Raw genomic sequence first — 72,089 nt, 5'->3', positions numbered from 1 at the left:
AGAGCAAGACTCCGTCTTGGAAAACATGTATATATAAAAAGAAAGTAGTTCAAGTGGTGTCCAACAGACGTCCAGCATTACTGAGTTTTCCTTGAAAGCTTAAAATATTCCCTGGCACCCCTGAATTTGTTGTGGCAATCTGGGATGCCTCAGCCCTTAGTTTGGGATAGTGTGGACTCGAAACCATTAATCATCAGTTTAGGTAAGAGATTGTGATGTAGTTCCGGCTGATGAAATGTGGAGAGAAGTCTTTTGAGAGATTTCTAGAAAAGGGTCTCCTCCCCCTATCAAAGCTATCGGGGAGGATGCCTTCTGCTGCGGGCTGTTGCAGAGTCTGTGTAGGACCTGGACCCGCAGCCGCCATCTTGGACCCAGAGGGCCACTGCCCCCAGGAGAAGACACTTGATGGCGAAGGGGATGGAAGGGATGTGGCTTTGGTGACATTGTTTGGCTGCTGAAGCCTGGAAGTGCCAATATCTGGGCTGCTATTTTGTAAGCTAATGCTGTCCTGGAAAATGTAACCTATTTCGAGCTGGATTTCCTGCTCACCAGCAGCAAAAAGGACCCTTCCTGATACACTGCAAAGAATGTTTGGGAACACCACACTTTCTATTCTCCATTAGGGTCACCTAGTAAAGTCTCTGAGAAATCCCATGATCCTCTATTTACTTTGGTTCAGTACAGTTTGCCAAATTTACTTAACTGAGAAAACCTTTTTTTCTGTGGAACTGAACTACACCTCGCAGAACATTTGTGTGCCAAAAACCACATTTTTTTTTTTTTTTTGAGATGAAGTCTCACTCTGTCACCCAGGCTGGAGTGCATTGGTGCCATCTCAGCTCACTGCAACCTCCGCTTCCTGGGTTCAAGTGATTCTCCTGCCTCAGTCTCCTGAGTGACTGGGACTACAGGCACGCGCCACCACGCCTAGCTAAGTTTTGTGTTTTTAGTAGGGACAGGGTTTCACCATCTTGGCTAGGCTGGTCTCGAACTCCTGACCTCGTGATCCGCCTGCCTTGGCCTCCCAAAGTGCTGGGATTACAAGCGTGAGCAACTGCGCCTAGTCAAAAAACACAGTTTTGAAAGGATGCCTTAGATCCCTCCTCACGGCCCCTCAGTCCCCACCCACCCCAGAAGCCTGTACGCACAGACGCCCACCTCAGCAGAGTGCCAGGGCCCACATATGTTTCTATTCAATGGGGAAGACTAACCAAAGCCAGATGTACCTGGGCAGCCCACAGGCAGAGGAAGCAATGATGTCATGTTCCAGTCATGCAGGGATTAGCTGCCAGAAAGCCCCCATGGAGGAGTGGGGCCTGGCTCACCAGCCTGCTAATGAATTCAGCAGGAGCGCCCCTGTAGGCTTTACATGACCAAAGTGCATGACTGCTGTGTGCATGATGGCTGTGCCCATGACCACCGTGTCCCTTACTGCTGTGTTTGTGATCACTGTGTCTGTGACCATTGTGTTTGTGACCACTGTGTCCATGACCACTGTGCCCTTACTGCTGTGTTGGTGACCACTGTGTCTGTGACCATTGTGTTTGTGACCACTGTGTCCATGACCACCGTGTCCCTTACTGCTGTGTCGGTGACCACTGTGTCTGTGATCATTGTGTTTGTGACCACTGTGTCTGTGACCACCATGTCCCTGACCACTATGCCCCTGACTGCTGTGTCCATGACCACTGTGTGTCTGACTGCTGTGTCCATGACACTGGACTCTGTGACCACTGTGTCCGTGACCACTGTGCCCATGACCGCTGTGTCTGTGGCTGCCATGTTTGTGGTCTCTGTGTCCCTGACCACCGCACCTATGACCACTGTGCCTGTGAATGTGTGTCCATTGCTACTCTGTGTGGGGGATTACTGTGTTCAAGAGTACTGTGTACTTTTGGGCTCAGTCCCTCTGTAGCTACTAGGACAGGGCCCTACTGTAGCTGTTGTCAGTCCTGCCACCCAATAAGGCAGTACTCTGCGTATCTTTCCTTGGCTCCTGGTCATGCCTCCTCCTATCCCCCAGTCTTGGCCTCCCTGACCCAAGAGAAGGACAGAACTCTGTTGACCACTTTCTGTACGACTTAGGCCATCCCTCTCTACTTTGGAGCCCAGAGAGTATCCACCCTGTGATTTTCCAAAATTGTCCCCTGGAGACCTTTGGTTTCCAAAGAGGAACTGTAGGGTATGTGCCGGGGTGAGGAGGGTCCTAGCTGCTGCCCCTGATTTAACCAGGGCAGCTTTCTGCTCATCCTTTTAATCCACTGGGTCCCCACAGAGTATTTTATTGGAAGAACAGTTTTTGTGGCAGGAAAAATATTTCCAAAGTCATGATATTGACCAGTACTGCATTTTTGCAGGAAGGACTGGGGCCTCCTCTCTATGCTGTGGAATCCCTGGAGATTTGTGGGAAAGCCAAATGGGGTCAGGGTAGAGGAATGGAGGAGACCGCCTGCGAAGGCAGGAGTTTGTTCTTCCCATTGGCTTTGCCTGCCATTACCTAGGAGAAAAAGTGCTTTGAAACCATCAGAGAGCAGTCAGGCAGACCCACAAGGCATGCTTCTCAAACTCTGGGTCACTGGTGAGGAAGCAGGAGGCAGGCAGAGAAGTGCAGCCTCGGAGCTGGAATGCATTTTATTTTCTCAGCCAAGGTTTAGAAGCTGACGCTGACACCCCTGCCAGGCCAGGCACCTTTGCACAAGAGCTCAGTTCAGCTCTGGACCCTCAGAACTGCCTGAGCCGGACTCCCTGGGCTCAGAGGTGTGCATTTGGCAGTAGGAGCCCGGCGAGGCATGTGCAGGGCTGACTGCACCATCAGGCACAGTGGGCACGGTGCCCACTGCCCAGAATACTTGCAGATACTCTCAAAAATGTTTTTATTTCTTTTAAAATCAGAAGAAAAAAATAAATTTTCAGATTGAAGAAAATCTTTTAATATATCATATTTATGTATTTGTCTTTACACCAATGCAGTTTTAAAACAAGAATTACATATTTATGGGGGTACATATTTAACATAAGACTTACATATTTTTTTCCATGAAGGGAAAAGTGCCTGCCAAAGTTCTGATGAAGTTATAATGTGTCCCTAAGTAAATGACAGCGAACTTCAGACCTTGTATTAGCTTGGGCTGCTGTAATAATACCACAGACTGGGTGGCTTAAACGACAGAAATTTATTTTTTCACAGTTCTGGAGGCTGGAAGTCCAACATCAAGGAGTTTGCAAGGCTGGCTTTTTCCAAGGCCTCTCTTTTTGGCTCCCAGATGGCCGTGTTCCCCCTGTGTCTTCCCGTCATCTTCTCTCTGGACATATCTATGTCCTAGTCTCTTCTTTCTTTTTCTTTCTTCTTTTCTCCTTCTCCTTCTTCTTTTTATTTTTTCCTGATGGAGTTTCACTCTTTTTGCCCAGGCTGGAGTGTAATGGTGCGATCTTGGCTCACTGCAACCTCCATCTCCTGGGTTCAAGTTATTCTCCTGCCTCAGCCTCCCGAGTAGCTGGGATTACAGGTGTGCACCACCATGCCTGCTAATTTTGTATTTTTGTAGAGACGGGGTTTCACCATGTTGGCCAGGCTGGTCTCAAACTCCTGACCTCAGGTGAGCCACCTACCTCGGCCTCCCAAAGTGCTGGGATTACAGGCATGAGCTACCATGCCCAGCCCCTAGTCTCTACTTCTTATATGGATGCTAATCATATTGGATTAGGGTTCACCCTAATGGTATCATCTTGACTTCATGAATTCTTTAAAGCCTCTATGTCCAAATATAGTACTGAGCATTAGGGCTTTAACATATGAATCTGGGGGGAACACAGTTCAGCCCTTAACAGATCTTCTTGCGTAAGTTCATGCTCTTTCTTTGCAACTGCCTTTCCCTTCTCATCTCTTTTTCTTCCAGAGAAAGAGAAGGATCCTACCTAAAATGCTTTCTGCTTGAGAGAGCTTCAGATGGGAAGCTTGCCCAGGCTCCCTGGTTCTTTCTGTTGGGCTGTGGGTCAGATGCTGTCCAGTGCTGACCTGGACAAGTTGAGGATGCCAGAAGGAATCCAAGACGCCACTAGTGCTGTGGGTGGACTCTGGTCATCCCCCTGCCTCTGGATATGAGAACTCAGTTTAGCTACATTCGAGATGTAATTCAGGCGGTCACTGGGGGATGGTTATTTATATGTGATGTCCAAGCATGTGGGCTTCATAGCTCCCCAAAGACCAGGTGCCAGGGCAACCCTTCCCCACCTGCTCCAGCACTATCCCCCTCATCCCAGCACTGTCAATTATATGGGGTCAATGGTGTGGTCGGGGGATGGTTATTGGTATTGAAACAGATCCATTTCCTTAGGGTTGAAAACGTAGAGGATCCAAGCAGGTCTTAGCCTCCTGAATGCCAGGAATTCTTGATGTTTTATTAGGATTTTGTCAAGAAAGGGGGAGTGAGAGCTCCTCACTGCCCCTGATTCAATGAAACTGGAGAGACTGTTCTGCTGCCCTTGAAAATTCGATGTTACTTTCAAGTGTGAAATGTCCTGTAATTTTTGTGAAATTGGCATTTATTTTAAATGAGTCCTCCTGAGGGTAATCCAAACGTGAAGAAGAGAAGGAGGAGAAAGAGGAGAAGGGAGGAGGAGGAGGGTGAAGAGGAAGAGTTATAGTGGCATGAGAAAGCAGGGCTGAGTCTAGGAGTTGGATTCCCTCTCGTCCTGCCCTGCGGTGTGGTGGCATTACTTATCTGGAGTCTCCAATCCTAAGACAATAGCCTGAGCATGTCTCGGCAATTTTTCCCCCATGGATGTGCCCCTATACCTTGATGGATCTTATGATATTTGCCATAAAATTCAGGGGCAATGGTCATCACCATTCTAGAGCTAGTACCAATCCAACCTGGAGCAGGATGGGCAGAGCCAGGGCGTGGGGCTGAGGCCTGGTACTCAACCTGGGGAGCAGAGGATGCAGAAGGAAAGGAGCTGATGGGCTCCAGGCAATCTTCTCTCTCCACCTGGTCTCCCACCAGTGGGACAGAGCCTGGCCTGGGAGGCTGGAGGTCTGGGTTTGGCCCCTCCAAAGAGACCCATTTCATATGTGGCTTTGGGCTAGCCTCTCTGTTCTTAGGCTCCCCATCTCCTAAATGAGGGAGCTGGACCAGATTACTTCATCAAAGCCACTGGGTACCAGCCACCATGTGCCAGCCTCAGGTGCTGAAGATGCACAAAGACACGAAGACAAGCCCACAGCCCTCCTGGAGCCAGGTAGCCTGCTACAAGCCGGGCTTGTTCACTTGCTCATTTTTCTCGCCTGAAATACATTTATTTTTTTCTCATTATGAAAGCTGCTCATGCTTATTATTTAAAAAATATATATAGAAAACACAGCCAAGGAAAACAAAGACAGAAAAATGATCCCCATAAATCTCACCCACTCAGAGACAACCACGGTTAGCGCTTGGATTTTCTTCCGGACCATTTCCTATGACTAGGGACACTCATACTTAAGTATAGGAACAAAACAGGATCATAGTGCTTTTTTTTTTTTTTCAGTCCTCACAATCATTCTATGAGTCAGTTAGTAGTAGTATTTTTACTTTATATATGCAGACACAGAGACTCAAAGAGGCTGAGTAACTTTCTCAAGGTGGCAGGACCGTGACTCAATGCTGAATTCAGCTGACGTCAAGTCAAAAGCTCTTTCTCCACACCCATGTCCATGAGGGAGCCAGGTAGGTAAATAACGGATTGTTCCAGCACTAACCAAACCTCACAGGAGCCAGAGACCTATGCATGTGTTTTAGGATAGCTGAGTAAAGGTCACAAGCAAGTCAGCCTTTGAACGGTGTTCTTGGGAACGAGGGGGCTTTGTCAGGTGGAGAAGCAACAAGGAAGGTGCTTCAGGCAGATGGAAGAAACAAACAAGTCAAAAGAGTGAAGGCCAATCAAGTTCATGGCTCCCTCAGTGCAAGAAAGCAGCCAGGGCAATTGGATATGCATAGACAGGAGTGTGTGTGTGTGTGTGTGTGTGTGTGTGTGTGTGTGTGTGTGTGTCAGGGGAGGCAAGGGGAGGTGGGAGGAGGTGAGCTTGCTGGAGTTAGGCTGAGGAAGGCCATGAAATATGCTGAGCAGTTCAGGCTTTCTTCTTAAGGTGATGAGAGCTATTAAGGGTTCTTGATGGGATATGAATGGATCTTTTTGGGGGACACTCTGGAGGCCCTGTGGAGGGTGGATTGGGGCAAGGGGATTCAATCATCTGATTCTTTGATCTTCTTTCCAACCTCAATTAGCATCCCCAGGAAAGGGAGGCAGAAAGAGTGGGGAGTAAGGTCCCATGAGTCTTGGGAAGATGGCTGGATGCCCAAATACTCCATCCTATAAAAGGCTCACCTCATGAGCTAATGAGGAGGGAAATGAAGCCAGAGGTGTGTGGTGGAACTGTGAACGAGCCCACCCGTTAGAGGGAGGAAGAGGGGAATGAGGGACTGATTTAATGGTATTGATTCCTGCTGTGTCTTATTTCTGAAACTCTGCTCGGCCGTCTGCACCAACATCTGTTTGTTCCATCTCCAGCATGTGGCAGGGCCCCTTCCTTTCCAGGACTGGGTTGGCATTGATTAAGTTTGCACTTGGGTGTTTTTTTTTTGTTTTTTGTTTGTTTGTTTGTTTTCTTCTGGGAGGATTGATGTCCTGCACTCCAATCAGCTGGGTCAGGCATGCACTCCACTTTCTACATAGTCCCATAGACACCAGAAAATTTCGGGGTGGAGCAGACATAGGGGCTCACATGGGTCAGGAACCTAGGCTGCCAAGGGAGCCTCTGCACCAAGGGCCAGAGCTGTGCATGTGACAGGTGTGTGCAGGTGTGGGACTGCAGTCATGAGTAGGTGACAAGTGGGGACAAACAGCTGCTGGCAAGTATAGGTTGAGTAGCTGGGTGAGAAAATGAATGAGAGAGTGAGGCTAGGTTATACTGTGGCAAAACCAAATGACAAAGGGTTACTTTGTGCTTGTGCTGCCTGACCTTTGTGAGTTGGGTGCCAGGTTAAGTCGTCTGAGAAACAGGCTCCCACATGGGAGTAGCTGTGGCTTTATTAGGGGAGATGCCTACGAAGGATAAAGGGTGGGGGAGCAGGAGAGGGCAGAGAGAAGCTTTAACCACAGTGCAGGTCTGACACCTGGGAAAGGAGAGAGAAGGAAAGATGGGGAAGGAAAAGCCTGGGATTGCAGCATGGTTCTGTGGAGTCTTGGACCAGGCTGATGGCAAGTCCCTAAACCAAAGTTGCTCATTAGCAGAATCCCACATCAAGCAGGATTGCGAGTTCTAGTATTCAAGTCATGGATACCAGCCATTTGCAGGGAACAGCCAAGGGAAGCCAGTGTGGCCTGGGAGGAGGACAGAGGGAGATCCACAGGGAACAGCTGGCGGCTGTGGGTCAGCTCTGCCTAGAGGGAGGCTCTCTGGAAGCCGCCTCTGAGAGGGATGCCTCCATGGCTGCTGTGGTTGGCTGGGAGCTCGACTGCAGGCACTCCTCATTCGGGAATCCAGGCTTTTTAGAGAACCCACTGTCTAGAATGCTGCTGGTTACCATGACAGAGGAAAAAGACAACCTGGAGGATCTTACACTGGTAATTAAAGGCTCTAGTCCAGAAGAGATGTGTGTCAACTCCACTGGTGACCATTGGCCAGATCTGATCATGTGACCCCAGGGTCCAGGAAGTGAGAGTCCAGGAAGTAAAAGTCAGCCACTGCATAGTAGGTGGACAGCTGAAAATACTTGAATAGTGCTAATACCTACCACAGTATATGAAAAGGAAAATGAATGAATGGCAGGAAAAAGAAATGGATCAATGGAATGACTGAAAGAAGGGAGAAGAGAATGAAGGAAGAGAGAATCAAGGGGTGAAGGAGTAAATGAAAGGGTAAGTAAACAAGTGAATAAAGGAATGAATAAAGAAGTAATGAAGGATGAGTGTGGCCTGAAGGATGAAGCAGAGTGTGTAGGATGTGAATGAATGAATAGTAAGAGGTGAGAAAGGATGAGCTAAGGAGAGAGGCCATTGAGCTTCCTTTGCTTCGGAAGGGTAACAAGCAAAGCACTCCCCTTATTCTCCCCACTGCCACCTCCAGCCAGATGCAGCTGCAATCCAAGAATTGCACCAACCAGCAGTCCCTAAATGGTTACTGCAGAGGTGTCTCTCTAGAGGCCACTGGGGCTGCAACACTGGGCCAGGAAGGGACAGTCCTTTCCCTCTGACAGCACTGCCCTGTATTAAAGAGCTCTGTGAACATATTCTGGGTCTACGTCTGTGCCTGCCTCATGCAGAGAGGGCTTGAAGGCTGTTAGCACATTGTGATCCTCTCGGAAGCAGCAGAGACCCGCCCCCCGCCTGCTTAAAGCACATCTCACTTCTCCAGTGTGCCCAAATCCACCTGATGAGGACCCTCTTTTGGTTTAAGCTTTGGCTGTTAAGAAGTCTTATTTTAAAAGAAGGAAGCCTCTAAATAAACCTACTCACAATTATTGAGGGGCTATTGTGCTGGTCACAGTGGAGGCCACTGGGATGACAGTTACAAAAGGACTGCGGGCAGGCTCCTTCCGTCTTTAGCCTCAGTTTCCTCATTTATTAAAATGGAAGGGGTTCTGAGAGATCCTGTTTTATACAAGAGTGAGCATGAGATACTGAGTGATGAATGCAGTTTGTTGGTTTGATGGTTACAGAGAAGCTGAGTTGCACCCGCTTTGTCCTCATAGGAAGTGGTCCTGCCCTTGAGGTCTCAAGGCTGCCCTGTTGGTGAGTGGAACCAGACAATCAGGTCTAGTCTAGATTAAAGGACTAGTGACAATAACTTGGACTTGGTTTGTGGTTGCTCCCAATTCAATTTGCTGTTGAACAGCAAACAAGCAGGGCTGCAAGCCAGTAAATATGGGTCTTTGTACATCTTGACTTTCAAAGTGTGTCTGAAGTTCAGGACTTAACTACTCCTGCACAAAGTGGGGGATCTGCCAGGCCAGAAGAGACGGGTGCTGCAGGCTCAACGGTGTTCTCTGTAAACTTCCAATTGAAGTATAATATACATACGGAACAGGTCGTGAATAGTAAGTGTCCAGTTTGATGGAATTTCCCAAAGGGAATACATCTGTGTGACCAGTACTGTAATCAAGAAACAGAACATGTCCAGCATTCCACAGACCTTGGGATGCTTTTGCATCTAGCTTGTTTCTCTCAGTATTAAGTTGTGAGACGTCGCCACACTGTTGAGTGTAGCTGTGCTGTTTCTCCTCATTGTTGTGTAGCATTCCATTGTGCATCACTGCCTCTTATGCCTTAGACTGCATCAGCATTCAAGGTTCTCCCTATCACCAGTGCAGTAGTTTCTTGCTGCCCTGTTGTGACGAGCTTCTAATTTCTGTTGTATAACCAAGCTCACAGTTGGCCTGAGCAGGATCTGTCACAAGTGCAAAAACTGTCAGAGGAAGGAGGCAGCAGCCAGATCTCTCGCCTTGATCTGAAACTAAATCAGCAAAACCCAGTGGGGATGGGGAGTGAAGCAGAGTGTTAGCGGGAGGATGTGCTGCCCTCAGGTCTGGAACAAGCCCATGTGGGCTCTATCACCACCACAAAGGCAGGTGACTAGGGCTCATTAGAGTAACTGTGATGGTGCAGGAGAGATTATCACCTGGATGTCAGATTTCTGACCACCTGGCAAGGCAGGTGTGTGCAGGAGCCACTAAGCAGGGGCAGGGGCAGATAGGCTCTTACCTGCAGGCAATAGATACTGTGGCCTTGAGTGTGCAGATGGCAGCAGGGACACTGAGGCCGTCAGATGGTTCAGACTTGTGCATGAACAGGATGGGAAGGCAAAGAGAAGGAGCAGGAAGGGGAATGGCTGAGGTTCAGCCATCCACAGAAGCAGGGGCTCCTGGATGGGGGTTGGAGCAGGCTGTGGGCTTCTGGGGAAAGGGCCCTCTCTCCTTCTTCCCTGTAGCCCTCCCATGCCTGGCACAGGGCAGGCCCACAAGTGGCACTAATTAAGGGCCCTCTTGGTCAGGATATTCCACGGCAGGATCTGCAGGTGAGACAGGGACCATATCCCTCCTGCCTCCCCACTTGATCAGGCTTCATCAGGTCTCCAGGGCTCTACCAGCTGTCAGGCAGCTGCAGGGATTTGGCTGCTGCTCTGCAGGGCCCGGGGAAGGAGGCAGAGTTGAGTCCATTAGCTCGGTGCTGTTCTCTAGGGAGCACGCAGAGGGATTATCCGGCTGCTTTGCCGCCTCCTGACTTCCCAGGACCACCCCTTTGGGACTCAATCCAAGGAAGTGAGTGATCCCATCATTAGGCGTAAGGAGTCAGTAATCCTGCCACTCCTCCTCCATGAGCCTCCTGTGCACCGAGTCCAGCCTCAGGAGGAGGCAATGGGCTAGGCGGGCCAGGCCTGGCTTCCAGCCTGGGCTCTGCTTTTCACCCAGAGTGAAGCCTGGGGCACTCCCCATCCCTTCTGGGCTGTCGTTCCCCATCTGCAAAACAAGTACCCTTTTGTCTGAAAACCCTTCTAGCTCTGGCATCCTCCGACGTGTGACCAGAGGCAGACCCAGCTCCATCTCTGAGTGGGCCTGTGGGACTCACTCCCCCCATCTGTTTACTGTTCCCTCCTCTGCCCTGATGCCCAGCATGGTGGACAGGGAGTATAACAACCCTGACTTGTCCTCAGTGGAAAATGACGGCCAGGAGAAATGTGAAGTGTCAGTTACCACCTGCCCAGCACAAACTGAAATGACTAGTGGTGGCCCATGTGGGAGGGTAGGGGGAAGGGTAGGAGCCAGAGGCATTCCAAGGAGAAGGGAAAGACAGAAAGGGGTATAATAAAAACAAGAGCCCCACATATTGAGGGCTTGCTTAGTCTACAACAGCACGTTACTAGGAGCTTTATGTTATATGGCATCTCACTTAATCCTTAATGTCAAGGACATGTAACCCAATGGGGACAAAGCCCCAGGCCTCAGGGACTCAGAGGGTGAAGTTAGTTTCCAGTGCAAAATGAAGTAGAAGATGATGGAGACAATACTCCATGGTCCCAGAGGGTCTCTAGCAGATTTGTTCTGGATGAGGGTATTTTAGACAGTCATGTTAACATGGTCCTGAAACTTCACTAGGTTCAGTGGCTGAGAATGTTGATGAAAAGCTCAGGTGTGCAAGAAAAATGGAATTTTCTCACTTTTCCTATACAATTCAATTTCTGTTTCTGGTCCCCATTCCACCAAGGTGCTAGACCCAGGACCCCGTACATGGATGACCTCTCCTTGCTCAGATGCGTGAGTTCTGGGAGCTTATACAAGTGTAGGAGTGGGTGGGGTGCTGGGTCCTTGTGTGCTCTGGCTTCCACAGGCATGTCCTTCAGGCATCTGGACCTCTGGTGTGATCCTGTAGGTGAGGTAGGGCACTCCTCACATGTCTGTAAGTCCCCTGAAGCCTGGGAGCATTCTCTGCCCCTCCACACCAGGCTGGGCCACCCACACAATCCTGCTGCTGCCTCAGCTACCCAATGGGGCATGAAATGCTGCGAAGCTGCCTGAGTTGCCCCTTGTGCCTAGAAATATCCTGCAGTTCCCTTTCCAGAATTTTGCTTCCTCCCTAGCTCCTTCCGGGCCGTGGGGCGTATGGGCCTTCCTCTTGTTGATTTCACCAATCTATTTGGGAGTTATGGGGCTTTCCCAGAGAGGGTGTTCAGGGCTCATCTCACTAGGACACACTGACAACTCCATTCATACCTCTTCTTCCAATTCCTTTGCACTGGTAATCCTCAGGGAAACCCAGACACGGGAGCGGGGACACTTGCTGTTACTCACTGTGTATCCTCCACATCTTTTATCAGAGACCAGCAGTCCCAGTAGGAATGGCTTTTTGGAAACAGATATCTAGTTTCTCTGCTTCCTGCAGCTCCATCCCCTCCCCCGGGTAGTTAGAGAGACCTCCAGGTTCTTTAGGAATATGGGCCTTGGTGAGAAAGGGAGGACCTAGCTAAAACTCTGTGTGTACAAAGACAGAGGCAGAGGTTTCAGGGGTAGAGTCACACCAGGCCCACAGATTAGGAAACAGAGCCAAGGTATCCTCCAGGTCTCCATCCCAGGGCTGTGGGACGCCCCCAGCAGGGTAACCTGCCAGTCCAGCCCTCCTAGTGAAGGCTCAGACATCCTCCCACCACAGCTCTGATCTATCTGTTCCAGCAGGCTCCACAAACAGAAGGAGCCCCCTAGAAAGCCACCAGGACCCCTGCCACGGAGCCCTCCAATCAGCCCTGCTCCTGCCAAATCTGTTAGTAATTTAATCAAGACTATAGGGGGAATATGGAAGACCCAAATGTACGCGCTGTGGGTCACCAAAAGGAATTCTGCCACGAGACACAATTCAGAACCACAATGTTTTGGTTTCCTCTTGTGCCAGGCTTAGGGGAGAAGTTTGTCCATATCACCCACTGAAATAAGAAAGTAGGATCTCATCTGTCTGCCCCCAAAGCCCACAAGATTCCCAATATACCTCATTGTCTGGGAGGTTTTGTGTGGCTACTAAAGTCTGTCCTCCCCCTGGAGAAGTTCACTGCATCCCTCCCATTTTGGAGAAGGGAGGAGACACGCAGTGGGTTAGTGGGGAGTGTGTTTAAATCACAGAGGGTGAGCTCCTGTCTTCTTTGTACGTCAGCACACAATCTGCCATCTCCCCGAGTCTGTTCTGCATGAGTGAGTGAAAGTGACCCCAGTTACTGCTGTCATCAACAACACACAGGTCAAGGTGTCAAGGAAAAGGCCAATCAGACCAGATGTGAGACCTGGATCCACCCCTACCTGAACCCCAAGGACCAGCCAGGGGAGGGTGGATGTGCAGCACACCAGAGCCTCATAGAGTTCTTCAAAAGCGGGTCCCTGACACACCACCCACCACGCCTGGGGACCATTAATAGATGTTACGGGAACAAAGGGTTCTGTGGTCAGAGAGCCTGGGAAATGCTGAGTCAAAGGAGATCGAGCATGTTTCATTATTGTAGGAATCTTTAGCTGTAAATATGCCGTATCTTGTTTACTCTCCTAGAAGGCTGCAGAATCCAGGGTCCTCTAACTTAATTTGGTCTTAACTGGCCCTTTATCTGAAGTATGGCAAGCATCCCTTGGCTTCCTCAACACCCTTCTGGAAAGCAAGGCTCTGATGCTCATTAGAAAATAATCCCTGGGAAGGATGAACAGACAAAGGATGCTGGATCTGTGGGGACCCAGGGAGGCAGCTTATGGCAAGGGCGTGTGTGTCCTGGGCTCTAAGGGAGGGCGAGGCTTTGGAGGTAGGGACTTGGGGGAGAAGGATCTTGCAGAAAAGCCAGCGCCAGCATTGGAGGCATTTGAGGGTAGTGGGTGTGAACAGCACGCGGTGTCCAATTTGGCGGTGTACTTAAGAGGGAGAAGAGGCACATCAGGTTGGAAAAAGAGGCTAGATCTGTTCTCATAGGTTAGGGTGTGATCACAGCAGAATACATGGTCTCTGCAAAGGGTCCCCTATTTACAGACACCTCTTGACTGATTTCCTGTGGCCCACTGAGTTCAGAAATGAGGATGGAAGCCTGGCAGAGAAAGAACCTCTTTGCAAAATATCAGGCTCTTGGCCTCTTGTTTTTTTGTGGGCAGTTTCCCTCTGACCACTCCTTTCTGACAGGAGAGTGGCACCTTTCTATTCTCTTCACCATCCTAAGATCCCGGAGAGCCTCTGCTTTGTTCAAAAGCCAGAAGAGAAGAAAAAGAATAGTATATCTTCCAGATCCTGGAAAACCTACATGCGTGTAGCCGAGAAAGCAAAACTGTTCATTAAAACCAACCTGGGATCTTGCCAAGTGGGAGAAAGAGACTTGGGGCCAGGAGCCTCGCAATGGGAAGGAGCGGAGTGGTAGTGGGTTATTTATACTCCACTTCTGGCACTGTCTGCCCATGTTCTTTCAGCTAGAGGAAACACTCCCATCCCTCAGACAGACATCTGATCATTATAATTTCGTGTTTGAAGACAGTTTTAGCCTCCTGCAGACACCATAAAATCTGCATCCGCCGCCCAGGATGGGGGACATAAAAGTTCTTTAAGAGGGTCGTAGACCTTCGCAGGATAGAATCCAGGCTGTCTCCAGCTGGGCACTGGGGCAGGCTTCTGCACCTCTGCTCACACACGTCCTGTCCACTCTCACCTTCTCCCTCTGCCCACTCAGCAGAATCCACCCATCCTTGGAGGACCACCCAGACCCCTCTCTTGCAGGGGCCCTCACTGAGTCTTCCCTCCCTGACTCTCCTGGTACTTTCTCTCCCCCCACAGTTGATTTAGTTCACTTGATGTTATACTATGCTGCCTCAGTCCCTAGCTGCCTCTTGTATACATAACCATATATTGAATGGGCTGAACTCGACGGGGCACGAACAGGAAATGGCTTTATTTCTCTCCCTTGGCTGCTTTCAAACATGCCTGGCTGGATCTTCCCCACCCCCTTGATGGCATTGCAGGCATGTACCAGAGCCTCCCAGTCACATTCAGGAATAGAAAGAATTTCCCTCTCAGATATTAAACGGGTCCTATCCGGCCCATGCACAGCCTCCACGGACATCCAGTTCAAAGTTTCTCCCTCCCGGCAGCTTGGTGGGCGGAGGCCTGCGGTGGCCCGGGGATGGGTTGTGGTCAGTTCTTTCTTACTCTTCCTTTATGTCCTCCCCAAAAATATATGCTAAAGTCCTAACCCCCAGGGACTCAGAGTGTGACCTTATTTGGAAACAGTCTTTACAGAAGCGATCCAATTAGAATGAGGTGCTAATCCAATATGATGTTTCCTTATAAAAAGGGAAAATTTGAGCCCGGCGAGATGGCTCACACCTGTAATCCCAGCACTTTGGGAGGCTGAGACGGGTGGATCACGAGGTCAGGAGTTCAAGACCAGCCTGGACAACATGGTGAAACCCCGTCTCTACTAAAAATACAAAAATTAGCCAGGTGTGGTGGTACACACCTATAATCCCAGCTACTCAGGAGGCTGAGGCAGGAGAATCGCTTGAACTCACGAGGATGAGGTTGCAGTAAGCCAAGATCGTGCCACTGTACTCCAGCCTGGGCTACAGAGTAAGACTTCGTCTCAAAAAACAAACAACAAACAAACAAACAAAAAAAAACGGGGGTGTTGGGGCCAATTTGGACAGGGAGAATGACAAGCAGAGAGGGAGACAACGTGGAGATGAGTGGGGAGCAACCAACCGTGGGTCTGGAGCACACATCTCTGAGCTGGTAGGTGGAATGGGAGAGGAAGACCATCCCCTGGGCCCGTTAGGGGAAGCGTGGCCCTGCCCACACCCTGACTTAGGACTTCCGGCCTCTAGAACTGTGAGCCAACAAATTCAGTTGTCTTAAGCCTCTGAGTCTGCGGGGTTTGTTTGACAGCTCTAAGAAATGAATGTATCCACCTTCCTCCTGCTTTCCCCGGGGCCAGGCAAATGAGGGGCTGGAGAAAAGCAGACTCTTTTTGTATGGCCACTGCTGCTGCCTCAGTTCAAGGAGAGGCTTTCAAGGTCTCTGTCGAGGCAGGTGCCCCAGTGCTGGGTGTTCTGTGAACCTTCCTCTGTGACCCCCGGGGGTGGGTTCCCATCACAGTGCCAGAAACTGCTCGCCTTCTATGGCCTCCTTTTGGCCCTGGAGAAGCTCACATTCTCTTTCCAGGGCAAAGGCGGGACTGCAGGCTGCTGCAGCTGCCCTTGGCCTCACCCCACTCCAGCTAACCTCCTGTCCTGAGTTCTAAGGTGGGACAGGTTCAGTTCCTACTCTCACTGAGTACCCATCCCCTCCCCCCGCAACCCAGGGGACGTGTGATAAACTCTTCTGGAAATTTCTGTGCCTCAGGGTGGGCTTGGAGTTTCTGCAGTGCAGTGGGCCTCCAACTGGGGAAGGAAACATGAGTCTTCTCTCTCTGCAGGCACCCCAGTCTCTGCAAGAGGTTCTCTGGAGCCCCTGCTAGTAACTTACAGGAGTGCACGGAGCAGCCAAGTCACAGTATTTTACGTAAAGTTTCCTCCACATTCACATCAATTCCCTTTCTTCTGCTTAAACAGGGTGGATGTGGGCTGAGGAGGTGAGGAGCAGGCAGTGTAGAAGCCTCTTAACAAATCCAGGAGGAAGGAACCTGGTAGCTATACCCCTTGAACTATAGGAGTATTTGACACCTATTGTCCTGGGCTTTGGGGTTTCAGTGGAAGGAGTGCCACTCCCATCCAGTCCCTTAGGAGAACAAGTCCTAGATGTAAGAGATTGGAAACTCCCTGAGCACAAGAGGCATGGGCTCTGTTTTCCTCTCCCTTCACCTACAGCCACTGGGCCAGAGAGAGCCCAGGCTCTGGAGTCCTGTGGACCCAAGTTCGAGTTCCTGCTCAGCTACTTACCCAGCTGTGTGTCTCAGGGAAGTGACCCAGCCTTTTCCAGCCTGTTTCCTCTACTGACTTTTATGTGGGAGTGGAAGGCAAGGAAAAAAGTGCCTGCTGCAGAGTCAGGTCCAGGGACACACCAGCCATTGCTTACAGCATTTTGGGGCTGGCCCACCCTCTGAGGATACTGGAAGCATGGGGGTGATACTCCGGTGAACACTGTGGGTTTCTCCTCCAGCAAAGTTTGTTACAGGATTCAGGTTAAGAATCTCTGTTTGGACTCTCAGTGGTTTAGCACCGAATTACACAGAATTGTTTAGTAAAGGAACAGCGGAAAGAGACCCAAAAGATTTTGGTATCCGATTGGGGTCCCCGAGTCATCTGAGATGGTGACGAAGTAACCCAGCACTTTGAAAAGCCTGGACCTAAATTCCCAGGGGAATTTTGTCCCCACATGCCCTTCCCACAACACTCTGGACAAGATCCAATCCCACCTAGGACTGTTCAAATGCAATCCCTCTTGTGCAATGAGCAGTGTGCTGTGGCGCAGTCTCAGTGATTCCTAAAGTTGACTAATACATGCCTTCTAAAGGGAAGGCTATCATTGCAGACCCCCAGTGTTGATGACAATTATTTTGATCATATTGTTACTTAAATATATACAAACATAAAAGTAAGTATAAATCCCTTATGCTTTTAGCTCTTACACAGCTATAAAACCAAAACACGATTACAAATTAAATGCAAATAAAGCTACAAAACCATTAAAATTCAAATTAATGGCATTAATTTAATGTGACAGATGATGTTTTGCTGAAAGTAAAACAACCAATGTTGGGTTTAATAATAGAAGGATGCATTCCCGTTTAAGTTCTGCTTGTTATCAACTAGATCGTTTTGATGTTTGGACATGCTGGGCCATCATTAGAGTTGTTATCAATATTACTATATTTTTCATGTATTACAATGGACACACTTCTAAACACAGACCTAGAATTTTGATGGAGCGATCAACTTAATAGAGCACCCCAAAATATAACAACTTAAAATATATACAAATATGTACCATTTAGTAAGACCGTATACCATTTATCATTTCCGGCTGCTAATGCTGTCTTGCAAGCTGTTGCAAACCAAGGTGGCATTCACTCAGGCACCTGCTTGCAAAGCAGTGACTACAATTCTACCAGTTTCAATGCAGAGCAGCTTATTTGTGGCTTGTCTGTGTCCCCTGTTCTGTTTGATGACTCAATCCTCCCTCCACTTATCTCTATTTGAACAATTGCTAAACCTTTGTTTGTACAGCAGTCCATGAAGTCATTTGGGCTTCATTTTGCAAAAACATGATAGTAAACCCAAATGCAAATGTGAGCTCTGCATTCCTGAAGCATTAGTTGGTGATAATATGATCATCCACACACAACCCCAATAGGGTCTCATTAATATTTTTCAATTTTTGAAATTAAAATATCAGATTAGAAAAGACTCTCATATCACTCAAGGGCCCCTGACAGTACATCTGTGGATCCCACTTTGAAATCCTTGGTGCAGTAAAAGGAGGTCTGGCCTGGGAACCCAAGACTCGAGTTTTGATTCTAAGTCCTTCAATGACACACAGTATTCTGTGGACCAACTCCCCCCTTTCTAGACTTCCTCTGCACATGATCAGTAATTGTCTTTCATTTTGGCCATCATCACACTGATCTCACCTGATCCCTCACTGAGGTCAGTATGACTGCCCTCAATGACAGATGGGGGAAACTGAAACCCAGGTACACATCTAGTGAGTGAAGGGATGGGGTTAGGAGGCAGAGCTATCTAACCCCAAAGGCACCATATGGCAGTGATTCATAAACCTGAGGCAGCCCCGCCAGAGCTCTGCCAGGTCTCTCAGGCTGCCCTGGAGAGCTTCAGTCTCTGAGGGACCCCTGTCTTGGGACCCATGACTCCTGTCAGCCACACACACACACACACACACACACACACACACACACACACACACATGGTCCCAGAGCACAGCCCTGGAGGAAGTGGTGGAACAGCCTTGATTCATCCTCATCATCCCCTGACGACCCCCTCAGCCCAGGGCTCAGCTCTGGGGCAACATCCATTACCCCAGTGACGGGAAATTTCCCCAGGTAAATATCAGACACAGGTCCTGACAACTGAAGTTTTCTGATGGGTAAATTCATGTTTATTTATTTTGATGAAAAGACAGGTCTAAGTCTATAATTCAAATACCATTTTTATACACATGCATATGTGTATATATGCATGCACACATATATAATCACATATACACACAAGTGTGTATATACATGTGTATGTGTATAGACTTTCCTTGGTGAAAGAGAATGAAATTTCCTGGAATTGGAGCTGTGCTGGACACAGATTTGTGGTTGCCTTTTTGTAGCTGAGGTATAGCTCCACTAGGGAAGTCTTCAGAGAGCAGCTGCCTCCCTGGGCCCTCAACCACTACCCTCTCTAATCCTTGGTGCCAGTGAGACTGTAGCTTGGGTTCCTCCCCTTGGAAACCAGAAAGACTCCTCCTCTTATCTCAGAAGGCCTGCAGGCACCATCACTCTTGAGGTCCTCCCTCTCTCAGAATTGATGTGTGTGTGTCTGCAGCCTTGACATATACAATGACGTCCAGGGCTTTCTGGAATTCTAGTTCCAGTAGGAAATTCAAGTTTGGCCCTAGGAAACGATGACATTGGATTCATTCTGTTCACAGGCAAGGAAGCAATCTTTAGGGAGGACCTGCTTTAACAATCCATCCCTCCTCCTTATGGATCTTAAGTTTTTAAAAGATTATTTCTTCTAGAGGGAGTTAAGTGATAATGAACTCATTCTTTCATTTTTATGAAACAAAGACATTTATACTTGACCATCAGAGATTCTAATTGGCATGTGGCTCATGCTTATGAGACCTGCAGAGTTGATAGAATCACAGCTAAAACAAAGACATTTGACATTTTAGTTATTCATGCAGCCTTGCTCAGGGCACATGTACAATGATCATTAAGCTGTTTGAAATAGTGATATTCCAGCACTTGTGAAAAGAATATCCTAGTGCCCACCAATCCAACATTGTGTCCCAGGAGAACTCAGGAACAGGTAGGTGAATGCAATTCCAGCTACACTTGTTCAACTGCAGGAAAACCCTACAAGTTGCTGGGCTGCAGTGGGGGAGGTAGGTCTTTGCTCTTGAGGGGTTCCTGAGCCAAGCCATTTTTTAAACTGACTGTTCTGTGTGGAGGGTGGATGAGAGGCAAGGACCAAACAGGGCTACCTTAAGGTGACACTCTAAGGATAACGTCATGATTCTTAGGGACTTTGCATCACACCTCATTCAGTACTCAAAGCCCAGGTATTTGCCCTGTCCAGCGCTGCTCAGGGATCATACCAGTTGTTCCTGGGGCAGAGTGATGAGAACCTCATATCACTGGGCGTAGGGTCTCCTGGGCTGGGCCTTGAAGGACAGAAGCCTGCTTCACTCTCAGCTTTTTGACCTAGTCCCTGCTCCCTCACTCTTTGTCTGTTCTGCAAGTCTGTACTCACCTCTCATCTGGAGCTTGCCATGGCTCCTGGGATCCCAGCTTCCTGCTGTGCTGAGGACCATGGTCTGTGTTCCCCCAGCAGCTTCCTCTTAAGCAGTCCCTGGCCCAAGCTACATGCTCAGTGAATATCCCTGCATTGACTCACTGAGGCCACTCTGGCCCAGCTGCCTATTTCTCCTATGCTGTGGCCCTTTAGTCTCAATGGAAATTGAAATCTGGAGTGTTGGACTGGCCAGTCATCCTCTGTACAGTGAGGGCCCTGTCTAACTTTCTTGTCTTTATTTCTTTCCTCAGCACAGGTTTGGGCTATCACCTGAGAACATTCAGGAGACAGTACAGGTTCCCAGATGCAATGACTCACTCAGATTGGTCTTAGCAGACCCTTCTACTGGCAAGCTCAGGTTAAGCAGAAAGGAGTGATCATTAGAAACAAATTAATCGTGGTCTCTTGATTCTGGCCAGCTACTCTGCAAAGTCTGGCCTCCTGCACCTCTTGGGTTGAGGTGGGGCCTCTTGCCAAGGCAAAAGGGAGCAAGGGCCTCTGTAGGGGAAAGAAGGGCTGCCCAGGGCTGGTATCAGTTGTTCATGGGGCAGAGTGACAGGGAGCTGTTATCACTGGGCACCCAGGGTCTATGGGTCTTGGACACCATGGCCCCCAAGGTTTAAATAATAGAAAAGACCAAAATGGCTGGATTTAAGCATCTCTACGTGGTCATTGCCACTGGAGCCTCTGGGCTGCATGGGCCTCTGGCAGGAGGAGGGGGCCAGAGCCAGAAATCAATTATAGGCAAAGCCTGGCTTCCTTGGTCCTGGTGCCAGGGAGAAAAGCCAGCTGCCCCATCACTGTGTCCAGGAGAATTTATGAGTTGGATCTTGTTGGGGGTGGGTGGTGAAGGTTGAGCTCTCCAGGAAGCAGACTCTCAGAAGGAGTTTATGAAGCAGGACGCTTAAGAGGAATGCCTTGAGACAAACACCTGTGGGAAACAGGGGGGAAGGCAGGATGGGGCAGGGGAGAGGTGGAGCTGTGATGCGGCTTGACTGACACCACGGAGTTGCTGGAACTCATCTAGCCCCTCAGCATCATTTCAAGTGGGGCTCAGGCAGCCAGGCCTCTGCATCTTGCCTCCCTCAGTCATTGGGTGTAAGCCATCCAAAGAAGGTCATGACCTTGGGCAAGGCGGCTCTCTGAAGAGAGGCAAAGAACCCTTCTGGGAAGGGGGACCTGGGCGGTAACACCCATCATGGTGCTACAGGGTGAGTCCTATTACCAGGAAGTTTTGGACAGTGACGAATGCCATCATGAAACTGGAAACCGCATCCTGATTCTGAAATGAAGAGACAGATGGAGTTCAGGTTAAGTTCAAATCAGATCCCAAACAGCTTCCAGGAGGCCAGGACAGGATCAGCCCCTCAGGGAATAGCAGGGAGTAGTGAGGACTAAGCAGGGTTCCATACAAGCTGGGTGGAGTACTCTGGGGAGGGCTGGGGATGAGCAAGGAAAAGGAGTATTTATTGTTCCCTCCATGTAGCTGGCCCAAGGACTGCACACCAAGGCTGGGCAGAGGGCTTAATCGCTGAGGCACAGGGTGAGTCCAGACCCCTCTACCTGGGGGAGGGGGACTTGGGAGTGGTTCAGACTCTTCCCTTCTCCTGGCCTGGTCACGATGGAAATTTGTTGGATTCAAATGAAGTGACACATGTAAAGTGCTCAGCTTGCAGTAAGCATCTCTCTGTTGGTGGTTACAATAATTACTATTATTCCATGCAGTGGGGTGAGCTGGGTAGGACAGGGTTTAACACCTCAGGGGGTGCATTTATCAGCCACCTATTTTAATATGCTGTTGGGGCTCCTAACACATTTAGGAGGGGTGCACCTTACATGTGGAACAAAGCTTACTTGTGATCTTATTCCAGGGCTAACAAGGTCTCTAACTCTTTTCTACCTCTTGATATTGATATGAAAATGGCTGATTTTCCCAACCATTTATTAATCTACCCAAAACATTTTATCAAGTACATTTTATGTGACTGTGACTATTCTGTGCAAGGAAAAATAGTAGTGACAAAACAATTTCCTCCAAAGGGCTTCTATTTTAACAGGAAAAGCAGGCAACAGAGCGTACAGTAGGTAAGCTGGTGCTAAATACCATGACAAAATATTTTTAAAAGGAAAGGAAATAGGGAATACCGTGGGGTGGGCTGGGTTTGCAAGTTCATATAGCATGGCCAGGGAAGGACCCTGGGAGGAAATTATATTTGAACAGGGACCTGAAGGCAGGGAGGGTATGTGCTCTGCAGCTGTCCTGGGGAAAGCCTGATGGGTGGGTAAAAGGGTAAGTACACCCATCTTGAGCCAGGAGCAAGCCTGGCATGTCCTAAGAATAGGAAGGAGGGGGCTGAGCTGGGAGAGAGTGGCGAGGTGTTTACTCTTGGTCTGTGTGAGTCGGGGAAGTCAAGGGAGTAAGGGTGGAGGAATGGCAAGCTCTGATGTCTATTCTAAAATGATGCTCAGGTTCAGGGTAAAGAAACAACCAGAGGGCCAAGAGTGGAAGCAGGAAGGTAAGGCAGGAGGCTGTTGCAGTTGCTCTGGGAGCGGTGCTGGAAGTGTGGACAACGCCGTGGATGAAGGAAGACACCTAGGCTTGGAGGCCAGATCTGTTTGTAAGATGCAGGCCATGGGGATTGCTGAAGAATTGGGTGTGGGCTTTGAGAGAACCAGAGGAGTCAGAGTGATTCTGAAGTCCTTGTCTTAAAGAATGGTCAGGTTCCAGTGGCCTCTGACTGAGTTCTTTTTGGACACTTGAAGTTCAATGTATCTTTGGGGCACCAACTGTATACAAGAATCTGGAGTTCAAAAGAGAGATCCAGACTGGTGAGAAAGATTTCTGTGTCCTGGTGATACAGATGACATTCACACAGTGAGGATGGAGGGGATCCCCTAGGGCTGTCTTGTCCAATCTGGAAGCCACCAGCCACACTTGGCTACTGAGCACTGGAGATGTGGCTGGTCTGCAGGGGTCATGTTACATGAAAGGGTAACATGCACAGCAGATTTGGAAGATTTAGAAAAAAAAAGTAAAATAGCCCATTGATAATTTTTATATTGCTTACATGTTGCAAAACTATTTTGATTACATTGGGTTAGATGAAATCTATTATCAAAACTAATTTTACCTATTCCTTGGTACTTTTTAAATGTAGCTATTGGACAATTCAAAGTTATATCCGTGGCTTGTGTTGTATCTCCACTGAAAAGCACTGGCCCAGGGAGTGGAGACGTCATAGCATCGAGCCCTTGTGGCATCCAACATGTAGAGGTTGGGATGTCAGAGAGATCTAGCAGAAGAGACTGAGAATGAGAAGCCAGGGAGAAGGAGGAGAAAGAGGAGGTGAAGGAGAAGCCATCAGGAGGAAGCGGTGTCCTCGACCAAGTGAAGACCATGCATGAAGAGGAGACTGACTCTCTGTATCAAATACCTGCTACTGGTCTGGTACAGAATGGACTCAAAACTGAGTATGACATTGTGCACTGTGAAGGCCACCGTGATCTTGATGAGAAGTGCTTTGGAGCAGTGATAAGGGTGAGAAAGCCTGATGGGAGGGGGATCAAGGGAGAAGCAGGGGAGAATAACTGGAGACAGGGCATGTAGACATCCCTTTGTAGGAACTTTGCTACAAATGAGCAGCAGGAAAATCGGGATGATAGCTGGAGAGGAAGGTGGGGTAAAAAGTTTTATTTTCAGCATAATATCGATAGGAAGCATTTTGTACACTTTCTATGGATAGACATTGTTCTAGGTGCCTTGTATGTATTAACTCATTTAATCCATCAAGCACTCCATGAGGTAGTTACTATTTTGCTTACCCATTTACAGATGAAGAAATTAAGGCACAGAGAGGTTAAGTAACTTGCCTAAGGTCACACTGTAGTTAAGGATCAGACCTAGGATTTGAACCTCAGTCACATGGCTCTGAGGTTATGCTTTAACAACCATGCTATCTGCATCTTTATACCTGACAAAAATTCAAAGAGGGAGGAAAATTGATGATGCAGGCTAACTGCAAGAGGATTCCTGGAGATTTTTTTCTTTGGGGAAGGCAAGATGAAATGGGGTGGAGTGGGCAAGCAGAGGACTTGTGTCCAGCCAGAAGGAGGGACAGTGTATGGTGCACGGTGCTGCGGGCTGGCATGCAAGTTCCCAAGATCAGCAAGGCCCTCCACTAAATGAAGTGGGGCAAGGAGGTGCTGGTGGTCTGCAAGGGAGATGATCGGTGAGTCAAGAAGACACTGGGGCATTGCCAGGAGCATGGGACCCCTTGAAGCTCAAGGGCATGAGACAGGGTGTAGACCACTTTACTCCATCCTCTCCTTCATGTTTAAAATGGGGGGTGTCCAGGCCTGTCCTGTGCCCCAGGGCTAGTCTCAGACTCCGTCATGGGCCAGCCCTGGGAGACACCCCGGGGCCACCCTGGGCTCAGAGGATGCCAGACAGGCGGGATGGCGCAGAGGCAGGTCTGTGCAGGGTGGTGGGAGTTTATCAGGTAGGGACCGGTCTGTAACCAGCTGAGGATGGTTGGAAGAGCCTGGCAGCTCAGTCTCCTGACAGACTGAGGGCTGAGGGGGCTGGGCCTGCTGAAGAGGGAGAGGGCGGGAGTGGACATCAAGAAGAAGGGCCTCCGGGGCTTTGAAGGGGCCCATGGTGGGCTTTTGAATCCCTCCATCCAGGGTCAGCGCACCCGAGCCCCCGTGCTCGCCAATAAAGTGTGTGGGATGGCCTTCAATTATAGAAGCGTAGCCAACCAAATCAGCTTTCAGATAAATTATTTATGCTGAGGCCTGCAAGGGAGGGAGCCCGGCTGCATGAGCAACGTGTTCATTTTCATAAAACCCTGCAAAGTTGCAGTGGGCTGGGGAGAGGATGGGGGGAAGAAGAAAGGTGATTAGATTAGAAGAGGCCTGCTGTAAATAACACACAAACAGGACATTTTGTTTATTTTTGGGCTGTCTTTTGTATCGTGTTTTATACAACAGAAGAGAGCAGAATACAACATCTAGGAAATGTTAATGAGGGTTATTTGCTATTTACCTAGGCTGGGGGTCTGAAGAAAGGGCTGGGGTGGAGGTGAGGGGGATGTGTAGAAGATTGGATTCCATGCAAATACAGACATCAGGGAGTCTGGAAGGCTTTGGAACAGAGCTGGACTGGAGGCCTATCAGGTCCCCGTGGAGAGGGAAAGAAAGCAACAAATCCTATGGGCTGGAGGGTGTTTTCCTCCTGCTCAGGGGCCAGCCGAAGGGCCTGGATGGGAAGGAGGGGTCCTAGTGGGAAGACAGGCCAGCCCCAGAGAGCAGGCAGGTTGGGTGACTGGGAGAGTCCCTATACCCTGAAATCTGGGGGACAATGACAAGCCGGGGTGTCATTTCTGCCTGCCACAGTTTATCCCCACCCCCAACCCATGGGAAAGACAGGTAGAGGTGAGAATAATGGAGCCTTCTTCCCTGGGGAGTTAAGAGTGGTCTGGATGATGACTACAGCCACTTCTTCCCAAATTGACAGCACTCAAGCTTTGGTGAAGCAGGTGACACACAGGCCTCTCTTACTCTGGGTGATGAGATGAGAGGACAGCTGTTCTCCCTTCACTCAAGGCAGCACTCGGAGGTGTCCAGGAGGCGATCTGCAAATCATCCCACTGAGTGCTCACAGCCGGTTTCTCCTCAGCCCCGCTGCATGGAAGGACTAAGAAAAACAGGCTGCACGGGCCGGGCTGGGATTTCAAGTTCCCAGGTCATTTCCTCACCCGTGATGCGCCTTTACTTCTCTGTTTTCCTCCAGAGTCACCACTTTGTGGCCAGTTAGACAATCAGGCAAGGCTTCTTGGAGGAGGTGGTGATTGTGTTGGCCTTTGAAGAATAGAAAGGATTTCAACAGGGATGGTAATATTATCATTCCTATTTTACAGATAAGAAGCTACAGCTAAGAAAGCTTCACTGGCTTATCCAAGGTCACTTGGTTAGTAAATAATACATTGAAGATGCCAATCCAGGTGTCCTAATACCATACCTTATGTTTTTCCTACTATGAGTCTCTTCATTTCCTTACCACTCCAGAGAATGGCAGGGTTGAGAGGGTGTAGTGAGACATGGAACCTTTCTGTGTGGTGGGCTGATTTATATATTCCTGTATTCCCATGGCCCAAGGGTGCTACACTGTGTAACCCAAGAGGGCCACTGCATGAAGGGCAATCCCCTGGAGTTGTGTAGTGCACAACTTGAACATCTGTACCTGGCAGCCTTACCTGTATAGGTTACATGGACATGATATATGTTCAATATGTATTATTTTGAATGAGTAAATAATGTGCATGAAGAACAACAACAAAAAACCTGTATGGGGCCATGTTTTATAACTGTTGTTAGGCAGCTGATTCTGTCAGTTGCCAGTGACAGAATCCTAACTCAAATTGGTTTTGGACACAAGAAAATTTATTATTTTGAGTAACTGAAATGTCTATGTTCTGGAGGTACAGCCAACTTCAGGCACGGCTGGGAGCAAGGGCCCATAGGATGTTGACAGAAATCTGTTTCAGTCTCTAGACTCTGCTTGCCTTTGTGATGGTTTCATTTTCCCAAAAGATCTCCCTACGAGGTTGCAAAGATGGCCTCTAGCAGCTCCGAGCTTGCAGGAACTCTGGCAATAAATGAGTCTTTTTTTCCAGTAATCCCAGCAGAAGTTCTGGCTCGAGGCTCATTGGACCACTGTGAGTGATATGTCCACCTGTGAACCAGTCATGGAGGTGGAGGTTAGATGATGTTAGAGGTGCGATAAATTGATTGGCAGGCTTGGGGCTTGGTGGAGGAGGTTGGGGCATGGAGTGCCCTAAACCACATGGACAGAATGCGGAAGAGGTGTGTTCCCTAAAGAAAACTGAGATGCTATTACCAGAAGCAGGGAGAATGGATGTTGGGCAGGAAAAACAACAGATGTCCCCTTCTGTGGCAGAACGCTTTTGTCAAATAAAATCTTTCTTGGAAGCTAGACATGCAAACCAAATACAAACAGGGCTGTCCTGGGGATGCTAGTGTGGGGAAGAGATGTTCGGAGGCATCATTGCTTCCTGAACATAGCCTGTGCATTTTTAATGCCACATTTCTGAAAAAGCTGTCCCCCCATTTGGTAATTTATGTCCTCCTTTTATTTACTTGCCTCTTTACCGTAAATTAAATACTTACGTACTGTAGCTCCTACTTTCCTCTTCCCCAGCACAGGGTTTTCTAAAGGGTACGACACAGGCATTGTTCTTCTGAAATGTTCTGAAACTCTTTGCATGATCAAGTATGTTTAGAAAACATTCCACTTCTCTTGGTGAACTGTAAAGCTTGTTAGCATTTTAAAGGTTCTGAAAAGTCCTGCAGTCATCTGTTGAGCTTCAGTCAATTCAGGGTTTTCCTAACGCAGTTATCCACGAAATCTGCTTTTCTCTTCACCCAGCACTGAAGGATTTGGAATTTTCTGGGAGACATTGCCAGGGAACATTGCACCTGGCATGTTTTTCTGTGCTCACTGGTTTTATGGGTATAGAAAGAGTATTTCCTCCTTCTAGACCAGAGTCTCCTCTGGGCATCCAGACCCTCACTGGGCCTTGATGAACAGGGTTTTGCTTGAACAAATGAGGGGCAAATGTGGGAGTTAATACTGTGCCCTTGGAAATGATGGGAGAGCTCTTGACTTGGCTCAGATTCTTTTCAGCCCCCAGCCTGGCTGCCACTGGTGCCTTGTCCTGGCTGGCCAGTGAGTACTTTTCTCATACCCTACCCATTTCACAGATGAGGAAAGTGAGGCACCACAGACAGGTGCTAGATGAGGAGACTCAGTGCTTCTCTTGCAGAATGTAGGGATTTCTGTAAAGCAGGGAGAGTATGGGTTTGCATTCCAGCAGGCCTGGCTTGGCATCCCAGTTTATCCACTTACCAGCTGTGTAACTTTAGCCTGCTTACCTCTCCTCTCTGAACTTCATTTGTTCTCATCTTACAACAGAGTGACTAATGATGGTTGAAGGAGAGCCAGCGAGTAACATAGCTAATGGATGCCTGGCTGCAGTGCCAGACTTGGATAGGTAGGGTCATTTGGATGGCATGCCCATCCACTGTTGTTTATCCCCTCAGCCTGTCAGCCTGGAGTAAGCTCAGCTCGGTGCACCACGGGAAGGCGTAATTGGCCACTGGTTCAATCCAGGTCAAGTCCTTTGATAGCACACTCCAGTACAAAGCCACCCATGGACAGAGAGCTGTCTGAGCGGGGCCACAGCTGACGTCCTCTCAGCCACATCCTCTACAAAACCACCCAGCTGCAGCCAGAGAGAGGCACTCGCTTAGTCCCCTGCAGGTAGCAAAGGGATGAGTTTTATAAGATTACAGGAGGGTGGGCAGGGAGTCAGGGGCCTGGCTCAGCCAGAACTAAGTGTTTCTGTGGACTTGGACGTGGGTCTTGCCCTATCTGGGCCTCTGTTCCCTCTTCTGTTAACCTGGGGCACTGGACTTACGTTCTCTTTCTTCCCCTTTCAGTCCTAGAATCTGACCTTGCTTCTGTGATTTTGAGAGGTCAGGAAGGGACAGTTTGATGGACATTCCGAAGGCCTCAGGTTCTGATCCTAGCTCTGTGACCTTGGGCATTTATTCATGAATTTACTGCCATGCCTGGTGCTGGAAATATTAAAGAGGACGAGACAGGATTATCACTGCAGCATCAGTGAGTCCGCGGGGGGAGGAGATGTGCAAATGGCCACCCCGTGGGGTGGAGGGCGGCACTAGGCACCAGAGGAGTCACGTGGTGGGCCTGGAAGGCTGGGCCCAACTGGTCAGGGAAGGCTTTGCGGAGACCTCGGGGAGCTGACACCTAGAGGAAGAGGTGGAGGCGTGGGGGCCAGAGGATGGCGCTCCAGGCTGAAGGCACAGCTCGTGCAGAGGATAGTGGCGTGGAAGGGCCCCGTGTGTGTTGTTATCCCCTCTGCTCCTGGGACTCCAGGAGCTCCTTCCTGGGCTTATGTTCTGTGGCATGAGAATTATGGGGGCTTGGGTGTGGAATGAGGTGCTCCCCAGCCTTGAGCTGACAGGGAGTGTGGTGTGGATGCGCAGATGGGGTTCTGGGACCAGAGTTCCTGAGCACAAATCCCAGCTCTGTGAATTTCTAACTGCCAGGCCCTGAGTGCATCACCTCCCAAGCTGTGCCCTCAATTTCTCCCCTACGTAGTGGGGATGTCGGTGGTCTCCGGTTTATAGGATCGAGCAAGTTAAGCGTACAGAGCGCTTAGAGCCATTTCTGGAAGGCAGTCAATACTCAATAAACATTAGCTGTCCCTCCCTATTTTAAAAATGAAGAAAAATGAAGGTCTGAGGGAGTCAGCAGGCTGTCTAGAGGGACACAGCCCAGATGCTTGCAGGTCCAGCCTTGTCCTCCCTCCCCGGCCCTTCCCTCCCTGCCTCTCACTTTTACCTCCCTTCCTCTCTCCCTTCTTTCCCCCCTTCCTCTAACTCTTGCACTTCATCCCCTCAACTCCCCCAGCCAACCCCTGAAAGGCCTCTAAATGCCTGGGACCTGCTGCAAAGCTCTTTGATCTGACCAGACCACCGGCGCCTCTGGCTGCCTGGCACCCTGAGTGAACCCTCTGCCTCCCACTTTGGGGCCTGTGCTGAGGCCTGGGGCAGAGTCTGGGCCTGGTATCTATTCTACCTCCCCCACAACCACTCCCTGCCTCTCCCCTGCCCCGAAGCTCCGAGCTGCTTAGCTGCTTCCGGAGGGAAAGCAGCACCTGGGATCTGTCTTCAGAGACAAGCAGCTTCCAGGCCTCCCCACAGGGCAGACTGAAGTCAGCTCCCTCCCACTGAAAATAAATGGCTCTCACACAGCCAGGTCACCCCAGAACCCCAGCGACTGTGGGCTTCCTGCCCACCCATGGGAGGCTCTTTGGGGCCAGTCTCTGAGCCTGGTAAATACAAGCTTCCTCTCCTTCCTCCATAGAGAGCTGAGAACAATCGCCCACTCTGAACCTGAAAGCCGGTGGAGGCCTGTGCTAATGAGTGTGCAGGTTTCGCTGCCCCCGGAAATCAGGCACTGGCTCTGGGCACTCAGCAGCCGGATGATTGAAAGCCCAGTAGGGCTCCCAGCCCTCCCCCGCCCCCCACTCTCTTTTTTGTGTGTTGTCTGCATCACTGCCCAGACCAATCTATCTCTTCATGCTGAATTTTTTAAAGCCAAATTGGAAAAAAATTGGAAGTAGCCTGCATGCTATTCCCCCGGGCTCCAAATGGGCCCTCCAGTTAGGGGAACGAAATACACTGTTTTAATTTATAATAATAATAATTATTATTATCATTATCCACAACAATGACAATACCAATAATCCTACGCATGGGTAGGCCAATGTACAGCACATAAAGTGCTTTTCCAGCTGTGATTTCATTTGGGCCTCACCCCCCTGTGAACCTGCTCCCGCCCCACCCCCCCAGCCCCTTTGTCTGTAATCCGAGCAGGCCAATTGCCTGTTGACTCTCAGCTGGGGTGGGAAGGCCAGTCTCAGGCTCCCAGGTCCTGCTTTTCCCATGTCCTCTCGAAGGGATCACATTAGCAACACATTTTTTAGCAGACGTGGCAGAGCACCTGCTTTGCTCGGGGAAGGGCTCCGGACCTGTCAGAAGGAGAAGATAGGACTTTGCAGTCACTGGCCTCCAGTGAGATGATAGAGAAAGGCCAGATAATCTTAACTCCACACTATAAGAGCTATGCATGGCCTTTGGGAGACTCTGGGCTCAAAAGTTGAAGTCAGCTTGAGGAATGCCTCAAAGGCCATTTCATCCGATGTGGATCACATTGCAGACCTCACAGTTTCAACTTGTCATTGAATTGTAACGTACGTACAGAAAAATACAAAAAGCATGACGGTACAACTCAATGACTTTTCTCAAACAGAACACACTCATATAAGCAGTCCCCGACTAAGAAATGGAAGCCCCCTTTATTCTCCCTTCTAATCACTCCTCCCAACCAGGGTGAGCACCATCCCGATGTGAAACAATGTAGATTAATGCTGCTGCTTTTTATATTCATATGACTGGAGTCATACACACTATGCAGTCTTTTGTGTCTGGCTTCTTTTGTTCGATGTTATGATGTGATATTCAACATCACTGGATACTGTTGTAGATTGTTCATTTCACTGCTCTGTGATATTTCACTGTATGAACATAGTGAAATTTAGGTATCCATTTATCATGGATGAACATTTGGAGGGTTTCAAGTTTTTGGTTATTATGAATAAAGCTGTTTATGAATATCTTGTACTTGCTGGGTTTTTTGTACTTGTGTGCACATTTCTGATGAGCAAAAACCGAGGAGTGGAAACATGGAATCATTGCATATGAGTAAGTACTTGCAGCTTTAGGAGCTATTGACAAACAGTTGCCCAAAGTGGTTGCACCAGTTTATATTACTGGTTTTTAGGATCTATGTGGCAGTACCTCTAATTCCATGAATCTATAGATCCTTGGATGATCTGATGGAAGCTGTGGAATTTTGCCCCAGAAATACACTTATAATTCTGCGTGTGATTTCTGTAAATTTATGAACCCTGTGAACTCAACCAGGTCCAAGGATTCCTATGAGGCCTCTTGTTCTGAGCTCCAAATTCTAAGGTATGTTGTCCACATTTTGATTCTGGGTTTTAAATTCTTCGACTGGATGGAAGACTTAGAACTTAACAGGGCTAGGTGCGGTGGCTCGTGCCTTTATGTAATATCAACACTTTGGGAGGCCGAGGTGGGCAGATCACCCTGAGGTCAGAAGTCCAAGGCCAGCCTGGTCAACATGGCAAAACCCCGTTTCTACTAAAAATACAAAAAATTAGCCATGTGTGGTGGTGTGCACCCATAGTCCCAGCTACTCAGGAGGCTGAGGTAGGAGAATCGCTTGAATCTTGGAGGCAGAGGTTGCAGTGAACTGAGATCGTGCCTTTGCACCCGAGCCTAGTGACACAGCAAGAAAAAAAAAAAAAAAGAACTTAACAGAGCACCAGCAAATCACGGGCACCAAAAACAAAACAATTTTAAAGAAAAAAACTATCTTTGAAAGAATTTTATAATTTCACAGATAGCATGGACATGACATATTCGTCAAAGGAAAAATTATAATGTTGTTGGATGTCGTTGCACATATCTAACAGATTAGAGTTAATTCACTTTACATTATATATGGGAGGCACATAATCTTTTCAAGGCAAAGTGCTTTTAAATGCCTTTACCTGGCCCTAGTGATCCCATCAATGATGCAGAAATTGCATTTGGTCAGTGATTATCCCATGCTGCACTGGGGCATCTGTGTGATGAGGGGTCCCTGGCTACTAAGGGCTCCCGGTCCCATTGGATCCTCACCACAACCCTGCCAGGTGGCTGGGCTGTGTGTCACCAAGCACATGGGCAACACAGCCCACTGTAAGGGAAATGGGGGCCAAAAGGGTCAGTCAGAGAGAAGCCTCTGCAGGTGAGTGGTGGCTATAGGAACTGGGCTTCTGGCTTAAGAACAGGGGCATGGAAGGAGTGGGAGTGGAAAGCTCCCTCCATCTTTCTGCAAAGCAGCACAGACGAAGAGGGAGCTCGCTAAAGCACAGTGCTGGGATGGACGGTAGAAACTCTATGAAGATAGGTTTCTGTTTGATGTGAGAAAGAACATCCAAGTGTTCAACTGTGTAATGATGGAAGCCAGGTGCTTGAGGGGTAGTGAGATCCTTGTCCCTAGAAGCATGTAAGCTAATGCTGGATGGTCACTTGACAGGGACGCTGATAAATTAAATAATCTAGGTTTCCTTCAACCCTGAGCTTGTCATCCTCAGAATCTAGGTCTCCTGATCCCACCACATGCTCTTTCCTCCTTGCCGCTGATCTAATGGAGCACAGTTTGCACAGTGCACTGGCCCAGCCTGGGCAGCAGGCAGGAGCCTGCATGAAATAACCTGTGCTGCAGTCAGAGTGACAGAGTGTCTGTAGAAAGCATTCAAGATCTCCCAGCAGCTGTGACTAGTATGAGCAGGTCTCTGTGGATTCAGGCAAATATTTTCCATTTCATAAAATGTGGTACAATGTTACCTCTGTGTTCTTGGAAAAACTAGCATGGGGGAGGAAGTGTTAACTCGATGGCCTTGTTCCCTGAGCGCTGGTGGTCGTCTGCCTTGGCAGTTTCCTGAGGCCTCCCACCCCACTGGGCCCCATCACAGGGGAGAGCTGGATGAGCCCACTGCTGCTGGTCCATGGTCGGAGGTGGGTGTGGAGAATCCCTGACCACCTGAAGGGGAAATAGAGTGCAGAGAATAACTGGAACCCTAGGAAGAAAGAACTCTGTTCTGTCCCCATTTCTGCTATGGCCCCTCAGCCATGCCCCTCCCTTCATCATCGCTCCCTCTGCCCTCTGCTGGGACTAGTGCAGTGGTCTCTTCCCGGAGCTCACCTGCTCCAGTCTCTCCTTATTCGAAGCCAAGAATGCCACATGCTTGGCATGGCTACCATACCACTCCCTTGCCCCTACAGACTTTACCATCAGTCTCAGGATTCCTCCCAGACAGCCTCTAATAAATGATTAATTCACCTGAGTGGGCAGTGACAGGGAAACTGATTTGCCAAATGTACCTCCTCCATGCTTTCGACAGAGCACCCTTTCAAAGAACAGAGCAGAGCTCAGATGACATCATCCCTCCCTGCCTCGCCGCCTCCTACTTCTCATCAGAAGCACGCACGAAAATAGCTTTCCAGGTTTCTCATGGTGCTTCATAACAAAGACCAAACTCAACTGCGTGGCACTGGAAGCTCGTGTCAATTTGATCTGGTTGTGGAATCTTTTCTTCCACACAGCTTGCGATGCTTGCTCAGTTTTCTTTTGGAAGATACGAAGAATGGTCACACTACTCCATCCGACCCCATCCAAATGCTCTGCGCTTCAGAGGCCAAAGACATGCTGTGCTGTCCCATCTCTCAGTGACTGCCCAGGTTGTGCCCTGGCCTGGAGTGTCTGTCCCACATTCCCCAGCATACAGAGATGTCTGGGCTTAGGGGGATGCCTTCTTCAGCTTTCGGTGATGTTTGCTGCATGGACATTGCTGAACTTGAAATAGGATCTGAGCCTCAGGTTATTCGATTTCCCCGAATATCCAGTTCCTGCCCCTGCCCTGGATCAAGGGTAATTGTGGAGGGTTCTGTGGTCCAGGAGCCCAAGAAGGCCCTTACGGTACAGCCTCTTCCTGCCAATCCAGCCTTGCTGCAAGGTCCAGATAAGCCCCTTACATGGGAGCTTGAGCAGAGATCCCAGTTTGTGTTTAGTAGAACAGCTACAGTAAAGCTTGCAATCCGCAGGTGTTAGAACACTCATTGGAGTCTCAGTGGACATCTCTCATTAGGGTGTCATTAGCTAGCTGCCTCATTTGCATGTTCAGATCAGGCTCAGGCTTCATGACAGCAAGGACTATAGAAGGACCAGCAGGGCTGTGAAGACCCCTGCACATACTTCAGTCTTGAGGGGGACCACACAGGGGTCGGTGATAAGGGCAGAATTAGAGCCCTTACGGAGATCACACAGCACACACCAACACAGTCTCCCAGTTGCTCACTCCAGACACCCTGGGAGATCCCTGTGGTCTGCTTTCTCTTCTCCTTCATATCAAACCCAACCGTCCTCTGTCAGTTCCTTTTCCCCAGTGCATCCGCCTTTGCTTTTCTTCCCTTCATGCTGGTATCATCGCATAGCCAGCTGGCGGCACAGCTTCCTACTTGCCTGCATGGCCCTGGGTCTCCACTCCAGCAGGCTGTATGAGCTCTCAGCGCTCATACATGGACTGGATTGTATCATCCCCCTCTAAACTCTTCAGTAACTTCCTGTTGAACTTGGAAGAACGTCCAGATTGCTTCCCATGGGGCTTGCATCCATGTTCTAGCGTGTCGCACCCCTACTGGCCCCCACGCTCCAGCCACTCTGTTCTGGGACATGCAGCATGCCCCCACCTGGGCTCTGTGCTTGTTCTTCCCTCTGCCTGGGTCACATACCTCCCAGATCTTGCGTGGATGGTTCCTTGTCATTCAGGATAAGGGCTGATGGGTCTTGATGCCTGCTGTGTGCGTGCATGCGTGTGCACCTGTGTGCAAGCCTGTGGGATTGGAGTGGGCAAGAGAAGAGCAAGGAATTGTGGGGCTGGAGGAGACAGCCCAGGCTGGGAATGAGAACACACAGCAGATACCTGGTGAAAAGGAAGCCATACTGAAAGGCAGGCTGTGTGGTTGGATGGACTTGGCTTCCAGCCCTCATTTCAGCCCTAAATGGCTGTGGGACCTCAGCCAAATTACTTTCTCCTCCAAGCCTCAGTTTCTCTATCTGGAATAATGAGATCCTCATCACAGCAATCCTTCAGGGCCATTGTGAAGGCAGCAATAACTTAGATGAAGGATCGCAGGCAGTGCCTGGCACAGCATCAGGACTTAATAAATAGTAATGTTTTAATTTTAAGTAGAAATCAATGTAACAGAGAGACATGAGCTGGGGCACAGAAGACTAGCATTCATGCTTCTGACTATTGTGTGACCTTAGGTAGCCAGCTGCCCCTCTCTGACTTCCGCCACCACCAACATCCCACAATTTGGAGGGAATGGGTATGTTTTTTCCCCACTGAATCTTTCTGGCAAGTGGGGCCAGAACAGCTCTCAGTATCACAAGAGGACCACAGAAGATTCATAATAGGGTACCAGACTTAGGCTGGGAGACTCGACAGTCTCTGTGGTGAAGACACACATGATAAGAAGTATTATTTGGGGGACATCCACTATGAATTGTGCCTGGTGCCAGGAGTTTTATACATAGATATAAAAACCTGAAGTCTGTCCTGCTGTTGAGGGGTGCTCATCCTCATTTTACCAATGAGCAAAATGCCAAGACTGGTGATTTGCCAAAAGCCATTAAGATAGCAATTGGAAGCATTGCCAACTGACTTTAAGATTTAAAGTCTATTTTCTTTACAGAAACCACAATATAGAAGTGTCCTCTAAAGCTATCTTTTTTTTTTCCCTCTCATTTCTTTTGGGAATATATGAAACTTGCTTGCTGATATGGTAGCCCCTAGCCAGGTGTGGCTGGTCACATTATAGTAACTAAAATGAAATGAGAGAACAAATTCAGTTCCTCTGTCTTACCAGCTGCATCTCAAGTGCTCAATAGCCACGTGTAGCTAGTGGCTGCCATATTGGAAGGTGAGGAAATACAACAATTCCATCGTCACAGCAAGTCTTATTGGATAATGCTGCCCCAAAGATAAGAGAGCATCATGCTCTGTCTATGCAAGGCCAGGTCCTTGACTGGGGACTTTAATGAATGGCACAGGTGGTTGCACACCACTGGATGCAGATTATGGTGCTCAGGGACAAGCAAAGCTCACCATGGGACAGGGAGATGAGTTTGCCTTTAGAGGTGCAGGAATGTCTCCTTTCCCAAGCTACCTACTGCTCTGGTCTTCCGTGTTCCCTGGAGTTCTGGAGTAGCACTATGTTAAACTGCTTGCTTCTCAGAGTGTGGCTCACCAACAAATAGCATCAACAAACCTGGAAGTTCATTAGAAATGCAGAATCTCATGTCCCACCCCAGATCTGCTGAATCATAATCTGCATTTTAATGAAATTCCCCACGTGACTCATGTGCTCATTGCATTTGAGAAGCAGAGGGCTACACCACACTCTGCAATGTTTACTATGACATTTAGTGTCAACTCTTCCAGGAGATGTCTTCTAAGCTCTATGAAGTCTGTGTATTTAGAACCATCCAGTTGGCCACAAGGCTCTGGTGGGGAAGCGTTTTCTTTAGAGTGTAACACAGGTCATTGTTTATTTCTTTTAGATTGTACATATCTAAGGTCAAAACTAGAGCCTTAGAGATAATCTAGCCCCAAGTGTTCACCTCAGAGATGGAGAAACTGAACCTCAGAAAAGAAAAGCAGCTTATCCAAGATCATACAGCAGTGCTGGAGCCTACACCACGTGACACGGTACAGCATTTCAGTGACACATCATACTGGACAAGAGAAAAGCACAGTGGTATAGTGGGAGGACCTGGAACTGCTGTCCGTTAATGCCAAATGTGGGGAGTGTCTATTATTGTCCCAACCCTGTCCAAGGAAGTGCTACTGGTCACCATTGTTGCCATTTACTGGACACTCACTGTGTACCAGGCACTTTCCTGGGTGTTTGTGCTTGTTATTTCATTGCGTCCTCATGGCAGTTCTCTGATGTAGTCATTGTTACTTTCTCCTCTTTAAAGACGAGGAAACTGTGGTATAGCAAGGTTAAGGAGCTCACCCAACATCACACAGATAGCAGACAGTGGAGCCAGAATTCAAACCCAGGACATCAGGCTCCAGAGCCCATGCTCCTCCCTCCCCTGTACACTGTAGAGAATTCACAGGTGAAGCAGTTCCCTGGACACCTGAGGCTGCACAGGGCAAGGGAAAAGCTACTGTGGACACTCAGTCATCTACCCCAGATGTCCCACTCGGAAGGAAAGACAGAATCCCCAAAACGCTCATTTTAGAACACATGCTGTTAGGAAGTAACATGTAGAATCATTGGCTTTAGAACTTTGATTTTAGAAAGTGAGATAAATTGTGGTGAGATGAAAGGATTAGTTATCATCTTAACACCAGAGACAAAAGTTTATCTTAGGGAGAGAACCGTGTTTGTTTAAAAAAAAAAAAAAGTAATAAATTGCTTGATTGAAGAAGGTAAAACCTTAAGAGCAAGAGTGGGAAAGAGAGGAAGAAACAAAAAGAAGCTAAACTGGTGCACAGGAAAAGGATGATCAGACATTTGAGTGTTGGGCAGAGAAGAGAGGCGAGAAGAAACAAAGGTGAGAGGAGGCAAAGCAATATATTTCCTGAAAAGATCAAGGCACTCTTTTAAAAGCAGTATCTAATATTTAATTTTTTTTTTTTGCATTAGTTTGATATCCTGACATCCTGTGCCCTTTTTTCCTCTTAATTTCAGTCATATCTGCTTTGTGCCCAAGGGGGCTTGTGTGTGTGTTGGGGGTGTGTGTGTGTACACACATACATGCCCATGTGCATGTACACACTGATGTGTATCAAGTATCAAGGGAGGGAGTTTAATTTCTCTCTAGATGGCAATATCCATGCCGAGTCTAAATAAAGGGAAGCAAAATCTTCCATGCGGATATGACTAACAAAAATATTGGCCACCAGTGGTGAGCATTTGTTGTTTTTGCCTGCCCATTCATTGAATAATTCTTCCAAGAAATATTTACTGAGCAACTATTATGTGGTAAGTAATAGATGAGGTCAGGGCAGGACAAAAGGTGAGGGGCAGGTGGTATAGGGCTTTGTGTAGTTTCACCAAGACTTGTTCCTGGGTGAATTGAAGAACTGCTGCTGCATTTTGAGGAGAGGAGGGAGCTGATTCTGCAGTTGTCAAGGCTCTGAATCCTAGGATGATAATAGATTGTGAGGGAGGTGAGGGTGGTAGCAAACGGACCAATTAGGAGACTACTTCTATAGTTCTAGCAACCCTTGAAGATGAGTTGGATGGGAGTAGCAGTAGAGACAGTGAGGATTTCTGTTATGAAATGTGAAGGAGGCAGTTGGTATAGAGGTCTGGAATTTAGGGAGAAAAGTTCAGGTGGAAATATGAATTTGGGAATCATCAACATATAGATGGAATCTAAAGCCCTAAGACGAGGGCCTTTCTCAATTCCATCTCTGAGATTTTCAAAGTAACGAGAGTAGATTGAGAATAAGAGAGACCAAGGATAGAGTTCTGGAGGATTTCATTCAGTCTTTTGTTCACACCTCTCAACTGAAACCACTTTGTTAAGGTCACCAATGATCTTGCTAAATCCGAAGGCCCTTTCTCAGTACTCATAGTATTTGGCCCATGTTTGAATTAAGTTTTTTTCCTATGTGAACCCAAGAGTCATGATTAATACACCCTTCCTTCAGAATTCCTAGAGATATTAAGATAAATGCATGGGACACTGTATGTGTGAAAAAATTTCTGCCAAATTTATTTGGATCTCAAAGGACAGCAGGCCACCTCGTCTGATTTCAGGGATACAAACAAATCATATATCTTAGAATATACAATGGGGAGAATTAGGCTATAACATTATGAAGTATTGAGCCTAGACGATGCAAAGGAATTCTTGAGATCGCTGTGTTTTATTAATTTCAAATCTCAGTATTATTGCTGGTATATAAGACAGCAATTGACTTTTGCATATTGACCTTGTGTCCTGTGACTTTACTGTACTCACTTATTTTTTCTGGGAGTTTTTTGTCGCTCATTTGGGTTATTCTACAGACAATCATGTCATCTGTGAATGAAGGCAGTTTAATTTCTTACATTCCAATGTGTCTGCCTCTCATTTCTTTTTCTTGTCTTATTAAACCAGATAGACAAGTACAATAAATCAATAATAAACCAGATTATTATCATGTCTTATTAAACCAGGTAGGATCAGTACAATAAATAAATAAACCAGTACAATATTGAGTAGGACTGCTGACAAAGAACACTCTTACCTTGTTCCAAATCTTAGGAAGAAAGTGTACATTATTAAATATGATGTTTGCTATAGGTTTTTTGTAGATGTTATTTACGAAGTTTAGAAATTTTTGCCAATATTTCTAGTTTGCTGGAGTTATAGTTTCTAGTTTGCTATGAGTTTTTTTTTTAAATCATGAATGTGTGTTAAATTTTGTAAAATGCTTTTTGTATCAATTAATATGCTATAAATGGTCTTCTTTAGCCTGTTGATATGGTTAATAAATTACATGGAGTGGTCTTTTAAATACTGAAGCAGCCTTGCATACTTGAATTACTTGGTAGTGAGATGTACTTCTTTTATACATTGTTGGCTCTGATTTGCTAATATTATGTGGATTTCTAGGCATAATGTTTGTGAAACATATTGGTCTGTAGTTTTCTTTACGTATAACGTATTTATCTGGTTTTGATAGTAGAGTAATGCTAGCCTGTAGAATGAGTTAGGAGGTGTTCCATCTGCTTTTAGTTTCAGGAAGAGATTGTAGACAATTGGTATTACTTCTTCATTAAGTGTTTGGTAGAATTAACCAGTAAAACCCTCTGGGCTTGGAGCTTACTCATTTGGAAAGATTTAATTTCTTTAATAAATAGAGGGCTATTCAGGTTATCTGTTTCTCTTTATGTGCATTTTGGTAATTTATGTCTTTAAACAATTTGCCGATTTCATCTAAGTTATTAAATTTGTGGGCATAGAGGTGTTTTTGAAATTGTTCCTATTATCCTTTTAATGTCCATGGGATCAGTAGTGATAGACCGTCTTTCATTTCTCATGTTGGTAATTCGTGTCTTCTGTCTTTTATTCTCAGTTAGCCTGGCTATAGGTTTATTAATATTACTGATATTTTCAAAGAAACAGCTTTTGGTTTTGTTGATTTTCTTTATTGCTTTTCTGTCTTCAATTTTATTGATTCTTACACTAGTATTTATTATGTCATTTCTTCTGCTTACTTTAGGTTAAATTTGCTCTTTCTCTAGTTTTATAAGGCGAAAGCTTAGATTATTCATTTCAGATCTTTTTTCTTTTCTAATATATGCATTTAATGCCATTTATTTCCCTCTAAGCAGTGCTTTCACTGCATTCCACAAATTTTGGTAAGTTGTATTTTCATTTTTATTTAGTTGAAAATATGCCTTAAGTTTCTCTTGAGAATTCTTCATTGACACATGGATTATTTACAACTGAATTGTTTGATTTCTAAATACACAAGGAGGAGTCCACTGGTTTTTGGGATGCACTGTGCACATTTCTAGAGTTCTCCAGAGGTGCCTTAGGGTTGACGGGAGGTGGAGAAGATGCTGAAGGCTAGAGGAACAGGTCAGGCTGTGGCACTTCTGCCTTCACCTTGCTGCATGTGGAAATTCACAATATCGACATGTTTTGTTAATTGGCTAGGTTATACTGTGGTGTGCTGGTAAGAACCTGCTGGTTAACACAGCAGAGACTTATTCCTGACTCCTGCCACTGGTCAATAGAGGGTTGTAGGGAGGCTCTGCTCCATGTAGTCACTTTGGAACTCAGGCTGACAGCAATGTTGCCATCTGGAAGCTGCAGCATCTGGAGCATATGGGGACCATGCTCCATGACCATGGCAGGGGAGGAAACAGGTGGAGGGGGCTCGCACACTGGCTATTCTAGCACTTAGTCCAGAACAGCTGTCACACTCACTGGTATCAGAGTCCTTTGGCCAGAAGTAGTCATGTGGTACTACCTAACTGCAAGGGAGCTGTCAATTGCAGAGGATTAGATGGAGTTTTCGGTAAACTCTACACAGTCTCAACCACAATTGGTGTTCTCCCTAAGACTTCTTTGAAATACGGTTTTGCTGCTAAGATATCCACTCCCCTTGCTAAGCAGACAAGAGTGCTATTTCAACATTCATTTCCAAGGAATGGATGAACCATGAGCATTTCACAACGCTTTGACCTTGTCTCAGGTCACATTCTCTCCATGTATATCACTCAGCATGTATTAGCTGGAATTCTGGACTCCTCAGTGTGGGACTTTAACAGGTAAGAAGGGTGAATAAGCCTCAAGCGCATGTGTGTTAGAAACTTTATAAAACTTCTTTTCTGTCACATGCAGACAATTAGAGAAAGAAAATGTGCAAAAAATACTTTGGTGATTGCCAAGACTGAAAAGATTTGAGAGTAATTCCAATTCACATATATTTATTGCTCCACTGTTTTGCCAGGTATAGGAATATTTGTAAGAATGAGGAAAGTAACAGGAAGGATTGCTCAAGTTAGACTAAGATGCAGGATTCTGAATGCAAGCAAATGACAAGACAGTAGACAGTGGCTGCTGGCCATTACTATGTATTATTATTATTATTATTATTATTATTATTATTATTAGTTTGAGGCAGAGTCTTGCTCTGTCGCCCAGGCTGGAGTGCAGTGGCGCGATCTCGGCTCACTGCAAGCTCTGCCTCCCAGGTTCATGTCATTCTCCTGCCTCAGGCTCCCAAGTAGCTGGGACTACAGGCGCCTGCCACCACACCCAGCTAATTTTTTTGTGTTTTCAGTAGAGACGGGGTTTCACCATGTTAGCCAGGATAATCTGGATCTCCTGACCTTGTGACCTGCCCGCCTCGGCCTCCCAAAGTGCTGGGATTACAGGCGTGAGCCACTGTGCCCAGCCACTATGTGTTATTAAGTGTAGCTGTTGAGGCATTTTCCATCATGGGGGAAACATGCGTGGTGTATGCAGGCTTTCATCTTTGCCTGTTCTGATCTCTTCTCTCTCTCTTTCTCTTCCTCTTTTGCTCTTCTCTCTCTCTATAGTTTATCTGTGTGTCTCTCTGTGTGTAGGGGGTGGTGCCAACCCCCTGTGCAGTCAAAAATGTGCATATAATTTTTACTCCCACACAGCTTAACTCCTAATAGTCTACTGTCAACCAGAAGTCTTACCAATAATATAAACAGTTGATTAGCACATATTTTGCATTTTATTTGTATTATAGACTGTATTCTTACAAGAAAGTAAACTTTAAAAAAGAAAATGTTATTAAGAAAATCATGGCCAGGTGCGGTGGCTTACACCTGTAATCCCAGCACTTTGGGAGACCGAGGCAGGTGGATCACCCAAGGTCAGGAGTTCGAGACCAGCCTGACCAATATAGTGAAACCCCGTTTCTACTAAAAAAAAATACAAAAAAATTAGCCAGGCCTGGTGGCATGCACCTGTAGTCCTAGCAAATTGGGAGGCTGAGACAGGAGAATGGCTTGAATCTGGGAGGTGGAGATTGCAGTGACCCGAGATCATGCCACTGCACTTCAGCCTGGGAGAGAGAGCAGGACTCCATCTCAAAAAAAAAAAAAAAAAAAAAAAAGTCATAAGCAAGAGAAAATATATGAGCCTATTCAACATGAAGACAACGAGGACAAAAACCTTTATGATGATCCACTTCCACTTAATGAGTAGCAAAGAGGAGGGGCTTGTCTTCCTGTCTCAGGGGTAGCAGAGGTGGGAGAAAATCCATGTATAAGTGAACCTGCACAGTTCAACTCTGTGTTGTCCAAGGGTCAACTGTATTTATACTAATATGTTCAACATATCTAGTTTAGTTTTTATTGAAAGAGTAATTCAAATACTCCTAAAAAGTATGTGATCAAAAGTAGGCCTCCCTTTTACGCCTGATCCCCAAGTCCTCCTCCCTAGAGGCAACAATTCTCATAAACTTCTTGGATATACTTTCAGAAATAATCTATGTATGTGCTTACCAAAATAAATAGCACAACTTACTAAAACAAATAGCATTCTTCTTCAATACCAACAACAAACAATGAAACAAAATGATAGAAAATATTATAATTTTCACTATAGCCATGAAAACTACAAAATGCCTAAAATTTGGCCTAAAAATATTGCAGGATGACTTTATGGAGGAAAAGTTTAAAACCCTACTGGAGTGCACAAGTGAACGTACACAATTCTATATGTGAGCCATATTCATGGATTGAACAGCTTTATAGCTATGTCAATGCTCCTCAAATAAATCCGTGCGTTCAGTGCAATTCCAAATAAAAAATACTCATCACAAATTTGTGAGAAACTTGGTAATATTACCCTAAAATTTATGTGGAAGAGTATCATTATACAAAGAACTAAGTTTTGAGCAATTTTGAACACTAAAAACAAAGAGGCAGAATTTATCCTACCATGTAGTAGGTACATTATAATGCTATGGTAACAGGAAGCAAAAAGGTAGTGACATATTATAGAACAGAGGAGTGAACAGAACAGAGGGCTCAGAAATAGACCCATGTATATGAAATTATACATGATAAAACCGTTTACAAATTAGAGGGCAGATTTTTGTTTACTGGAGGACTGTGGGGAAAATTATTTATTATGTGAGTAAAAACAACATTGGATCTCTATCTCACAGCATGAACAAAGGTAAGTTCAAAATGAATTAAAAACTTAAATGCAAAAGATAAAATATAAATATATGTGGATGAAGAGACGGGCAAATTTCTTTGTGTCTTTTGAGGAAGAGGAAGATGTTCTGAACAAAACTGAAAAAGCACAAGCCCCAAGGGAAAAACAATCCGTGGATCTCATCAGATTGAAATCAAGGATTTCTATTCAATAAAGGTCACCATAGACAAAATTAACAAAACCTGAGAAGTAATCAATAGCAAGACTGTACAAGGAAATTTTTGCCTATGAGTGAGAAAAAGATAGGAAATACAAGAGGGAATAATGGCCAAAGACTGCGAGTAGGTGGAGCACAAAAGGAGAAACCCAGGGGACAAAGAATTGTGGATCACTCTGCAATACAGCAATACACATTTGACCAACGTGTGACTTCATTCACATTAGCTGGCCAAAAAGTCAAAAGTTGGTGAACATAAAATTTGATCCAAAATGTAGAAAACCGGGAATGCTTATCCACTGTTCTGGGAAGTATAGATGGTCTGCTTGTACATACGAAAATTCGATGATGATTAGATACTCCATGATCCAGAATCTACTCTCATCTTCCTATCAATCCTAGAGGCCATTCACTGAATCATGTTTGTGGGAGTAGAGAGATAGAGGCTATGTAGGGGTCTATGCCAGGGCCTTGAGCAGACTTACTAGAAAATGCTATGCAGCAGTTACAAGCAAGAAAAAAAAAATGCACATGGAGAAACATGATCTCAAACAAAATCATGTTGAGTGAATAAAAATCATAGAATGAGATATGTAGTATGCTTTTATGTAAATTTAAAGCCCATACAATCACAAAATTTACTATATAAAGAAGAGTGATACATCAGACACATTAGAAGTGTTCCTACCATGGGAGGAGGAAAGGGACTGAGAACCACGCATGGTGAAGAATAAACAAAACAAGAGAAGGCAGAATGGGAGAGTCTCCCTGGAATGGTCAAGTATGATCAACTCCAGCCTCTGTCCTAAGGAATAAGAAATCAATAAATAGATCAATAATTCATTTTATTCCTTAAATTTTACCACAAAGTTGAGTTGTACTTTGTTGACACATTATATTTCATGGACAATTGAACTTTCTTTAATTTTTGAGTTTGCAGTTTTCTTTTTAAATTTAGGAAACTTTTTTCCAGGTGTCAAATGTTTTCTTGTGCCTTTTGAAGACATGCTAGGATTCAGGCACTGAGCCTATACCATTAGAAAGCCTAATTGTATACATAGTGTCAGATTTCATGGTAATATTCCAATATATTCCAATATATTCAGTAGTCAGATTTTGTTGGATATTTGGATTGTTTACAGTGTTCTTTTTTCTTATAAACAATATTGTAATGAACATCATTGATATTCATCTTTGCACTGATGATGTATATCAGCAGGTTAAATTGCTAAAAGGAGCATTGCCAAGGTGATATTTATATATTTACTTGAAAAGAAACTGACGAATTACCCTTGTACCAATTTATACTCTCACCCTTGTGAACATTAGGTATTATCAAACTTTTTAATTTTTACTGTTAATTAATGAAATATTTTATTCATTATTTAGATTGTTATTTACTTACTTAGAAATGGCTTTGCATAATTTTTTCATATTGTCACAAGCCATTCATATTACCATGGTTGGTCTTTTTCTTATTAATTTACCAGTATAGTTTATTTATTAAGAATGTGAATTCTTTTTCATATGTTCTACAAATTTAAAGCTAGCTAGATACATGTTTATCTCTATCTTTGTGTGCTGTGTCTAATTGCGATTTTTGCAATAACTTGATGGCAAAAACAGCAATTACTTTTGCACCAACCTAATATATCTAAATCACTTATTTTTATTGTATAACTTTTGTGGTTTTAATTTTTAGTTTAATTTAGTCTACCTGGAATTTACTCTGGAGTAAGAAGTAACATAGGGACTTAAAAGCTTAATTTTTTCCCCTATACTTAGTCAATTGTCCCAACATTATTTATTGAATCACCCATATTTTCCCATTAATTTAGGATATCACCTTTGTCATACACTAAATACACTAAATTATTTGGAAGCTTTTTAAAAAATTAGAACTTTTCCCCATTGATTTGCATCTTGTTAATATGCCAATATATAATACTCAGTCATTCTAGATTTATGGGATAATTGGAGTCACTCCTTCTTAGCACTCCTATTTTCATAATTTTTGTGCTGCAAAGTTTCTTGTTTTCCATATATAAGGTAGAATAATATTGTCTAGCTTTAAAAAAGTGAGAAGGGCATCTGTGCAAGGGGATGGCCTGCCATGGGGAAGCAGAGCACAGGCCAGGAGAGGAGCACATCCATGCAGGGAGGAGGTTGTGGCCAGAACGAGAGATTGGTTACATACAGGTCAAATAAGTAAATCTCTTAAGTGTAATGGAAACCAGGTTTCTGGCTGTGAGAGAAGAAAATTGCAACTATGGAAAAGGAGAAAACCAGAATGGATTTTGTGATACTGGATAGGAACAAAAGGTTTTGTGGTGAACTCATGGTTAAGCAGTTAAGTACAAATGTATAAATGTAAGTGTGTATATGTGCATGTATGTGAGGTGAGTATATTCTAGCTCTGTTCACTGAAAGAGCCTGGGAGTGGTGACACCCCAGTGGCAATGAGCACACCTAGCAGCAGTTCTTGGCTTCTACATAGCATCTGTATTATGCACCAACATAATAGTTTCCTGTTGTTGCTGTAACAAATCACCACACACTAAGTGAGTTGAAACAACTAATTTATTATCTCACAGTTATGGAGGTTAAAAATCCAAAATGGGACCCACAGCATTAAAAATCAAGACATTCGTAGAGCTAGGGAACATCAGTTCAACCTGGAGGTTCTAGCCATGAAAGAAATGGATTTTCTAGCCAGGAAAGAATCCATTTTCTTTCCTTATTCCAGCTTCTAGAGGCCACCACATTCCTTGGCTTGTGGTCCCTTCCATCTTCACTGCCTTCAGAGGCCTCACTCTGATGTCTGCTTTCTTCCTCACATCTCTGATTGACTTTCCGGGCTCCTTCTTTCACTGATAAGAACTCTTCTGGTAACACTGAGCCTATCTGGGTAATCCAGAATAAACTACCCATTTCAAGATAAACTCCTCTTAACTTAATAACATCTGCAAAGTCCCTTTGCCGTGTAAGATAACATATTCACAGGTTCTGATGACTAGGATGTGGACATCTTTGGAGGGTGTTATTCTGCCCACCATCCCCTTCTCCATTAAAGGGGCCTGGGAGCAATGGCTGATTCTAGGGCTGAAACATCTTGTTGTGCCAGAAAATAAGAAAGGATTCAAAGAATGAAAGAGGCCTTTCTAAAGGACACAAAAGCCAAAGGCCAGATCAAGAACAAGATACATAATGACAGTTACAAATTCCAAGTTAGAACAAAATAGGAATCCAGGAGTTCATATGGATATAAATAAATTAATAAATAAATTTCGAGCTTCAGGATGGGTGCTGGTCACCAGAAAGACCAAGGCATGATTTGAGAGTTGAAACTTTCAGACCTTCCAGGAGAAGCAAGGAGGGACAGATAGGGCCCAATTACCAATGATTAATGATGTTATCAGTCATGCCTCTGTAATGGAATCTTTACAGAAACCCCTGAATGAGAGGGCTAGAGAGCTTCTGAATTGGTGAACACATGGAGGTGCTGGGAGGGTTGCTTACTTGGAGAAGGCCTGGAAGCTCCATGTCACTGTCTATCTTCATACTTTGCCCTATGCATGTCTTCTCATTTGGCTGTTTCTGAGTTACACCCTTTATAATAACTGGAATACATAAGTAAAGGGTGTTCCTGAATTCCGTAAGTCATTCTAGTGAATGATTGCATTGGGACCAGGTATGTTGTGGAAATCTCTGAATTTATAGCTTGTCTGTCAAAACTACAGGAGACCCAGGGCTTGCAACTGGTGTTTGCAGTGGGGGCAGTCTTGTGGGACTAAGTCCTTAATCCCTGGGGTCTTTACTAACCCTGGGTAGTTTGTATGAGAAATGAATTGAATTGTTGGACATCCAGCTGGTGTCAGAGAATCAGAGAGTTGATGGTTGGGAAAGACACCCCATATATGCTGTCAAGAGAGTTGACTGAGGAGAAGCACTGTCACCTGGAGAACTAACTATTCCCAAGAAACAAGGGTAAATTAGAGGTAGACCAAACCATACCAGAGCTGAAATCCTGCCTTTACCCTGGATTGGAGTAAAAAATCAGTCACTACTTTATTGATCATTGGAAGAAGGGTGAGTTCTCTCAGGTGAAACTAATCTATTGCATGAGAAGTCAAAAGAGGGGTCACTCTTGAGGAGAGGACTGTCGTATTTAAAAGGGGCACAAGACAAACTCATGGGGCTGCCAGTCATGATGAGTTTGGAACTGGGCGCTAGGTACACAGATGTATTCAGTATGTGAAAAATCATCAAGCAGACATTAACAATCTGTACCTTTTTCCCATAAGTATATTATACTTTCAAAAAGAAGTATACATTTAAAAAATTCCAGGTTTCAGTTCTGCTAAGATGGAGTAGCCCCATTTCTCCCAGGTTGTCCTTCTTACAGCTAAAGAACAACTGCCGTAAGCACAACAAACAAGCACAGGAAGACCCAGACGGGTGGGAAGAGGAAGGGTCCTTAGCACCTGAGGAGCAGCCTGGTAGTGAGACCCTCAGGTTTCCTTGTAGCCTCCCATGTGTCCCAGCCAGGGTGCTGCAGAAGCCTCCAATCCAGAACTTCCAACAGGCACAGAAAAAAATAAAAGGCTCCAAGAAAACCTATTATCCCAGGAAAAGGACCAGGACAGGAGCGACCTAACAACAGAAAACCTTGTTGGCAATACTCGCCTTACTCCAGCTGAATGCCAGTGGAAACAGCTTACCCACCCACACCCTGGCTTTTAGCAGGACAGAGCCAGAAATTGAGCCTGCACCTTCCTTCTGTCCCCCTCCACATCACTGAAGCAGACGTGCTTTAATTTCTCCCTCAGGGAGATGCCAAGTGGAGAGGTAACCTTCCATTTTCCCCAGTGGAACTAAACAGTGCTCCCGCTTCCTGCCAAGCTAGTGCTAGCTGGGCTGAGTAGGAAGCCAATCATCAATTCTCTGCCCAGTGGAAGCAGTCAGTGCTCTAGCTCTTGACCAGCATAGCATCAGTAGGTTCCAGTGGGGAGCTGATCCTCCACCCACAACAAGGGGGTATGAGGTGGTACAAGGGGAAATAGCCAACACCTCACTTTTCTCCTATCCTGGCGTAGTATGTCCTGGAGAGGTGCTGAGCCTCCCGCCCCACTTAGCATCATGAGAGGGAATGACGTCGGGTGGGCAGGGCTAGATGGCACTTCAGTGGCTTCCTTTCCCTTCCCTTCTATCATGGTGTCAGCAGGACCCAATGGGTAGCTGAGCTTCCTCCGACAACCTGCAGCAATAAAAGAGTGTGAGTCAGCCCTATGCTTTGGCCCTCCTTGTGGCATCAAAGCCCCACAGGAAGCTGAACATAACACCCACACAGCCCTCTGTTACACCGCAAAGGGAGTTTTATTATTTCCTCCTTAATTCCTGAAGAATGATGAAAAAATTAATTGAGATAAACAGTCTTATAACATAATGTCCAAAATGTCCAGCATACAATAAAAAAATTACTCATATACCAAGAACCAGGAAAACTATATCATACATAAGAATAGACAATCAGCACTGAGATGAATCAGATGTTAGAATTATCTGCCAAGGACTTTAAAGCAGCCATCATAAAGATGCTTGGATGAGCAATTATGAATTCCCTTAAAGCAAATAAAAAAAGTTGAAACTCTCGGCAGAGAAACAGAACTTATAAAAAAAGAACCAAATGAAAATTATAGAAATGAAAAATACAATAACACTCAAAATTCTAGCTGGATGGGTGCAATAGTAGAGCAGAAATGACAGAAGATAGAATTAAAGAACTTGAAGAAGCATCAATAGAATTTACCCAACCTAGTAAACAGAGAGAAAGTAGACTGAGCAATTTAACAAAGTCTCAGGATCTGGGCAACAATAACAGAAGAATTAACATGTGTATAATTGGAGTTCTAGAAAGAGGAAGTAGAGACTGGGCCCCAACAACACTGAAAAAGTAAAAACTGAAAACTTCCTAAATTTGGCAAAAGATAGAAACCTACAGATTCAAGAAGCAGAGTGAATTCCAAATAAAATAAAGCCAAAGAAATTCATGACAGACACATCATAATTAAACTTGTGAAAACTAAAGATAAAAAAAATCTTAAAAGTATCCAGAAGCAACACATTATCTCTAGGAAAACACCAGTTTAAACAACAGAGAATGTCCTCATCAGAAATCACAGAGGCAAGGGGGAAGTATCGCAACATTTTTCAAGAACTGTAAGAAAATAATTGTCAACTGCAAATTATATAGGCAAAGAAAATATTCTTCAAGAATTAAGGGGGAAATAATAAAATTCTCAAATGAGGGAAAAGTAAGGGAACTTTTGTCAGCAAACTTACCGTTAAGAATGGTTTAAGAAATTGCTCTAAATAGAAAGTGATAACAGAACAAGTGTTGGAACTTCAGAAAAGAAAAACAATGTAATGAGTAAAGATAACAGACGATCCCCCTTCTCAAGAGTTTCTTAAATAATATGTGATGGTTGAAGCAAAAATTATAACACCATCTAATGCGGTGCTCAATGTATGTAGAGAAAATACTTACAAAAATAGTAGGAATGGTAAATAAATCAAAATGTAAGTAAGATTTCTAAACTTCACTCATGTAGTAAAATGTCAGTATTAGTAGACAGTGATAAACCATGCATGTATATTGAAATACCTAGAGCAACCACTAAAACAATTATACAAAACCATATACTAAAAATCACTAAAACATATCAAGATGGAATTCTAAAAAATATTTAACCCACAAGAAGGTGAGAAAGTGAAAGAGAGAAATGAGAAGCATAGGACATGGACAGAAAACAAATTAATAAAATAGCAGACTTAAGCTCTAATGTATCTACAGTTACCCTAAATGTAAATGGTCTAAATAGACCAGATAAAAGAAAGAGATTGAAATTGGCAGAGTAGATTTAGAAAATGAGCAAAGAGTTCTTGCCTACAAGAAATTTGTTGCAAATACAAAAACACAGATAGGCTGCAAGTAAAAGGGTTGAAAAGTTATACCATAAAAAAATTCATTGAAAGGCAGGACTGGCTCTACTAATATCAGATAAATTAACTTGAAAGCAAGAAAATGCATTACAGACAGAGAGACATTAAATAATAATGAAATGATCAATCTATCAGGAAGACACAACAGTCATAAAAGTGTATGCACCAAACAAGAGAGCTTCAAAATACAGAGACAAAAACCGATAGAGCTTAAAGGAGAAATAGATAAATCCACAATTATAGTTGGGGACTTCAACATCCCAAGCTCAGCAAGTGATAGAACTACTACACAAAAAATCAACAATGATATAAAAACACTCAACACAATCAGTCAACAGGATTTTATTGACATATATAAAATACTCCACCCAACAACAGAAAAATAAACATTTATTTCAAATGCCCATGGCATCTTCACTAAGATAGACCATATCCTGGGACATAAAACAAACCTCAACAAATTTAACAAAATTAAAATTATACAATATGATTTCTGATTATAATGAACTCTAATGAGAAATCGGTAAGAGAAGGATAATTTTTAAAGTCTTTAAACTGTTGGAAATTAAACCACAAACTTCTAAATAACCCATGAGTCAAAGAGGAAGTCTCAAAAGAAGTTTAAAAAATACATGGAATGGAATGAAAATGAAAATAAAGCATATCAAAGCCTGTGGGATGCAGCTAAAGCAGGGTTTAGAGGGAAATTTTATATCACAGAAATGCTTAAATTATACAGAAAAAAAAAACTCAAGTAAATAATCTAAGTTCCCACTTCAAGAAATGAGAATAAAATAGAAATATAAACTAACTGAAAGCAAGCAGAAGAAAAGAAATAATAAAAATCAGAACAGAAAGCAATGAAACTGAAAATATAAAAACAATAGAAAGAAATCAATAAAACCAAAAGCTAGCCTTCTAAAAACAATAACAAAATTGATAAACCTTTAGGCATACTGATAAGCCATAAATCACCAATACAGAAAAAAACAGGGGCTATCACCACAAATACTGCAACCATTAAAACTATGAGGACATATAAATTCACACTGATAAATTTGTCCACTTTGAATGAACCGATTCCTCTGAAACTACAAATTGATACACTGAACCAAGAAGAAATAAATAATACAAATAGTCCTACAACCATTAAAAAAATTAAATATGGCTGGGTGCGGTGGCTCACGCCTGTAATCGCAGCACTTTGGGAGGCCGAGGCAGGCAGATCACTTGAGGTCAGGAGTTTGAGACCAGCCTGGTCAACATAGTGAAACCCTATCTCTACTAAAAATACAAAAATTAGCCAGCCCTGGTGGCGGGGCCCTGTAATGAGAGCTACTCGAGAGGCTGAGGCAGGAGAAATACTTGAGCCCAGGAGGCAGAGATTGCAGTGAGCTGAGATTGTGCCACTGCACTCCAGCCTGGGCAACAGAGTGAGACTCTATTTCAAACAAAATAATAAATAATAAAATAAAAAATTAAATATATAACCTAAAATCTCCTAAAATATATCTCCAGGTCCGGATGCCTTCACTGGTGAATTCTGTCAAATATTTAAATAGAAGAGGAGAGAACACTTTTCATTGTGTCAGACTAATATATTACCCAGACAAAGAGAGTACATTAAAAAGTACAGACCAATATCTCTCATGAACTTAGACCCCAAAATTTGTGACAAAATGTTAACAAATTAGGCTGGTGCAGTGACTCATGCCTGTAATCCCAGCGCTTTGGGAGGCAGAGGCTGGCGGATCACTTGAGGTCAGGAGTTCAAGACCAGCGTGGCCAACATGATGAAACCCTGTCTCTACTAAAAATACAAAAATTAACCAGGCGTGGTGGTGCATGCCTGTAATCCCAGCTTCTTAGGAGGCTGAGGCACGAGAATTGCTTGAACCCAGGAGGCTGAGGTTATAGTGAGCCAACATGCTACTGCACTTCAGCATGGGCAACAGAGCGAGACTCCATCTCAAAAAAAAAAAAAAAAAAAAAAAAAAAGAAAAGTTAGCAGATTAAATCTTAAAAAGTCCATATAGAAGTGAATACCATAATCAAGTGGGGGTTATTTTAGGTGTGTAAGGCTGGTTCAATACTTAAAGATCAATCAGTGTAAGCCATCATAAAAACAGCCTGAAGAATAAAATCAGATGATCATATCAATTGATACAAAGTAGTTCATAAAAATCTAACATTCATTCATGACAAATTAAAAACTCAGGGGTGGAGAAGTAAAGCAGGAAGAAAGGACAACTTTCTCAACTTGATAAAGAGCATTTACAAAAAACCTACAGCTAAAATCATACTTAGCAGTGAAGGCTTGAATGATTTCCCTCTAATATTAAGAGAAAGAGAGAAGTAGTTAATATATGCCCTCACCACTCTTATTCAACATATTACTGGAAGTCCTACTCATTGCAATAAAGCAAGAAAAAGAAATAAAAGACAGAAAGAAAACTGTCCCTAATTGTAGATATATGATAATTTACATATAAAATCCTAAGAAATGTAAAAACAAAAAACAAAAACAGAAACAAAAGACAAAACACCAAAACCTGCTAGAGATAACAAGTGAGTTCAAAAGATCCTAGGCTGCAAAATGAACACACAAAATCAGTCACTTTTTTGCCTACTAGCAATGGACATCTGAAAACCAAAATTTAAAACGCAATACTATTTATAATTACTTCCAAAAAATGAAATACTTAGGTGTAAACTTAATAAAACATGTACAGGATCTGTATACTCAAAATTACAATGTGTCGCTAAAAGTTGTTAAGTTAAAGAAGGCTTAATTAAATGAAGAGACATATTGTTTTCTCTCTACTTAATTAATGAACATTTATAGAAAGATATGAACATACATTTCACTGAAGAGTATGTGTAAGTTGCAAATAAGCCCATGGAAAGAGTTTCAATGTCATTAGCCATTAGGGAAATGCATGTTAAAACCAAAATGAGCTATCACTGTACACCTATCAGAAGGCTAAAATAAAAATAGTGAAACACCAAATACTGATGAGGACGCAGAAAAACTACATCACTCCTACATTGCTGGTGGGAGTGAAAAATGGAAAACAACTTGACAATTTCTCACAAAATTAAATGTCCAACTATCATAATACCCAGAAATTGCTCTGTTGGGCATTTATTCCAGAGAAATGAAAATGTGTTTACACAAAAACTGTATATAAATGTTCTTCACAGCTTTATTCATAATAGCCAAAAACTAGACATAGCTCATATATTCCTTAATGGGTTAAATGAAGTTTGATACATTAATATAATATAATATAATTAATATAATATTGGTAATATAATAAAGCAATAGATTATTGACACATGCAACAACATGGATGAATCTCCAGGGAATTGCACTGAGTGAGAAAATACAATCCCAAATAGTTACATATGGCATGATTCCATTTATATAACATTATTGAGATAACAGAATTATAGAAATGGAGAACAGATTAGTGGTTTCAGGGGTTAATGTGGGAATAGGGGCAAAGAAGAGTAGGTTTGTCTGTAAAAGGGCAGCAAGAAGGATCTTTACAGTGATGAAAATGCTCTATATTGTTTTGATTGTATCTTGATTGTAGCACTGTTAATATCCTGATTGTGATATTGTACTAGATTTTGCAAGATGTTACTATGGTGGAAAACTGGGTAAAGGGTATAGGGAATCTTTCTGTATTATATTTCTACAACTGCAGGCAAGCCCACTGTTATCTCAAAAAGTTTAATTTAAAAATAAGTAATAACACAGGAATAAAATGATTAATGTTACAAAGTTTAAAAATTTCCTATGAAACTTCTGGATTTGGTACTCTGGAGAGTGGAATAATAGCTCTTTGACATTTTCCCAATTTATTCTCTGATAATTAGTCTCATTATATTTTCTAACTCTAACTCTATAAATTATACTTACATAGCAAATTACTCATTTCACACAGGTTTTCAGGTTTATTTTCAGCGTTGACTTCATCTCTTATGGTTTGTTTATTTTTCTTTGTGATTATGTCTGCATTTTCATTACTACTTTTGTGTATTTGTGATTTCACCAATTTTTTTCTTTATTACTCTGCCTAGTTTTATTTTTTTCAAAAAAACCAAAGATTTGGGGTTTTTCAGTTTTTTTGTTTTTTTAATAGAAAATACGATTTTGGGTTTTTCCCCCAAAGGATCTGCTTTTGAATGTACTAATTCCTCTGTCTCTTATTTTATAATTAATTTACTTCTGCTTTTATCCTTACTAATTCCTTCCTTCTGCTTTTCTTATGTTTAATATATTGTTCTTTGTGTAATTTTCAATTGAATTATTTTCATTTGTTCCTACTTAATGAGATAAACTAAGGCTGTGAAGTTTCTTCCATGCACTGCCTTAGCTGTAGCCATGAGTAATAACAGGCAGTGTTCTTATTGTTGCTGTTTCCTGGATGTTCACTGTTAATTTTTTTGTTTGGACCACAGGTGCTGAGATGTGGCATAGCCATACCACATGATTGATCCATGCATGGAGCTTTTCTATTCTGTATTTATTTGTTGGTTGTTTGCTTTTAATACTAAACAAAAAGCTGTGAACCTACCACACAATGAGTCACTAGAACTCCAGTGGAAACTCAACTCTAGCTTTGGGATCCTGTCTTACTCCAGTCCCCTGTTGCTTTTCACCTCATTTGAGCTCATTAAAATCTTGTGCTTATGCTTTATTTCCCCAACCCTGTTTTAAAAACAACTTGAGATAAAATTTATATACCCTACAGTTCACCAATTTAAAGTGTACAATTCAATGATTTTCACACATTCACAACCAGTTGTGCAACCATCACCAACATCTAATTTTAGACCAATTTGGAGAATATTGTCATATTAACTGTATTATGTTTGCCAGTCCATGAACATGATATGTCTCCCCATTTACATTTTTTTCAACAATGTCTTGAAGTTTCATTTGGTAAGTCTTGCATATCTTTTGTTTAATTTATTGTTAGATATTTTCTTTCTGGTGGAATTGTAAATGGAATTATTTTCCTAATCTCATTTTTAGATTGTTTATTGCTAATTTATAGAGATATGATTGATTTTTGTATTGATCTTGTATCCTAAAATTTTTCTAGAGTCATTTATTAATTCTAATAGATTGTTACTGGCTTCTTCAGGATTTTTTCTCTACAAGATCATGTCATCTGCATATGGAGATAGTTTTACTTCTTCCTTTCCAATCTGGATGCCTTTTTTTTTTCTTGCTTAATTGCTCTGGCTTGCACTTTCAGTACAACATGGAAATTTATTTTATTTTATTTTATTTTACTTTATTTTATTTTATTTGTTTTTTTAGACAGTCTCACTCTGTTCCCCAGACTGGAGTGCAGTGGCACGATCTTGGTTCACTGCAACCTCCGCCTCCCAGGTTCAAGTGATTCTCTTGCCTCAGCCTCCCAAGTAGCTGGATTACAGGAGCACACCACCACACCCTACTAATTTTTGTATTTTTTTGTAGAGATGGTGTTTCGCCATGTTTGCCAGGCTGGTTTTGAACTCTTGGCCTCAAGCGTTCTGCCTGCCTCAGCCTCCCAAAGTGCTGGAATTACAGGTGTGAGCCACTGCGCCTGGCTTCTAGTGTTGAAGTGTTGAAAGTAGACATCCTTGTCTTGTTTCTAATCTTGAGTCTTAAGTCTTTCACCATTAAGTATAATTTGAACTGTCCCACGTCTGTTTTGAATGTAGTTTTGTTGCATCTGTCATTATTCTTCTGAAACTTATTTTTTTAGCATTTGCTTTTAATAATTTTAATAAAAATTTATTATGTTTCTATCAGTATATCATCTAGTATTTACTTTCTCCACTCAATATGACATTTTGTAGATATGACCGTATTGTTAGATGTGACCATGGTTTATTCATTTTGACTGTTACATAATATTTCATTGTATAAACATGCTACAACTTATTTAGCCTTTATTTTGTTTATGGACATCTTGATTGTTTTTATGGTTTTGCTATTATAAAGAATGCTTCCACGAATATACTCACCAATTCTCCCTCAGTACATTTGCAAGAATATCTCTTGGAATTACATTGAAGCATAAACTTGCTATGAGAATTGTATTAGTCCAGTCTCCTGCTGCTATCAAAGACATAACCAAGACTGGGTAATTTATAAAGGAAAGACGTTTAATTGACTCGCAGTTCAGCATGGCTGGGGAGGCCTCAGGAAACTTACAATCATGGCAGAAGGGGAAATAAACATATCCTTCTTCACATGGCAGCAGTGAGGAGAAGTGCAAAACAAAAGTGGGGAAAGTCCCTTATAAAACCATCAGATGTCTTGAGAACTCACTCTCTATCATGAGAACAGCAGCACAAAGGTAACCGCACTCGTGATTCAATTACCTCCCACTGGGTCCTTATGGTACCTACAACTCAAGATGAGATTTGGCTGGCAACACAGTCGAACCATATCTCAGCACTTTGGGAGGCCGAGGCGGGCGGATCATGAGGTCAGGAGTTCAAGACCAGCATGGCCAACATGGCAAAACCCTGTTACTATTTAAAATACAAAAATTAATCAGGCATGGTGGTGGGCGCCTGTAATCCCAGCTACTTGGGAGGCTGAGGCAGAATTGCTTGAACCTGGGAGGCGGAGGTTGCAGTGAGCCAAGATTGCACCACTGCACTCCAGCCTGGAATGTTCCATTTTGTAGGATAATGCCAAGTAGTTATCATGGCCCTACAAATTTGTATTTCTACTGGTAACATATTAAAGATTTTGTTGATCCATAATATCTCCATTCTTTTACATGGACTGTCTCTGATTTTTGCCCCTACAATGAGTATACATCAGTATCATAACTTGGGGCTTGGTTTGCATTTCCCTAATGACACAATGGGGCTGAGCATCTCATCATAGATGGGTTTCATTCAACATTGGTTGTTTCCTCTGGGGAATGTTAGTTTCCCTGCACTTCTAAGCTGCACACATATTTGGACCCTGAGAGCTCCCACTTGTACCAGTGGAGCCCAGGAGCGGAGGGAAAAAATGCACATGATTGTTGCATGCAGGTGCCATTGCCTTGAAGTTAGTCCAAGCCCTAGGGAACTATCTATCCCAGCGTGGTAGAAAGCAGGGGTAAGGATGAGAAGATTTAATTGAGAAATAAGAGGCATCTTCTACAAGCCTATATTTGTTATTTCCCTCTTTGATCCAAAAATAAGAATATTTTTTTAAAAAATAATAGAATTTATCCTATTATATTTAATGATAAAAACAGCGTAGATTTCGTTTCAGTTCTATCACACTTTACATTATGCATTTTTGTTTTAATGCTTCCTTTAAAAATCCTGTATTCATGGTCCATATTTTCGTAGTTTGCTTTATGTATTGGTTTTCCCTCTAATAAGAAGGTTTTTGGAGTATTTTTAGTTCCTTTAGTGGTTGCCTTGTAACTACATACAATATTCTTTTATGTCTTATTTATTGAATTATGACTAAAGAGACGCTCACCAAGAACAAAGGGAAGTCAGTTTACTTCCTCTACCTTTCTCCAATGTCTTATTTGGGTATATTATAATTTATTCTTTTATATTTTAAATACTATTCTTCTCCACTGATTGCCTGATTTCTCGGCTTCTTATATGTTGATTTCCTTCTTCAAATGTGAGTATTTGTTGATACTTACCTTGCTTGGAACTCAAGCCACAGTTTTGATATAAGAGCGAATGTATTTCTTCAATTCTGGAGGACTATCAGCTGATAACTCTTCAAATAACTTCAAATAACTCTTCTTTCCACCTTCTCTATTTCTACCTTGAGAACTTCTGTTAGACATAGTTGGAAACCCTTGTTCTGGGTTCCACTTGCCTCTACTGCTTGGTTGTTTTTTACTCCGAGGTCATGTTCAGAAGGTACTGTTTCCCCACACCTGCGAGGTGCAGGTTTCACATTCACCTCTGCCACAGCTGGAAAGGTTTCCCTACCCAGGCGGGTTTTATTGTAATTATTTTCTTTGGGGTCTCATACCTGGGTCCCTGTGAGTAGCATGGCTTTAGGGACCTCTGATGTTTTGACTATTTTTATGGCTTTGCTATTATGAAGAGTGCTTCCATGAATATACTCACCACTTCTCCCTGTGTACATTTGTGGTACAGATTTAGAGTCCAGATTTCTCTCTGATGTCTCCTCTCTCACTCATGGCCTGGGGAGGTAGGCCCACTTTTGTGAGTGGTGGGTGGTGGTTTTCTGTTCTCATTTTACTGAAGGGACAGCTTTTCCAGGCTCCTGCCTCTAAGCAGAAAGATCACTGCTATCCACTTTTGTGCTCAGGGCCTGTTGTGTAGGCCCCCTGTCCCTCATGGATACTAAACCAGGAGCATTTTATCCAGCTCTTGTACCTCTGTGGGACTTTGGTGTTAGCTCCTGCTCACTGCTCTGGCTTTGAGAGTTTTGTTTGTTTGTTTGTTTCTGGCATGGGAGAACGTTTCCTTTCTGCTTTTGAGTTCGCCAATGTGGTCATAAATCTGCTTGGGTTATATGTTAGCCGGCAACTCACCGTGTTTGTAGTGGGCATGATGGTATTGGTGGAGGTGGGGAGGGTGCTTCCCTAGCAGCTTAGTGCTGCAGGGACAGCAGAGTGGATGGTGATTCTGGCTGGAGAGGCTGCCCTTGGGCCTGAGCAGCTAGCAAGACTGCTGAATTGCAGGAGTCCTGGAGGAGCCTGAGAAGAGAGGCCTGGGAGGATAATCCCAAGGAACAGAGGTGAGCGGCATGATAGCACTGGGGGACTTCAGAGGCATGTGGCCACGAGGACTTCTATGGGGGATGGCTAATACTCAAACCCAAGTGACCCAGCAGATTGGGCTGTCCTTGCCATGGCATTCAGGAACAGCCCTGGTATGTCCAACTGCCTTCTTTGAGTAATATTTTGGGGAAATAAATGAAAAGGGTCTATCTTCCACATTAGAGACCATCCAAAATGCAAAGATAAAAGTAGGGATATTGACAATTTTTCAGAAACAAGAAACTGAAACAAGAGATGACCTTGAATGCCAACTCTCAAGAATTTTCAGAAATCTTGGAGAGGACGTTGAACCTCCTACAGGGTGGAAGGTAGGTTTGAGCTAATTTTACTACTCAAGGGGTGGGTGACCCAGATGACCTCTAGGTTACAAATAACTGTCACATCCCTTTCCTTGTTTAGTATACATGGCAGTGCTGTGAACAAATTACATTATCCCCATCTTCTGCAGCAGTGCTTCTCAACCAGGGATGATTTTGTTCCTCATGGGATATTTGGCAATATATGGAGGCATTTTTGATTGTCACAACTAGGGAGAGGGGAGAATGTTACTGGCACCTGGTGGATAGAGGCCAGGGATGTTGCTAAACATCTTATAAGTCACAGAACAGCCTCTCATAGCAAGGAATTATCTGGCCCCAAGTGTTAATAGTGCCCACTTTGAGAAACCCTTATCTAGGTTCAGAAAGGGATTTAACTTGGCTCAGTCTTCAAATAATCTGTGTTAAGTCCCAAAGCTAGAACATTTGCAAGAATAATTATAGCTCCCTTTAGGTCACTGCTGTTTCTGTGCAAAGAATTGTTCTAAGTACGTTCTGAGTACTGCTACTATCACCCTGTTGCATAGATGTGGAAACCAAGAAGCAGAAAGAGTCAGTGTCACCAGGTACCACACAGGTGCATGGGTCAAACCAGAACACACACCCAGCAGAAGTCTCCAGAGGCTGTGCTCCCACCCACTGGGCTGCACTCCTCAGAAGGGCCTGAATGTGAGTCTAGGTTTTCTGCTCTGTCCTAAGCTCTATTCTGTACCTCACCTCCATTTACAAGTTTATAGCTCAAGACATAGGCTCAGAACACATAAAGCTCTCCATCAACTCAAACATGGGCAAAAAGTTTTTTTGAATGTAGCGAAAGGGGAACTTTGTGTCTTTGTGTCTTCCCTAGGGGAACCCTTGAGCCCCATGGCAGATGTTACAGACTGGCTTGCTCACCAATATCTTAGCCTCCTGGAGGCAGTGAGGTCCTGCAGCTAGCCGCTGGGATAACAGCATCCATCTAATCTCCAGGTTATAGCAGAAACAATGCAGTTCTTGGAAACAGCAGTTGGGTCCCCCAGCTTTCTGATTATGGTGGAGGGAGCAGCTTCCCTGGCAAGCAAGTTTGGCAGTGACATTCCGGGACTCGTTCCTGGAAGCTGAGCTTGCAGCCTCCTCCCCCAGCCCTTCCATGGGGTCATAATCCCCTAATTCCCTGCATTAAATCCCTTTCTGGTGAAGCCAGCCAGCGTAGTGTCTGTGACCTGCTGCTGCACGCGGACTGATACGTGGCCCAATGAGGGAAGGGAAGTAAGGCCATTGGAGAAGATTCCTCTCCAGGAGTGGGTTGCTAGGCAGGAACCTGGGATCCTGGGAAAAGCATGGGATGCCATCAGTTTTTTCTTCTTGAGAGCCACAGAGGAAAGGATGTGGAGATAGGCATGGGTGATCGGGGTTTCTAATGGCATCTCTCTTTATCACGTGATGCATGCACATTGGCCATTCTGTGCCCCTTCCTTAGACTCAGGCATCCCCATCAGTCCCACTCTCATCTGTGACATTCTGTGGCATTGAGTCTCCAATAACCAAGGGAGCTTGTCAGTAGTGGAGATGCAGGCTGAGATTTAGAGCAGAGCCCTCTTTAAATGTCACCGTGCAGTGCTTTCCTGTTTAAAGGGAGATTGACAGCCACAAGCAACCTAATGAGATTGCCGCTCTGCCCCTTCTCTTAGCAGATAGAGAATCTCGCAGGCTGGAAAGCAAGAGGTGCCTCGGGGAAAGGAGGCAGGAGCAAGTGGCACCATTTACCAACTAGTCCCAGGTCTGCACTCGACAGGAGGTGATTATTCACGCCAACACTTCTGAAGAAAGCGGCACTTGAGCTGGGGGGCCCTAGTGAAGCTTCCTGATGGCTCCCCAGGAGAAGGGGTGGACCTCTATGGTGTTCCCTGCAGGCTACCTCCCTTTCTCTCTGGCCCGCTGTGGCTCTGAGAGAATGACCAGTGGAAAGAGTGGCTGCTGGAAGGGTAGAAAGATCTCAGAACTGGGGCAGGGACCTGGTTCTAGTCTTTGCTCTGTCACTGGCTTGCTGTGTGATCTGGGGCAGCCCATTCATCTCTATGGGCCTGTGTTACCTTTACAAAGTAAGGAAAATGGGTAAAGGGCAGGACGTATCTGCTGTGTTTAACCCTTTATTCCAAGCACCTGGAAGAGTGCCTGGCACATAGCAAGTCTTCAATCAGTGTTAGTGGAAAGAATGAAATGGTATCTGCAGCAATGGGAAGACAGGGGGATGATTTTAAGCACAAAGGAAGGCCAAGTTCTGGCAGTTGCTTTAGATAAACCACTGTGGCTACCATGTGGAGGATGAGATTGAGATGACTAGAGCCAGGACAACTAGTAAGGAAGCTCCTGCAGGGAAATATATTTAAAACGAGACAGTGAGCTGAGTGCTATAGGATTTGCAGGTTGGGGTTTACACCTTGCAAATACTTTTGCATACTTTGGTGCATACACACACATTACCTGATGCCATTTTTACAAAGGCCTGGAGAAGGAGATGGGGCAGGGATTGGTACTCAGCTTTTCCAGACATGGAAATTAAGATCCAGAGTCGTAGAGTGCCTTGTGCAAGCATGAAACTGAAAAGTGGCAGACTCAAGACTCAGATTAGGACGTGAGAAGACACTGAACATCGCTAGTCACCAAGGAAATGCAAGTCAAAACCACAATGAAACACTCTCCATAGAATGATTCAAATTAAAAATACTGACTATGTCCCATATTGGCAAGAATGTATAGGAACTGGAGCTCTCATACACTGCTTGTGGGGATGTAGAATGGTACAACCCCTTTGGAAAACAGACTGGCAGTTTCTTACAGATTTAAACATCCACGTACCATGTGATCCAGAAATATCATTCTGTATATTTACCCAAGAAAAATTAAAATGTGTATTCACACAAAGCCTTGTTTGTAAATGTTCATATAGCCACTTTATTTTTAAAAATCCAAAAAGCAATAAACAACCTGGTTGTCTATCAACAGGTGAATGAATAAACAAATTGTGGTATGGCTGCACAATAGAATATTACTCAGCAATGAAAAAGAGTGCATAACTGATATAGTCCATAAGGAGGAATCTCAGAAACAGAATTCTGAGCCTACCTAAGAAACCGGGCCCCAGTGAATACAAGCAATATCGTATGATTCCATGTACATGAAACTAGAAAAGTCCAATCTAATCCATAGTGACAGAAAGCAGAGTATGGTTGTCTGGGGCCAGAGGTGGAGAGAGAGATTGAATGCAAGGGGGAAGGAGGGAGCTTCAGGGAGACAGGTGCAGGAAATGTTCTGAATTCTAATTGTAGTGGGAGGTGCATAGATGTTTACCTTTATTTGAGCTTGTCAAAGTATGCTTTTTGTGGTTCGTTATATTAAAATTATAAAACTTGACTTAAGAAAGCAACTGACTCCTCCTCCAGAGCCTTCGTGGCTTATCCTGGTTCCCTCAGAACCAGGAAGATGTACAAGGCCCATGGCCACTCACCTAACCAGGGCCAGAGAGCCTTACCCAGGGCACCTGCAGGGCTCTCCCTGAGGGTGAGAACTGCTGAGTCAGAAGGCATCAAGGCTGCTTCCTTAGCCTGTTCCTATTTACACTTCCACATCCACACGTCCATCTTGGTGGGGAGGCCTTGCAGAATGGAACAGCTGTGCCATCTACTCAGAGACAGCACTCTGGCTCCAGGCTCAGAGATGGCCACCTGTCCCCGAAATAACCTGGTGGTATTTAAGGGGTGGCTGGCCCTTGCTCCAGGAAGGCCCCATCAACACAGAAACAGGCAACATAGACCACTGCCCCCATTAACCTTGGCTCCTGAAGGCTTGAGGCCAGAGGTCCAAAGTTAGCCCTGGGGCCTGCAGTCCTTGTAAAACTCAGAAAGTGTACCCTGAAGCACCAGGCTTTGGGAATTCTGGGCACCCTTCCCTCTCTCCTGCCTCAAGTAAATGTCCTTGCAAGGAAAGTTGTAGTTACCAACATTCACACTGAGCAGTGCTTGGTATCTGAAAGGAAATGCTCCATACTCAATGAGAAGGAAAGTTCCAGGAAGAAAGGGGAGAGCATCAGAGCACCCACTGGTGGGGAGTGAGGTCACTGGGGTAGAAGAAGGCTAAGGTATGGGCTGGCACTGAGGTTCGAGGTGAGGCCAGGGTCTGTTGGTAGGCTGCCTGGATCTTGCAGCTCCTCTGCTTAAAGCTGCTCTGCATCCTTTGACCTGTGCCTAGAGGACAGAAGTGTCTCCCCTCCTCCAGGGTCTAAGGCTTGTCAGGATCTAGCTGCAGCTGCCCTCCGCCACTCTTGTTCACATTGCATTTGCTCTTTCCTGCCTGCCTGACTCGACCCATGCTGTCCCTTCCAACTGAAATACCCTTCCCTCATTTCTCCATGTGGCAATTCTAATTTACATTCCAGTCTCCACTCCAGAGACTTCTGAGAAGCCTTCCCTGATCCTCCTGGCAGAATTAATTGTTCCCTCCTCTGTGCTCAGAGAATACTTGGCTTGCTCTGCCATTTATTTCTGGGTTTGTTTTCATGACAACCTCCTTTCACGAGGGCAGACCCTGTGTCTTTTTTAAGCTCTTATCCTGAGCGCTTGTACAGACTGGACACTCAGGCAATGCCTGTGAAGGCAATGAGTGCCCGCAGTCTTACGTGGGCATCTCTGTGGACACCGGCGTGCTGGGCAGACCAGGCCCTGTCTGCATGTGGGCAGCTGAACCCTAGCACTGGGGCAGGACCCTGGGGCTTAGTCCTATAAGCCAGACTGCACAGCCAAAAAGGGGCAGTCTTGGAAGCAGGAACCCGCTCTGCTAAGCCTCTGATATTTACCAGACTGACAGTTTCCCACCCAAAGCAGCCCAGAGACAGGGAATAGCTGGAGAAAGTGGGTCATCTTGACTCTTATTCAAGGCACCAGGGGAGCCCTGGGGTTTAGCCGTGGCAGTGATGGAGACTGATCCTGTCATTTGCTTGCATCCAAATGAAAGGGATTAGTGACTGCACCAATATACTAATTTTCTGTGCAACACAGGGCAAGGGCAGCCAGTGGAGATTTAAAAACTCTATGTGTGCACATGCATGTACGTGCATGCATGTGTGTATATTATAAATACATATATACTGTCTATGCCCACATCACATGTACAATGTTCAAGTGAAAATATCCACACATATCTGACAGGATGGAGAAAAGGCTTTAAGAGCTTTAGAGCTGAAAGTCTCCAGTTTGAGTCCCAGCATTCACTCAGGACCCCTACCCTCCATGAGCCTCAGTTTCCTCATCTGGAATACAGACATGGGGACTGTCCTCACTGGGAGGCTGTACAGACCAAAGTGTCAGTGAGCGTGACAGTGAAGGGAACTGCTATAGGCATCCATGGTGATCTTCAGAAGCAGTTTCTGCTTCCACAGTTGGATTTCCCAGCATGGATGACATTCAGGTCTCAGCTCATGCTCAAGGTCCACTTACAATCACACAACTCCAACACCCAAAGGGAGCCAGGGGCGGCACTACCCTTGAAGGCGACAGATGCACCTATGCATCACAGAGCTAGCTCTACCATATTCTGTGACCTTGGATAACAATCATCCCCCATCTTGTCCTCAGTTTCCCCACCTGTACAATGATAGCTTTGGCTACCTCTTCATTCTTCATATCTTAGAGCCATTTTGAAGCAGGGAGGGAGGTAAAGCTCTGGGTGCATGCCTGGGCAAGGATAGACATAGCAGGGCAGGCTCAGTGGACAGGGGAATGGCCCCAAAGCTGGGACAAAGTCAGATTGCCAAAGGCACCACTTTTATCTCATCCTTCACTAATACTCTGTTCTTTGGCCTCACAGCCGCCACCTCCTCCTCCCAGTTCCAGAAGAAGCCACTTTAAAATTAGGTTTTCCTCCTAACTTAGAAACTAAGCCCCATTGTGTGGTCCATGACAACCTCCTTTATGAATGAAACCAGCTCATAATGAGGCCCTTTCCCAGCATCGAGAGCCAAGCCCACGCCCTCCCTCTTCTGCTTGGCCAACGGCAATGGCGGCACAGCCTCATTATTCATTTCTCCTGCTCCATGGAAGGGAGGGGGAGAGGAAAAGGATCATTTTCTCATTTCACAGACGGGCAAGGGCCTCCCTGCCACAGCCCTATGGCTCCCAGCATTTGAGGGCTACCCATTACCTCTGCCTTAGAAAGTCCTTACTGCAAGATGGGACTTCAAGCCCCTTTCCCATGTTATCTTCTGCCATACCCCCTTGCTCCTCTGCACCTACGTGGGAGAAAATGTCCATGCTTCCCAGGCAGATTCTTCTCTATGGCCTAGAAAACTCCTCTAAATAATTCTAGGCTCAGCTTCAACATTGCCTCTCCAGTGTGCATAAGTGGCTCAACCCCTGTCGTGGCCCTCCCCCTTGGGTACCATTTGCAGGGCACATCTAACTACGTAGCTGTTCATTTAACTCTCTCCTGCCATGCATGTGGGAGCTCTGTCAGAGCAAGGCCCCTGCCTCATCCCTCCTCATCTCCCAGCCCCAGCACATGCTCTGGACTTAGAAAAGCCCCAAAGAACGTTTGTTGATGAGAGAGTCCTTATGGTATCAGTGTGAACTGAATACTGTGGGACTTCCCATGTCCCAGGAGCAAGTGCAGGGGTCTGGCTTCATTCTTCAAAGATGTCTTTAAAGAAGTCCATAGGTCTATGTTGCCCCCAACCCCAAAATTGAGCCTATTCCCAGACACTGTCTTGAGTCTCTCTTGATTGGGACAGGATGGGATCTGTCCTAGTCTGTTCAGGTTACTATAACAAAATACTATAGACTAGGTGGCTTATAGACAACAGAAAGTTATTACTCACAGTTCTGGAGGCTGGAAGTTCAAGGTCAAGGTGTTGGCAGTTGCGATGTCTAATGACAGCCCACTTTCTTGTTCATAGACATTCGTAGACGGTACCTTGTAGCTATGACATGGCAGAAGGGGCAAATAGTACCCTCAGGCCTCTCTTATAAGGGCGCTAGTCGCATTCATGAGGGCTCCACTCTCATGACCTAGTCACTTTGCAAATGCCCCACCCCCTAACACTAATGCACTGGAGATTAGGGATCGACATATACATTTTGGGGAAACACCAACATTCAAATCGTAGTAGGACCTCAGCTCAGTTTCATCTGGGATTCCTCTTGGGCCCCACCTCCTATCCTTTTCCTCCAACTTTTAACCCAGAGACAGAGAGATGAAGAGAGGCCAAGAAACTGAGAGAGGGAGGGAAAAAATACAAAGAAGAGAGACATAGGATAAGACAAAGACAGAAATGAAGACACAAAGAGACAGAGGGAGAAAAGGAACAGAAGGAAAGAGAGAGTGAGGAGATAGAGACAGAAAAGGAAAGAATGCCATTCAGTAGGAGGAGAGGGAAGAGCAGACCCCTGGGCCCGGGTGGCCTTGCAGCTGCAGAGGGGAGCCCGCCAGCCTGGCAGACTGCGTCTGCCTCCTGCACAGGGCCCAGAAAGAGGCAGTAGCAGCTGGGCTGAGCATTTGGCTGTCTCTGCTGAGCCCAAGCCTCTGTGCCTGACCTTAGCCCAGCTGCTCAAATCCTCCTGCCCTCCTGCCTGCAGCTGCCTGGCCCCCTGCACTCCCAAGACCCAGAGGCTGGGGAGTGGAGAGTGGAGCCCGCCCTCTTGGTCAGCTCTGCCAGAGAGGCAGGAGCCCCGTCACATGCCACCAGCGGGGCCCAGCCAGAAACCCATGTTATTTGGCTTGGGGATGGGACATATGTTTTTTTGTGACAGTGGATCTCCTTTCCAGTTAGAAACTTACTGCGGGTAGGGGAGTATTGAAATCGGCTGAATTTCTTGAACTCAGCATACAGGAAGAACAGTGCCTCGCGTTGGTGTGGTGCTTTTCAGGTTTTGAGGCACCTCCGCTGATGCTATTTCTGAGATGCACTTTCCATAATATCTCCACCCAGTGGGTGTCACCCCAGCAACGAGTGGGATCCTGGGAGGGTAAGCGACTATTCCAGGCATAGTCAGCCTCTAAGTGGCAGAGCCAGGACCTGAATCCAGGCTTGGAAGTGCTGAACTTCACATACACTGCTACCCTGACTCTGTGGTCCAGCCCTGGCTGGTTAGTTGGGGGCAAACTGTAGGTGGGCTGCAGGAATGAGGGTAGAAGGTGTCCGACTGGGGTATAAGGTCAGCATCCTTTTGTTCCTATTTTGTGGAGACCACAGTCATAAATTTAGGGATGCAGGGTGAGTCAGCCCACATAATGTTTAAAGCAATGAAGGTCTTTTCAATTTTCTTCCCCTGAAGGCCTACCCATTCTTCGTGCTTTACCGCACTTAATTGAGATCAGAGCCCAGAAGCTTGCTGGGTGGCTGGGGAAAGATAGAGCCCAGGGACCTAAAACATGGTCAGAAATAATCGACATGTAATGAGATCAGGGAAGCATTTCCCCAAGTTCCTTTCAGGACAAAAGCTGAGCTCTCCATGGGTCTGAGTGGAGGTGGAATGACCCAACAGGAGGAACAGGGAGGGGATTTGCAGGAGGGGACCAGGAAGGAGAAGAAAGCGGGGATAGAGGAACTAGAGCTTGGGGTGTTTGGTGGACTGTGAGGTTAGTGATGTGACCCTGTCCTTCCCACAGTGACCTCAGCACAGTTACATTTATGACATATGAGCTTCTGGGGGTACCAGGTTGGTCTGGGGATGTCTGCTGATTCTTCTGGGAGTGGAAAAAGTCAAGGCCAGGGATCTCTGGAGGATTACATGTCTTGGAGTTGGGAGTTACAGCCAAGTGCGCCTGAGTACTCAGGGCCCAAAAGCCCTGGCTGACATCTGGGTTATTGATACATGAAAAATATGGGCAGGATGCAGAGCTGGAGGCAACTGGGAATGTACTGGAGGGTGAATGAATCAGGATCCAAGAGAGCCTGCCAGGCTGAAGCGGGGCTAAGTCTGTTATGTTGAAATTTACTTGGCACAGCTCAAGATGGCTCATGAGGCTGACACAAGATCATCCCTCCCTTTCCAGGAGCCTTTAAATACCTGATGAAGAAAAAGCAAGGGAAGGAGGAGAGGAAGAGGTAGAGAGGGTTGAAGCCACACAGGCAATGAGGCACCAGAGCAATATGTGTGTTAGGAGCTGGGCAGAAGTGGAAGTTGAGAAGGTCTCTGGCCCTGCAACCGGGTTCCCCAAAGAGAGTTGGCAGTCAAGGAAGGACTTAAGGTCATCCACAGTAGGAAGCCAGAGCCTCTCTGCCTGTGGGAGATGGAATGATTGGCCCCAATTATTTAGCCCTCTCTGCATTGACATGCCTGCCATGGCCTCATCGTGGGCGGAATATTTTTCCATGCCCCTTCACTTTGGGCTCAGCTGAGTAACTGGCTTTGGACAACATGCCAGATGCCTGAAGAAAGATCCAGAAAGATGGCCAGAGCCTGAAGCCAGGCTAAGTCTGTAACGATGAAGTTTAATTGGGACTGGAGACTTCTGGCCAACATGGTGGACAAAGCTCACCTGTGCTGGGCCGTGGCAGTGAGCCCATCCGAGGCTGGGTCTCTCTTGGGCCCACTTGCTCTCTCGAGTCTCTGCCAACATCTTGAAAGGTACATGTCTGGCTAGCCTGCTGGTCCAAGGAGGATGAGACACAGGTAACAGAGCTACCCAGGCCAACCATGGATGGGTATTCAACCATCCCGGTTTTCCCAGGACCAAGGCTTATCCTGGGAGTTGGGACTTTCAGTACTCAAACTAAGAAAGTCCTGGGCAAACCGGGAAAAGCGGGTTGCCCTACCCACACACCTGCAGTTAGAAGCATGGCTAACCCAGTTCCACAATCTGGGAGGGCCACCAAGCCACCACGGCCTATGTTGGCCAGCACAGTGTTTATTATTGTATTCACTCAGATTTTGTGGTTGTTTGTTACACAGCAATGTTGTGGCAGTAGCCAACAGATACCTGGCCCATGAGCCCAGAGTCACTATCAGAAGTGAGCTGACTACACTGATGGATCCCAGAGCGTGGTTGAAAAATAAATAAATAAAATTCACTTCTTAACAGCTGTAGTAAACCAGTGGCTCTCCATCCTAATGGCATATTAGAATTGCCTTGGAAGCATAAAAAAAAAAGACCTGACACCCACAAAATAGACTCCCCAGAGAGTCTATTCAAGTCTTCTGGAATGGGGTCTTGGCATCAGAGATTGTACCAAAAGTCCATCAGGTGATCCTAATGTGTAGACAGATTTGAAAGCTGATGGGTTGAATAGTAAGTGAGACACAGTTGAAAGAACAGTGATGTTTAATTTGGCAAATGTAAGTGTCAATATCTGACCCAACACATACGAACCGCCCCCCACCCCCCACCGACCCAGAATGGGAGATGCAGCATGGGAACAGTTCCTGTGAAGACGACTTGACTCTGAGATCTGGGTGGACCCAGGATCCTTTGTGTTGTCAGCATTCTGCAGCTCTAAAGAATGCTTAGGAGAAAGGTGAGAGTCCTGCCCTGCATACCTGAGAGACAGCTGCATTCTGGAACCTCTACTCTAAGAGCTACATGGACAGTGGGAGGTGTCTAGGCCAGTGCTTCCCACACTTCATGTGGCAGGAAACATTTGGGGATCTTGTTTGTTGTTGTTGTTGTTTGTTTTTGTTTGTTTTAGAGATAGGGTCTCACTCTGTAGCCCAGGCTGGAGTGCAGTGGTACAATCATGGCTCACATTGCAACCTTAACCTCCTCAGCCTCTCGAGTAGCTGGAACTATACAGGTACATGCCATCACACTCTGCTAATTTTTAATTTTTTTGTGTGTTGACTACATCTTGCTGTGTTGCCCAGGCTAGTTTGAATTTTTGGCCTTTTAAGCAATCCTCCTGCCTCAGCCTCCCAAAGCCCTGGGATTACAGGCATGAGAACCACACTGGGCCCTGGGGATCTTAAGATGTAGATAATGATTCAGGAGGTCTGGGGTGGGCCTGATACTCTGCATTTCTACACGATCGCAGGTGATATCCACACTGCCAGAGCATTCTTTGAGGAGCAAGGGGGCTGGAGGTGAGGAGATGGGACACTGAGTTACATGAAGAAAGCTGATAGCCTTGGACTGTTCATGCCCTGGTGGAGAAGATTCACAAGGAGCCTCCCATTCTAGAAGGGCTATCAAGGGGTAGAGGAGTTTAGCATGGCCCAAAGGGAAGATCTGGAGCAGAGAGGGGACATCCCACTTAGATATTAAGACAAAGCCCATGATGGAATAACTACCATGGGAGGTAGTGAGCTGCCCATCACAGCAGGGCTTTAGCCAGAGGCTCGATGACTGCCTGGTGAGAGGGCCATGGAGAGGCTCCAAGTGGCGGCCATCTATGCAGTCTTCAAGGGCTCTTCTTGCCTCAGAGTCATTACTTTTGGGGCGTTTTTACTTCTGAAAGAAATGATTCAGAATAAGTGGAGAACACTGGGGGTGGTGATGCAAAGGACCCACCACAGGACCTCCCTCCTGAGCACACAGAAAACTCATGCCCTGTTGGGCAGCCAGGCAGGCTCAGCCATGCAGATTGCATCTCTGGATTTGTTCTCTGGCCAGGACAAACTGTGGTCTTTTCAGAATGGACATCACATCCCTGGTCAGTAGACGCTATCTCCTTGGCTAAACCACTCAGCTGTGGACAAGCAAATTCCAGATTCTAGAAAAATCAGATTAATTGACTTTTGTGCCCAGTGCTTATGCTGGTAGCAAGATTCTGGTCTCATGACAATAATTGCTACTGTGCAAGTCCCATCCTTCTTCAGTCCTCAG

At 45.4% G+C, this 72,089-nt stretch overlaps 1 long non-coding RNA gene across 2 annotated transcripts; it reads right to left on the bottom strand.

The window, feature by feature from the left end:
• Positions 1-18,565: 18,565 nt before the first annotated feature.
• On the bottom strand, positions 18,566-67,917 carry LOC123575574 (uncharacterized). 2 transcript variants are annotated; one of them, XR_012417751.1, is made up of 5 exons: positions 67,862-67,917; positions 67,147-67,248; positions 25,754-25,856; positions 25,557-25,630; positions 18,566-21,279 (listed from the first exon to the last, which is right to left on the bottom strand). It is a non-coding gene; the product is annotated as an uncharacterized lncRNA (long non-coding RNA). The 2 variants fall into 2 exon arrangements; XR_012417752.1 differs by lacking the exons at positions 18,566-21,279; positions 25,557-25,630; positions 25,754-25,856 and adding an exon at positions 26,561-26,730.
• Between the last annotated feature and the right edge of the window lie 4,172 nt (positions 67,918-72,089).

This window comes from Macaca fascicularis, chromosome 9 (assembly GCF_037993035.2).
Source record: "Macaca fascicularis isolate 582-1 chromosome 9, T2T-MFA8v1.1".
NCBI lineage: Eukaryota > Metazoa > Chordata > Mammalia > Primates > Cercopithecidae > Macaca > Macaca fascicularis.
Note: the sequence above shows the minus strand (reverse complement) of the source record. Positions and strands in the feature narration are given on the sequence as shown.